Source organism: Physcomitrium patens, chromosome 7 (assembly GCF_059467195.1).
Source record: "Physcomitrium patens ecotype Gransden chromosome 7, ASM5946719v1, whole genome shotgun sequence".
Lineage (NCBI taxonomy): Eukaryota > Viridiplantae > Streptophyta > Bryopsida > Funariales > Funariaceae > Physcomitrium > Physcomitrium patens.
In genome coordinates, this window is record NC_143416.1 from 12,559,789 (window position 1) to 12,631,877 (window position 72,089).

At 31.3% G+C, this 72,089-nt stretch overlaps 5 protein-coding genes across 18 annotated transcripts; 3 read left to right on the plus strand and 2 right to left on the minus strand.

Moving 5' to 3' along the window:
* Positions 1 to 21,170: 21,170 nt before the first annotated feature.
* On the minus strand, positions 21,171 to 22,931 carry LOC112285135 (large ribosomal subunit protein eL33z). Its single transcript, XM_024525699.3, has 5 exons — positions 22,820 to 22,931; positions 22,522 to 22,557; positions 21,848 to 22,076; positions 21,533 to 21,578; positions 21,171 to 21,362 (listed from the first exon to the last, which is right to left on the minus strand). The coding sequence occupies exons 1-4, from the start codon at positions 22,846 to 22,848 to the stop codon at positions 21,537 to 21,539; spliced, it is 336 nt and encodes a 111-aa protein (XP_024381467.1). The 5' UTR covers positions 22,849 to 22,931; the 3' UTR covers positions 21,171 to 21,362; positions 21,533 to 21,536.
* A 208-nt stretch (positions 22,932 to 23,139) lies between these two features.
* Positions 23,140 to 24,854, plus strand: LOC112285134 (uncharacterized). Of its 2 annotated transcripts, none has more exons than XM_024525698.3 (3): positions 23,140 to 23,471; positions 23,967 to 24,158; positions 24,311 to 24,854. In XM_024525698.3, the coding sequence occupies exons 1-3, from the start codon at positions 23,199 to 23,201 to the stop codon at positions 24,350 to 24,352; spliced, it is 507 nt and encodes a 168-aa protein (XP_024381466.1). In that variant the 5' UTR covers positions 23,140 to 23,198; the 3' UTR covers positions 24,353 to 24,854. The 2 variants fall into 2 exon arrangements, with proteins under 2 accessions (XP_024381466.1, XP_024381465.1); XM_024525697.3 differs by having other exon boundaries at positions 24,381 to 24,854.
* Positions 24,855 to 28,577: 3,723 nt separating this feature from the next.
* LOC112284625 (uncharacterized) lies at positions 28,578 to 35,516 on the plus strand. Of its 10 annotated transcripts, none has more exons than XR_016504213.1 (11): positions 28,578 to 28,965; positions 29,212 to 29,551; positions 30,397 to 30,460; positions 30,775 to 30,862; positions 31,217 to 31,291; positions 31,385 to 31,501; positions 31,713 to 33,248; positions 33,528 to 33,922; positions 34,173 to 34,596; positions 34,750 to 35,182; positions 35,316 to 35,516. XR_016504213.1 is itself a non-coding variant. In XM_024524612.3 (8 exons), exons 1-8 carry the CDS (start codon positions 29,404 to 29,406, stop codon positions 34,177 to 34,179), a joined length of 2,430 nt encoding a protein of 809 aa, XP_024380380.1. In that variant the 5' UTR covers positions 28,972 to 29,403; the 3' UTR covers positions 34,180 to 34,617. The 10 variants fall into 10 exon arrangements, 1 of the variants encoding a protein (XP_024380380.1); XR_016504214.1 differs by having other exon boundaries at positions 29,251 to 29,551; XR_016504218.1 differs by lacking the exon at positions 29,212 to 29,551.
* A 696-nt stretch (positions 35,517 to 36,212) lies between these two features.
* On the plus strand, positions 36,213 to 40,374 carry LOC112284626 (uncharacterized). Its single transcript, XM_024524614.3, has 4 exons — positions 36,213 to 37,546; positions 37,897 to 39,083; positions 39,289 to 39,671; positions 39,772 to 40,374. The coding sequence occupies exons 2-4, from the start codon at positions 37,899 to 37,901 to the stop codon at positions 39,776 to 39,778; spliced, it is 1,575 nt and encodes a 524-aa protein (XP_024380382.1). The 5' UTR covers positions 36,213 to 37,546; positions 37,897 to 37,898; the 3' UTR covers positions 39,779 to 40,374.
* Positions 40,375 to 52,741: 12,367 nt separating this feature from the next.
* On the minus strand, positions 52,742 to 56,149 carry LOC112284226 (inositol 3-kinase). 4 transcript variants are annotated; one of them, XM_024523851.3, is made up of 6 exons: positions 55,751 to 55,900; positions 55,488 to 55,581; positions 54,678 to 54,908; positions 54,274 to 54,552; positions 53,533 to 53,934; positions 52,742 to 53,383 (listed from the first exon to the last, which is right to left on the minus strand). In XM_024523851.3, the coding sequence occupies exons 1-6, from the start codon at positions 55,765 to 55,767 to the stop codon at positions 53,306 to 53,308; spliced, it is 1,101 nt and encodes a 366-aa protein (XP_024379619.1). In that variant the 5' UTR covers positions 55,768 to 55,900; the 3' UTR covers positions 52,742 to 53,305. The 4 variants fall into 4 exon arrangements, with proteins under 4 accessions (XP_024379619.1, XP_024379617.1, XP_024379621.1 ...); XM_024523849.3 differs by lacking the exon at positions 55,488 to 55,581 and having other exon boundaries at positions 55,751 to 56,149; XM_024523853.3 differs by lacking the exon at positions 55,488 to 55,581 and having other exon boundaries at positions 55,674 to 56,143.
* Between the last annotated feature and the right edge of the window lie 15,940 nt (positions 56,150 to 72,089).

Here is a 72,089-nt window from a genome sequence, read left to right on the forward strand (position 1 = left end):
TCTCTATGTATTTGCAATAATTTATTTCTACCACTCTACAATCAAAAGTGATTCTTCTTCTTTATTGCTAACGAGATGCCTATAGAACATTGAAGCATATATAATTCTTTTACAATAAAGTTGAATTTTTATAAAAGTAGGAATATAGTCCAAAATATGTACTAGAGAGGGCCATATCCTAGTCCGACCTTCAAATTATGTTAATATTTGATTCAAATAGAATTGATCAAGCCAAAAATATATCATTCTAAGAACTTTCTATTTGTTATTCATAAAAAGTATTTTAAAGAAAGTTTTTTGAATTCATCCAAACAAAAGTAATTTTATAGTTCAAAATATATCAAAAATACATTCTAAAATATTAGTTCCTTTTGACTTATTCTAGTTGTTGGTTGTCTACCTTGCTTATCCTCAAGTTGTTTGACCATATTGAAATTGCCTCTAAAGATCCAATTGGCTTATGAAAGTAGATGCTATCAAATTTTATTTCACATAGGTGTTCTTGAGCCTGTATAGTTAAATGCATATATATTAATAATAATGACGTTTATATGTAGAGTCTATTATAGGATGTCCCATTGATTTTGTCTTTTCAAGATTAATCCATATTTGTTTATAAGATTTGCGACCTTTTCTAACAGTATTATTCATATCTTGCCTTTAAATTTTTCTTTATTGGTACAATAAATAGTCTCATTCTAGAGTGATATTTCATATTTTTATTCTATTTATTTGATATTTTTCTTACCTTCTTTTAATAAAAATTTATGCTCTTATATCATTAGGATATTAGATTGAAGATAACACTTCTGGAAGAAATCTTGGATTTTGTAATGCTTTCTCATACTTATAATGTCCCACCTAAAGCATTAGATAATAAGCATTGCTATCACAACATGAATTTATTATGAGCATTTGTTTCAAGGGTCTCAGTCTTTCCATATATGACATAGGCTGGCTTTATCATATTTGATGGATGTATTTCTTCTTAAGACTAATAAGTATTAGTTCCTAGTAGAAAAATTAATTCAATAATATATAGGTTTCAAGTATGTTTTCAATGTTATAGGAGGCTAAGCAGGTGGATTTATATAGATATGAAGAAAGTGGTCTATTTTAGACTACTTGGATTTTTTATTATACATCTTTCCTTATTATAAGGTATGAAGACAATTATATCAATAGCCAACTCCAACTAGTTATAGAACTACTTTACATCTTGTATATTTGTAATGGGTTGATATGTTTTTGCTTCAAAATCATCTTTCTCTTCAAATAAAGTATGGTTTCATTAGTAAGGTAGATTTGGATTTTATGTACCATCTATGCCTTATCATCATTTCCTTTGATTACTTAGAAGGTTAGAAAGGTCTTCATATTTGGTTTAATAGTATCTATTGGTACTTCAAGGAAGCCTTCTATATTCCTAAAGAAAGAAAAGAAGATGGTTGTTGAGAATTCTAAATTGTGATTGATGATTTGATACTCTTTCTAATACATTTGTTATGGTTAGAAGTACTTGTCTCCTTCCCAAATTCTTTATTGTTTGAGTCTCTCTAAAAGTAGTCTTTGCGGCACTAGACATTCTGTACAATATCCTCAAATGATCTATACTAATTACATTAGAAGATAAAGCCACTATATTCTAAGATATATTCTATATTTTTTTCTTATCTAGTCTTAGAATGAATATAGAGTAAAGAAGGGACTTGATATTATTACTTACGATCCAGATTCATGGGCTTGATAATTTAGTAATGTATATATTTAAATTGTCATAAAGAATATGTCAAAAAATATATCAAATGTTTCTTTCAAAAAATCTTGTATTTAAAAGAAAAATAGAATTTTTTTAATTTATACCCATATTCCTATCTTAAGCTAAGACTTATGTATTGAAAGGTCAAAGTTGAAGTAAGAAGACTAATTATAGAAGGTGATTTCTCTACCATCTAGATTGAAGCCATAACCTACTAGTGTATGCCTTTTGCCATCCTTCTATAAAAATTATATTTCAAAGTAATAATTTGAAAAAATTATCAATTGACTATAAAATTTATAAAGGATAGACTTAGCATAGAAAGTAAGTCTATAGGCTTAAAGTATACATTGTCATGATGTAATATGTTTAATAGGTGAAAGAGTATGGAAATTATTATAATTTAGGAGATCTTAGTTCAAAGTATTAGAGCAAATTTTCTTAGAAATATAGTTAATGGTCAAAAAGGTAGCAAAACTAAAAGGTACGAATGTTGCCTTTTTAAAAAGGTGACTTCTACTTACATTGTAAGACCATAAATAAGGCAAAACAAAGTAGACTGGAAAAATAAATGATATAAGCAACTTTAGAAGGAAGTTAAGAGTAAATTCTAGCAAAATTTACTTAGAAAAATTAAATATTGATACCTGGAGAGGGCCGATTATGAACCAGGGTCGAAATCAGACCCTAAGGCACAAAAACGAGTCTCAATGATGACTCCAGGGATTCTTTTGTAAATTGAAGAATGGGATTTAATAGCAGATTGAATAAGGTTTCTATAAACATTGGTTTTGGATGATTTGGAGTTTTTATGACTTTGTAAGAGCTTTACAAAGTTAAGATTTTTTTCAGATGACTTGAGGGTTTGTGAAATAAAATAGGATTGATGTTTCTAGTGATTTTAAGAGTTTTGTAATAGACATACATGTGAAATTTTGTGGATTAATGGCCATAGTTGTGCTTAATATGTGTTGTGAATCTTAGCTCGATCTAACGGTTGAATTGAGGATTATTGAGGTTTAAGTGAGTCAAGGTCTCAATAAGTAGAATTTTAGGACTAGTAAGGATTTTTAAGATTTCTTGCAATCTACTAGTTGGATTAGAGTGAAATTTACATGAAAGAATATAAGACTTGTTTTTCTATATATATGAGAATTTTGAGATCAATTGAATGGTAAAAAGGAGAGATATTGGCTCTGAGAGATCAGTATCAAGGTTAGAGAAGAAGGCCGATCAATACTCGAGCACATTTTTGAGGTTATCATCTATTTGGTAATTCCGATCCTATTCAAAAAGTTTGTGCTTGATTTCAACTTAATTTTTAAGAAGTTTGCAAAATTTGAGTTAAGATCGACGGTTCATTCAATAGTTATTGAGGTTTAATTCTATTGTAGAAATTACTTAGATTTGGTTAGAACTTGGTTACGATTTGATTTAAGATTAGGATTTGATTTAGGATTTAGGATTTGATTAGGGTTTTATTTAGGATTAGAATTTGATTAGGATTTGGTTTAGGATTTAGGATTAGGATTAGGATTAGGATTTGGTTAGGATTTGGTTTAGGGTTAGGATTTAGGATTTGATTAAGATTTGATTAGAATTTGATTTAAGATTAATATTTAGTTAGGATTTGATTTAGGATTTAGGATTTGATTTAGGATTTAGGGTTTAAGGTTTGGTTAGGGTTTGATCAGGATTTGATTTATGGTTTAGGAATTTATTTCAGTTTATTCAAGATTTAAGATTTAGTTAGTTTTTGGCCTAAAGTTTGAATAAAGTCCAATAAGATTTCAACTAGGATTAAATTAAGATTGAATTGAGATGTATTTGAAATATGTTTGTAATCATTCTAATATTTTTTTAAGATTTTTTATTGTTTCTTTGAATTCTTTTGAGGTTTCTCTGAATTTGATTAAAGCTTTTCTAGTATTGTTAGTGTTCTATTAGAATTAGAATTTTGTTGTTTCAATTTCCATTCTACCTTCCAGAGCCAGGTACTTGGAGCATTCTCAAGCATGACTTCATGTATTACAACATATTTGGTGAACCCAACGTGAAACGCTTGAGGTGGAAGGAATTTGGTTTACTTAGATTATTTGAATTTTAAAGAAGAAAGATAAGACGATGGAAGGAAGAATTTTTGATGGTACTTCAAGTGGAGTTAGAAGTGGTGGTTCAAGTGGAGTTGAAAAAGGAGCTACAATTGGAGGACAAAGTATGGATTTTGATCCTAACCCTACAAGCATGTTTGAGGCTTTTACCTTATTTATGCAATACCAACAGCAACAGATTAAAGATCGTAAAGAGAGTATAGCTAACAAAGCATTATAAGCGGTTGTGGATAAAATCTATCAATTTGAAGGAAAAGATATTACAAAATATTTAAGATGTTATGTAAAAGAAATGAAATTGAAGCATATTTTATAAAAGAAGATGGTTCATATATTTGAATTGGCATGTACACGAGAGATATGAAATCAAGTAAAATCTCTTATAGGACATTTTGGAGGTTCATGGGAGAAATTTTATCAAGCATTGAAGGATGAGTTTTTCTTGGAAGATAGTGATAGGATTACAAATTTTTTTTTTTTGAATGGATTGAAAGGCCAGAGAAGGGTCTTCTAGCAATAGAATTATTAAAAAAGTTTGAAAAGCAATATTCTTCTTCATCAAAGAAAGAAAGATAATTGTTGGATCTAAGTAAGGTGGAGCTTTTTCTTCAAGCAGTTGATGGAGATTTACAAGAGAAGTTGGAAGTCTTATTTGAAGATAAAGAAGAAGATGAAGGATTGACAAAAAATTAGAAAGAAGTAGAGGAGGCAGTAGGGTTGTTGGCAAAAAGAGAAAGAAAAAAAGATAGGGTGGATATTCAAAGACCATTACAAGCATCTAAGATAAAGGTGTCTAGTACCCATCCAACATCTTTGATTCAACCTTCAATGGCTACATCAAAGAAAGAAGAAATGGGCATCAATGAAATCATACATGAAATGAGAGATTTGCAAATAAAATTTACAAAACTTCAAGAGAAGGATCAATCATCAAGAATATCAACAAAACAAAGATTAAGACCAATGGAGGGTGTAGTATATAGGTGCATGTGGTATGATAGCATAGATCATTCAAGGAAGGAATGTGAAGTTTTTACAGAGGTATTACATAAAGATTTTTTTTTTTAAAGATAGTATGATATACTTAAAAGAAAGTAGAGAAAAATTAAAAACAAATTTTGATAAAAGAAAAATGAAGATATTTGTCAGAGATACCTTTAAAGTACATACAATCTCAAGCAATGAAGCATTAATATATTAGGTGGAAGCAAATTCTAATAAATATTTAAGTATAAATCTTGAGTTTTTAGGAGAATCTAGTTCTTTGTGGACAAATGCAATGAGTTATACTGAAAGAAGAAATTTTACTAGAGATGATTTAAAACGTGTTGGTAATAACATTTGATAGATTACTGGGTGGGATGATCCAGTAGATAGATTATCTGTGCATATTCATATTACAAAGAGTCAACATGAAGCGTTAATAGAAGAAAAACAAAAGAGAGATGAAAATAATGAAGGGCCTTCAAAAAGAACTACAATGAGAGAAAAATCATGACAACAAAAGAATCCTATACATGAAGAGACAACAAAGAACATTTCCACAAAGGGAAGGAAAATTGAAAAAAAAAAAAAGCAAAGGCTCCTGCTTATAAATTACAATCAGATATTGAAGGTGCTACACATTTGAAGAAGGTATTGGAGGAGCAAATTTTAAGAGGAAAGGTTGAGTTCTTAATTGGTAAAATTCTAAGAATTGCAAAGCGTGAGTTTTATAAAATTACTATTGATACAATAAAGAGAAAATGATAATCTATAGGAGATTCTATAACATCAAATGTATAAGAAACAAGAGCAATGGAAAGCAATGAAGATGAACAAGATGGAATATAAAATTTTGGAGATGTCTTGCAAGTAAGATTTGCTAAAAAGAAAGATGTCATTCAAGCTTCTAGCCATTATTCTAGAAGTCATTGGGCAAGGGCTACTACAAAAAATTTGATAAAATTAGAAAATTTAGAAGAACCAATTGTAACTTTGATTGATCATGGTTCTGATATCTGATGTCAAAAGAATTGTATAACAAAGAAAAATGGCCTATTGATATTAAACATGGATAGATGATAAGAGCAGTAAATAATTCAAAAGGAGATTTGTATGGAGTATGTCCAAATATCAAGGTGACAATATGAGATGTTATTTATGAACAAAATTTTTTTGTGCAAGACATGTCTACATATCCTATTATATTGGCTTAATTATATATTATTACTACACAAATGGAAACAAAAGCAATGGATGACGATTCAGCCTGTGCAAGAATAAGAAGCCAAGATAAGATGAAAGTAGTTCAATTTTTAATTGTTTGTGCTAATCATGAGAGAAATCATGATAAGTTGAGAGAGAAGCTATTATCAAATGAAAAATTTGAAGACCTTGAGGATTTTTACCGCACACCATTATAAGGTGGGGTTGCAATGGATTAGAGAAAAAAAAAAACTCCTTCTTAGTTTAGAAGAAGAAATATTATCTATTGAACTTATTGGGATGACACAAGATTGTGTATTGACTTTTAAGACTATTGACAAGATGAAAAAGATGGACAGATGTTAAATTAAAAATATTGAGCGAAACTTGAAAGAAAATGGAAAATTGGTTGAAAATGAATTTATTTCAGGAGCATATGAAGAAGTAGGTTTTGTAGATACTATGGAAGAATTAAATTATCTATTACAATATGGATTAGAAGTAGAGAATAGAGTTATTAATATATGTTCTAAAAAATTTTATGATGAAATTTAAGGATTTATAGAAAATTTAAGTCACCAAGAAGTATGTATTGAAATTAAGTATAAATCAGTAGCAAGAAAGGTCAAACCAGTGGCTTTGCCACTGTCATCACATTGTAAAGAAAAGATAAGTGGAGCATTGACACAACCAAATTTAAGGGATCTAAGGAAGATAGGGCATAAATTTTTGGATGTTACATTAGATGGATTAAATGTTGGATGCGATAGATTTTTGACAAAATATGAAAAAAAATATTTTAGGGATATGCTTTCACGTTATAGAAAGACTTTTGAATTTGAAGCATATGAAATTGGATGTGTTGATCTAAATATTTTAGCACTCATGGTTATTTTTACTATTCCTCATGAATCATGGAATCAACGACCAATTCCAGTACCAAGAGTACATTCATCTAAGTTAGTAGATTTACTCAATGAAAAGATTAAAATGGAAATTTCAGAACCATCTATAGCACCTTATTCTAATTGATGGTTTATAGTGCCAAAGAAAAATTGAAAAATGAGATTTATACGAGATATGGAATTCATAAATAAAGTGACTATTAGAAATATGGGTCCAAGTCCAATTGTGGATGAATTTGCAGAAGCATTTGCTGGAAGAGGTATCTACTCAATAGGTGATCCTTATTTAGGTTATGATCAATTTCAATTGACAATACAAAGTAGGGATTTGACAACTATGAAGACACCATTAGGATTGGTTAAAATGTGCATATTACCACAAGGGGCTACAAATTTTGTAGCACATATGATAAATGGAATGCATAAGGTATTAAGAGATTTTATTCCAAGAATAATAATACCTTTTTTAGATGATGTATCAATTAAGGGATGTGAAGAAGAAAAAAAAGATGAGACTTTGGATTCAAAGGAATGTAGGAAGTTTGTGGTAGATCATATTGAAGATTGTGAGAAGATTTTGAAAAGATTAGAAAAATTTCATTTAACCTTATTGGAGGTAAAATCAATGTTTAGAATAAAAGAAGTTTTGGTGGTAGGATACATGTGTGGTTCATATGGATGTAAGCCAAGTATAGAAAAGATTGATATTATTGAAAAGATGAAAAAATGTACAAATACAATGGAAGTGAGAAGATTTTTAGGAGCATGTATTTTCTATCATATATGAATACCTCACTTTGCACATATAGCAGATCCATTGTATGAATTGTTAAGAAAGAATCAAAAATTTCAATGGAAAGAAGAACAATAGAAAGCTTTGGAAAAATTGAAAGAACTTCTTTCTTCATCTCCAACTTTGAAGAAAGTAAATTATGAAGGTGGAAGGCCAGTGGTATTAATAGTTGATGTAAGTCCAATTGGAATAGGTTGGACAGTTGGACAAGATGATGAACAACAAAATAGATATGTAGTAAGATTTGGAGCAAAGGTATTGAATTTCAAGCAAAGGATATATGCGCAAATCAAAAGAGAATTATGGGATGTAGTAATAGCTATGAAAAATAAAAAAGAATACTTGATTAGAGCATCAATGATATAGAAATAGATTGTCTACCTTTGTTAGGTATGATTGCAAGTTGTTCAACTCTTGACATTGCTATGTTAAAGTAGATAGCATATATCAAATCTATGAATCCAAAATTTAAATATATTACAGAGAAAAAAAATTTAGTTACAGATATGTTATCAAGAGCAAGGTATAATGATGAAGAAGAGATGATTGATTTGGAAGATGATGTGGGCACAAAATTTTATACTAATGCATTATCAAAGAAAAAAGGCATATATTTGAATATACCATTTGAAATATTTTAAAGAGATTTATATGAAAATAAATGGAAAGATGTAAAAGAGTATGTGAGCACATTAAAGCGACAAAAAGATTAGACAAATCAAGAATTTAAGAAAATCCGTAAGAAAGCCTATGGATATTTTTTACATAATGGATATTTATGGAAGCATCCAAAAAAGAGAGGAGAAGTACCACAAAAGATGATATGTGATTTAGAAGCTCAACAAAGAATTATTAAAAAATTTCATGAAAATTTATGGGCAGGGCATCGAAGTATTTGGGCAACATTCACTAAGTTAAGAGAAAAATATTGGTGGAAGAGAATGTACAAAGACATAGCAAATTTTGTAAGATCTTGTGAGACTTCCCAAATGTATTCAAATATTTGGCATTAAGATGGCTTACATCCAACATATCTTTTATCTTTATATTGTAAGTAGGTGGTGGATTTAGTGGCAATGCCTATGGGACTTGGACAAATGAAGTATTTGGTACTTGCATGAGAAGATTTATCAAATATGGTTTAAGGACGAGCATTAAGAACAAAGGATACTAAAAGTATATGTCGATTTCTATTAGAAGAGGTCATTTGTCACTATGTTTGTATTGGAAAAATCACGGTGTCATGTTGTGGTTCGGCTACTATATGAAAATAATGTAATTATATACTTAATATATAATTTACTAAGTAACATGGTGAGAGCCATGTTAGTAGATTTTAGCTAGTTATAAAATATAATTTGATTATTACTTTGAAAAGAGGTTGTTTAAAAAGATTACTACAGAATTTGTATAACTTTAATTTCTTTTGATAGTGGCTTTTAAGATTGGTTTTGATTGATAGTAACTTCTAAATATTTAGAGTCACCTTTGTTAGACATTAGTGACCTTTGAAAACTTATTTTGGTTCTTTTATTTGGTGTTTAGAGCATAAATTATGTAAATCTTATACAAAAAATGATTGAAGAAGGTTTTGGTAGCAAAAGGAGTAATTAGGGCACAAATATAGATGAATGGAGATGGATGATGAAAATCTCCATTCCTATTGGTCAAAAATCATGACCAATGGACTTTGAGGAGGCTACTTGAGGCCATATTAGGGATTAGGATTATTTTTTCAGAGCCATTCGATCTTTGAAGGCTAGAGTCAGCAAGTTAAGAATTTTGGCTATAGTTTTGGTGCAAATTTTGTATGGTTTGGAGTTTATATGAAGGAGATATAGGTGCTCAAAGTTAAGGTGTTGATTTGGGAGCTACTGTCACTCTCTTTGATATACAGATAGCATTTGAGGATCAGCGACCGCGACTAAAGAAAGCACTTTTTCGGCTATACTTTTTATATATTGCTTGCTGGATTCCAAGTTGGAATGAAGGAGTTATTGGATTTTGAAGTCAGCACATGTAATCTAAGGGTAGTAAGTGACCCGATTTACTAGTGGTTATGACTTGAGCTATATTTTGAGCAATTTGATAAGGTTTTGGCTCAAAATTTTAGGGAATGTGTATATTCATATTAGTAAACTTTGTACATAAGTTTTATGACATTTTAGTATTGGATTCTTGAGATATTAAGATATTAGTGCTGAGATGCTGGTAAATTAGGATTTAGAGTGTCTGCTAGGATTTCTTAGATATCAAAAGATCGGGAGTGAATTTGTAGTTGATTCTTTTGTGGTAAAAGTTAAAGATGAATTCTACCTATCTTATAAATTTTAGACAAATTGAACGTTTAGATCAAGAATCTTGAATTTCTAAAGTTCAAGAAGAAAAAATCCTTCGCGAAAAAATATGTTTTCAATGGATTTTGTTATATTTTGAGTTTTATGCAAGATAAAGGAGTTTTGGAAGCTAAGACAAGATTCATATAAAAGTTTACAACATTTTCTACAACTAGATATCTAGTGTATTTCCAAATAGCAAATCATACCATATGACAACGGCAGATAGGAGTGAATTGAATGCAAAGGAAGCACAAGAATTCTTTAGTAGAATAGGAATTAAACTTTATTTTACAATAGCATATATTCTTGAAGGTAATGATAAAAGTAGGCATTGTCGTGTTGTAACACGAGTATACCATGAAAATATAAAGAAAGGGGACTTTTATTAATGTTCAGTTATCTCGAATATTGGGAGCAACGACTGATTCCAGTGCCAATATTCAGGGGCCAGTTTAGACACCCCGTTACAGTCGGTCAGGGCATACTTACTAGTAACGAAATGCTCCATTTGAGTCCAATAGTAGAAGTCAATAGAATCGAAAGGACTAAATCGATGACTGAGCGAGTCTAACGCGAAGGACCAATTTGACCCAATTACGGGAACATCCAAGTCTTACTACGGGCCTCTTAGCCAATATGAGACCTGATTTGGTCAGGCGACTCAATGTGGTCCCGATTATAGAGGTTTCGATTCTGTTTCAGGCTGTCCTGTTCTCTGTGTCATTTTAGAGAACGTTGTTTCTAGAAAAAGAACCTTTTAAAAGGCAAAAAATAGAGGAGAAAGCTCTGACGGCAGAGCCAATTGGATCCAATTTCAGAAGACCTCTAATCCAGGTCCTATTATGGGTCTCTTATCTAATATGAGACCTGACTTGGTCGGGCAACTCAATGCGGTCCAATTACGGGGCTCCGATTCCATTTCAGGCTGTTCTGTTCTTTGTGCCATTCCGGGAACGTCTTTTTGGTAAAAGGATCTCTTAAAGGCAAAAATGGGGGAGAAAGCTCCGTCGACTGTTCCAATTCGGGGAGTCCAAGGCGGGAGAATAGGATCTTCTCAGGGTTAAAGGGGAGGATAGGTTAAGAAATAAAAGATGGGAGAATTAAGATTTTAAGGGTCAGAGAGCTAGCTTCATGCTTTGGGGAGAAAAGACAGAGAATTGGGGTTTTTTATTTTCATAGGATTTTGGGGAAGACGGAGGCAATCGTTGCTGAAAGTCAGTGTTGTATTGGTGAACTGGATTTTTTTTCCGAAAGAGAGAAGAAAAAAACATTCGGAAATGGTTAGGGTGGAGGAGAGGATTCAGAGATTCGGGAATTAGGGAGGTTAAGAAAAAGGGAGGATACAAGGTTTTTGGGTAGCGGTCAGAAAAGGGACTTCTGGCGATCAATGCTGAAAGGTCAATGTGTTGTACTGGTGAATCAGGGTTTTGATGAAGTGGGTATAATTACTCTTGACTGTTTTGTGAAATCAAAGTTACATTTGTCATTGAAGAATTAAAAAGGTGTCTATAGGATTGAGTATGCAGAGTGAATGAAAATTTTTGGGTTAATCTAACAAGACAGTCAGTGGATACAAGGTCGTGAGTATAAAGCGGTATCGAAGATTAGCAGATTGGATTGTTCGGGATTCTCTGTAACGTCTAGAGACCTATTAGTTGGGGCAAAAAGGATTTCGACCCGCAGTCGAAGGACATCTATATAGATTTACAATATATTCTTACAATCGTTTATATTCCAACAGTCAAAAATCGATAGACTGCTTGATTATTAGTGAATCTCCATACTACCTTCTACAGCCAGACGTCCAATGCGTTCTCGAGCAGGAAAGCACGTAATACGACAGCATTGACATTCACCTATTGTTAAGGCATTAGTAAAGGCATGCAATGGCAAAATACATGAATGGCCTAGACCACTAGTATTTGTACTATGGATAGATCATACAACTCATAGTTCAGTAACAGGTTATATGCCTTCTGAATTTATATATGGAAAAAAAATTAGTAATATCAATAAAAGATGTAGTACCTACATGGAGTGTATTGCACTGAAAGAATGATCTCAAAAGAGAAGAACTTTTAGCATTATGGATTCAATAACTAGAAAGAAGATCTAATGATATTGAAGTAGCAATAAAAAAATTGAAAGAAGCAAGGAAAAAGAATAAGGAAAGATTTAATAAAAAGCATCGACTACGACCTAAGGCAATTGAAGATGGTGATTGGGTATTAATTTATGATAGTAGCTTAGACAATCAACATAACACTATGGAGAAGTTTGCAAAGAGATGGTTTAGGCCTTACATTGTCAAAAAGGCATACAACAATGGAACATATTCATTACAAGAACTTGATGGTGTAGAATTGAAGGTACTCATAGCAGGCAAATGAATCAAAAGATTTAAACAATGAAATGAAGACATTTGTTTTGATGAAGAAAAAACTCCAATACAAGATATTGAGATTGGAACAGAAGAGTATATTGAAGATCAAGAATTAGACCAAGATGAAGAACATTCTACATCAATATATTGAAGAATCATTGGTGCATGCTAGAGGATGCACAGATTCAAGGGAGGTAGATGTCGTGATGTAACATGACTAATAGGTGAAAAAGTGTGGAAATTATTATAATTTAGGAAATCTTAGTTCAAAGTATTAGAGCAAATTTTCTTAGAAATATAGTTAATGGTCAAAAAGGTAGCAAAATTAAAAAGTATAAATATTGCCTTTTTAAAAAGGTGACTTCTACTTACATTGTAAGACCATAAATAAGACAAAATAAAGTAGATTGGAAAAATAAATGATATAAGCAACTTTAGAAGGAAGTTAAGAATAAATTCTAACAAAATTTACTTTGAAAAACTAGATATTGATACCCGGAGAGGGCCGATTATGAACCAGGGTCGAAATCAGACCCTAAGGCACAAAAACGAGTCTCAATGATGACTCCAGGGATTCTTTTGTAAATTGAAGAATGGAATTTAATAGCAGATTGAATAAGGTTTCTATAAACATTGGTTTTGGATGATTTGGAGTTTTTATGACTTTGTAAGAGCTTTACAAAGTCAAGATTTTTTTCAGATGACTTGAGGGTTTGTGAAATAAAATAGGATTGATGCTTCTAGTGATTTCAAGAGTTTTGTAATAGACATACATGTGAAATTTTGTGGTTTAATGGTCATAGTTGTGCTTAATATGTGTTGTGAATATTAGCTCGATCTAACGGTTGAATTGAGGATTATTGAGGTTTAAGTGAGTCAAAGTCTCAATAAGTAGAATTTTAGGACTGGTAAGGATTTTTAAGATTTCTTGCAATCTATTATTTGGATTGAAGTAAAATTTACGTGAAAGAATATAAGACTTTTTTTTCTATGTATATGAGAATTTTGAGATCAATTGAATGGTGAAAAGGAGAGATATTGGCTCTGAGAGAATAGCATCAAGGTTGGAGAAGGAGGTTGGCCAATACCCAAACACATTTTTGAGGTTTTATTTAGGATTAAGATTTGGTTAGGATTTGGTTTAAGATTAGGATTTAAGATTTGATTAGGATTTGATTTAGGATTTCGGGTTTGATTAAGATTTGATTTAGGATTAACGTTTAGTAAGGATTTGATTTAGGGTTTAGGATTTGGTTTAAGATTTAAGGTTTGGTTTAGGGTTTAAGGTTTGATTATGATTTGATCAGGATTTGATTTAGAATTTAGGATTTTATTTTAGTTTATTCAAGATTTAAGATTTAGTTAGTTTTTGGCCTAAAGTTTGAATAAAGTCTAGTAAGATTTCAACTAGGATTAAATTAAGATTGAATTGAGATGTATTTGAGATATATTTGTAAACATTCTAATATTTTTTTAAGATTTTTTATTGTTTCTTTGAATTCCTTTGAGGTTTCTCTGAATTTGATTAAAACTTTTCTAGTATTGTTAGTATTCTATTAGAATTAGAATTTTGTTGTTGCAATTTCTATTCTATGTTCTACAGCTAGGTACTCGAAGCATTCTCAAGCAAGACTTCACATATTACGATAACGTCCAAAGACATAACCCAATACTTTAAACCTAGTCAAGTTGTCCATTTTTACTTTGAATATATATAAGCAGTCAAGTACTAATGTGATCCTTAGAGGTGGAAGTTTCTCCCTCATTATTTCTTCTGTATGGAGATTCTTATTGGAGATTAAGTCCTTACAATCTTGTATTGGTTGTATGTTTTGAATGATTTACTATTAAGATGTATAGAAGGTGTCCTCTAAAGTGGGCAATAGGATTCTTTTTAGTAAGTGGTTTATCTGCAAGATCTAGTCTTGATAATATATTGATAAGAATCTTAAGAGGTCCAAAGCTACTTTAGTTATTAATGCAATAACTTCTTCATATTCTATGTTTTTATATGTGACTTCAAGATGAAGATATTTTTTTTGGAATAATTGGCCAATTAAACTTTACTCTAAGATTTGGTTTTTAATAGCGTGGAAGATATTTAAGTCCATGTCACTTTGATATATTAATGAAATGCTATCTTTTTGTGAAGATTTTGTCTCTAATAATGTATCTTTTGACTATAAAAAGGTTTGAACATTTAACATTGATATATTGTGGTATGGAATGTGAAAATTGATTTCTTCCAAATCTAACTAAAATAAATAATAGTTGATAGAAAAGGTTAAAAGCTACTAAAAAAAGTAAAATCTAATGGCTTAGTATACTTGATTTCTTCTCAAATTGGACTCTTTTGTTATTATCATACTTAAGAGTACTTCTTGATACATCCTTGTTTCTCTATACTTTGCATCTTATTTTGATGCTTAATTATTGGATATTTTTTTAATTTAATTAGAATCTTGTAATGTTTGTTTCTATATTGAATTTCTATCTATGTATCTTAATGGTTCTACTATTATATTTGGAGCAATGGACTTGTCCTTCAATAGAACTCTAATCCAATTAGCTATCAAGTGTGCATCCATTTTATCTAAATTGATCCACTTTTGGTGCAAAATGTTCTACTAAAGCTATATTTTACTACAATAGTGATATTGTATTGCAAAAAATGTTTAATAATATATTAATATTTAAGAATCAAACATTTCAAAAAATCTGGATCTAGATTGAAAATATGGCTCTAAGTTTCATGGAACCTCTTCAAAGACAAGTAAGCCAAGTATCCTAACCATCTAGACTACAATGCATTTTTGTGACTTTTTTATATATTCCCAATATATAAATGTTGTTCAATGGTTTTACATAATACCCTTCTCAAACAGATTGTAGTTGCCACCATTCTAAAACAAAGGTATAATCCACTCACCTTGTCTTCCAACTTCACCTCCTATATATGTGCACTTGACGTCAGCTTGCTATTACTATAGTTAGACTATGGCTGCCCAACATCCACTCCTCCACATTTCTTTATCAAGCTTTATTTTGTTCCAATCCCAAAAAATCAAATAAAAAAAAAATTGAAAAAAATTAGAAAAAATAATTAAATAAATAAATTTTTAAAAACTTTATAAAAATATTGATAAAATTATAAATAAAAAAATTAAAATAATCAAAAGACTAATTTGGATTTGATATTAAATAGATTAACAAGTCATACTTAGATAGATTAAAATTTCATTGATTTTTTAAATTATTATAATATTGATTCTTCTATTTTTACTTTATAATATATTAAATTTTTATAAAAAAATATTTAATTAATAAATTAAGAGAATCTTAGATTATTTTTTGGATTTTAATCAATTACATATATTATACTATATGTAATATATATTTATATCTAAATATATTAAAAAAAACTATTATATGATAATTACTTTATTTTTTTTATAAATTAAAAACTAAAAAATAATCTCATAGCTTTGATATTATAATATTCAGTATTAAAAAAAAATTAAAGTTGTAATATTGTATTGGTTGACCTAACTTAGTTGAAAAAATTTAGGTAGAAATAGAACCTATTTATATACAAAGATTATACCTATATTAATTAGATATTATCTTTTAAAATATAGATTTAATTGAGATTTTAATATTTAAGATAGATGTGAGGTTTCAACAAAAGAAAATTTTAAGAAAAACAAAAATAAAGTACTAATTGTAAGAAGTTAACAACTTAAGAAATGGTAATGAAAATATTTTAAGTTTGTATCAAGTTGGAGTAATAAAATTTATTATATTTTAAATTATATTATAGTCTAATATGTCTTTTATCCTAGAAATAAAAATCAAAAACATAAACAAAACAACAAAAAACAAAAAATCTATAAAGATCTAAAATATATATATTTAATTAAAAAATACATTATATATTTAATTAAAAAATACATTATATATTTTTTTAATCTAAAATAATCACCTAAAAAATAACGTATAATAAGACTATCTTTATAGTTGGATCAATAATATAGTATACTATTGTGGATTCAAAATAGAAAAGAATCAAGCATTATAGGAAAAGAACTCTCCTTGTATAATAAAAAGATAATTTATATCTATTAGTTGTAGCTTAGATTTAGATATAAATGTATACTACATTATTTTAATTAGAGATTACAACTAAAAGAGTTAAACTAGAGATTGACTTGTACTAATAGATTAATTGGCAACCATAATCTAATACAATAATTATTAGGTAGAAATACTAAGTCAAATTATTCTAAATATAGCAGGTAACTATGTAATTATCTATTATTTATTAATTTTTATATAAATAATTTAGCAAGAAGATATTATATTTAATTTATAAAATTAAAATTTAACATATTTATTACTAGATTCAGTTTTTCTAAGTTGAGGGAAATTTTTAATATATATAGAGTTGTCCTAAGATTAATTTTTGGAGTAAAAATGTCTATTTGTTTTTATATATATAATTATAATTATTTTATTTTGGAACATGTCCATATTTTCCAATAGAAGATATAAAAAGTTTTGACTATATATATATATATATATATATATATATAATTATAATTTTATTTATATTTTATCTTGTAGTATTTTTAAATAAGATGATAAGATATTACACAAATATTTGAATATTTTTGGTTACTAAAAGATGAAAGAAATGATGAGCTTTTAAAAAATTTATGACAAATTATTTATAGAAAACTATAATATATATATTTTTTATCCAATTAGAATATATATATATATATATATATATATATATATATATATATATATATATATAGAGTTATTATGAAATTTATTTTTATATATTATTTTTTATATAATTAAAGATGTTTGATTGTAATACAAAAAATAAAACTAGATTTGTTGTGAATGTGCAAAACAATAATTAATTGACAATATGTTGTAAATATTTGGTTTAAATAAATTTTACAATTTAATAATATATTTTAAATTTTCCAAATCTTGAAAATAATCTAAAAATATTTTTAAAGTATTTTTAAAATAGATTGAATTTTAAGATTTTAATGGCTTAAAGATAATAATAGATGATTTTATAATTTAATAAAAAAATTAATTAAAAAAAAAGTTTATATATATATATATATATATATATATTAGATAGTAGAAATTACAACACCAAACTACTACTTCAATAACTTTCTTATCTTGTAAGATAAGACTGCAATTTAGTATTATTATAGAAATTTTAGATCTATATGTAGAAATAGAAACTTAATACAAGATTTTAAAATAAGGCCAATTTTTTTAAGGATAAATTCAAATTAATTTTTTAATTAAATATATAACAAAGACAAATGAACTTTGATAATATTTTTATAATAAAAAATAAATAAATCAAGCAATTTTTTTTAAGATTAGCAAAGATTTTAGCAATATGGATCAATAAATAAAATGATATGCAATATATTTTATGTTAAACTTAATACACATAAGTTGTGCAATAGTTATGAAAAAATAATTATGTGTTGATTGTAATTGATACATTACAATATATAGCACTAGATTGTATACCTATTGTAAAAAATTATATACTAAATTTGCTAGCAAATAGAAATTAGATATATATAAGTTGTAAGTTGTTCCAAGTTGCTCCAAGTAAAAAACTACTTGATTCCTAATAATTACTTGACATTAAAGTAGTACCAAGAAAATTACAAAAATTAATAACCAAATATGATACATTAACATTTCAATTGCAATATCTTAAAGTATGTAATATTATGTCCTTTGTCTTTATGACTCTTATTAGTTTCAAGTCTTAACATCAATTTAGAATCTACAATGTTTTGCATTGTTTTCTTTAATAATAAAATAAATAATTAAATACCAATTTAATATGTGATATTTCTATTGCTTTTTATTATATTTTTAAAATTCATAATATTCAATGTCATTACAAAAAGAAGTATAGTATTTTAAGATTTTATTGATATCTTAAAAAATTAAAATCTAATTAAAATAAAGTCTTTTATTTTTAAAAAACTCTTAAAAACAAAAGATCTTTTTTACAAAGCAAATGACTTCTTTTCTCAATTACATTTTGTCAATTTTTAAAAAAATCCACTTAATCTTCTATGAGTACAAAGAATATTTGTAATGCACAAAGAACTATTATTTTCTTTAGGTTTTCAAAAGATATATTTGTTTTTTTTAAAGATATAAAAATAATAATCATTAAAAAAATCAATATATATATATAATTTTATATATACTTTTTTATAAAAATTAGAATATTAAATTATTAACTTAAAATTAAATAAGATAAGATAAAAATTTGCATTGTGAAAATAATGCATAGCTAGTATAACCTTAGAAAAGATAATAAATAACAATCATGCATCAATAGTTATATCTATGGAACTAAAATTTTATGTAAATTTTTTAAATAACCTTAAGAAGACAATTTTAGCAAGTTTAATAGAAGTAGGTTTGGAAGCAATTAAAACATACTTTGAAGGGATGGAATCAAGCAAAATCATATTGAATATTCTATATCTTGTTACAATGCCTCTTCGAGCCAACATGGACTTGCAAATATTTTTTTTTCTTTTTTTTTTCTTTGTTTTTCTTTTTGCTCACTTGTAAACTAAAAGAGATCACTTGTAATTATCACCATTATTATTTTAGGTAATCCTTGCAAAAAAAAAAAAAAAAAAAAAAAAAAAAAATCTTAAATATATAAATCTTTAAATACATAAATGCCATTTATACTTCTTATTTAATTTTTTTATAATTTCATACTATTTTCCAACAAAGCCAACAAATTTTTTTAAAAATTCATTTGTAATATTTATCCAAATCAGGCAACATAGTTCACTTTATTTCTACTATAAAATTTTTTAAAATATAAAAATAGCAAGACAGTGTAAAAGCAAAAGGTACAAAAATGTACCTTCAACTATACCTTACCAACATTAGAAGCCTTATTGCATATCTACAAAAAAATCATTTTTGATCCAAAGAACAATATGCTACTAACCAATTTTCATTAAAGTTGAGGCCAAAGCATAACAAATGATAACAATGTTTGTCTGAAATATTCACTTTAGATGTGTTACACATATAAAAGTCAACTTTTGTTGTATTCTACTTTTGCATGCTCCACATTCAAAACCACAAATTTACCTTTCACCTAAATAGTCACAAGCACCTTGACCTTGCACAATTAAAGCTACTCTAGAAATAAAAACATTCTTATCATGCAATTACATTACAAGAGTAATTGGTACAAATCCCTACACAATTGACTAATAGAATTACTACTCTAAGCCTCCCATATTCTACCACAACATTCTTCAAGATGCTCCTAGAAATAACAAATTGGCTCACAACAAGCACCACAGTTACAAGTTAATTATTTCTTACAATTATTATATAAAACCTCTACCAAAACTTTAGAAATAATAATAATGTTAGTATTAAAAGTGTTAAAAATAGGGTATAGCTAATGGCACCATAGTTTTTGCTATTATAACAACTTATTCTTGATTAATTTTTAATTAATTTTTATTAATTTTAATGTTACTTTCTATAATAAGAGATATATATATATGTATATATATATATATGTACATTTATGTTGACAAAATCTTTTGACTGGAATAAAAAAAAGCTGAAGAAATGTATCGCATGGGAGGCAGGTTGTGGTGGCAACAATATTATTCTAAAAGTTTTGATAGATTAATTGTTTAAAAAAGTTTTAAAACAAAAAAAGTTAAAGTAATCGTAAGTTAAAGAATAACCTCATAGAAAGTTGTGAACATTCCTAAACAGATTTGTAGAACTACATTCTAAATATATTCAATGGAATAATTCAACAGAGTATAATATTTTAAATAGTTTAAATTGTTGATTAAGGTGTTAGTAGTGAAACATGAAATTTTAACTTATGTAGCACCTTAGCAGAATTACATCCAATATTACTGGCGTAGATAAATTAAGTCTTGAGAACAATCTTTCATTATAGTGGGATTTAGAACACGAAGTTCTCTACTTTACTTAATACGCAATTTCCAATAGATAAAACCTATTGTTTAATATATGAGTTTTTTAACATTCGATAATGCATACATCAATTAGAAACTACATGATTGTGATTGTAAGGTATCAAGGCATCTTGACATGACCTAGATATTTAGAAAAAAACCTTGCACAATCATGATGTTGGACTCTTTTCTTTATAATCTCATTGTTAATTTACCACATTTGTGAAGTAATGGCTTCTATGTAAACTTACCCTTGGACTACCTTCATCGTTCTTACACTACTTACATTGAAAAAATCTGATCAATTTTGAACTACAAAATTTCTAATATTCGCGCAAAAGGACGGTAGACATCGTGTGAAATTTATGTTGAAAAAAAATATATAACTGAAAATTTCAAGTACCACAGCGGAAGTTACAATGAAAAACTACGTAGGAAGTTCAGGAAGAATACACTATCACGTGTATGCATCTGCGCACTCTGAGAAAACGTCAACAATTGCATGCAAAATTCAACATCGTTCTAATACGAAGAATTTCAAGTTCCAAATACACAGCGGATGATCAAAGCAGAAAAAATGAGTGGCAAACTGTAAAGTTGCAGCGAAATGAGTCTTAGAGTAGCAATAAAATTAGAGAGACGAAAGGCAAGAATTCGGATATCAATTATGAAAATAGTAACTCCAAAACAGAAAGGGGCTCGGCTACGCACAGACTCGGGTACCTGATTGGGTCCCCAAACGTAAAAAACTAAACAGGAAATGAATTTCTGCTGGATCACAATATCCACAGATTCATCCACCATTCGCGCCTCAAAAGACTGGAATGCTTTTGAATCCTGCACACGAGATTAACTACAGATCATTAGTCTCCAAAAACGACTACAAGGATGTAATCGCAAATATCCACAACATTCGAACACCTAGCAGTTCATATATGAAGGATGCTTGACACCATTAACTAGAAAACTGAAGATTCTAAACACAGTTAAATAGAAAACAATCTTACATATTTAAATGCGGCTGGGGTACATGAAAACCCTCACTCTGGCACCCTGTGGTAAAGAAAATAACAATTGTCAACTTTCCATCCAAACTGAGAATCACTCTAGATAAAGACATCGAAAGTAACCATACCCAAGTGAATTCAGGGATACAATCTCGTGATGTCATTCAGTCTCACACAACTAAGCATAAACCCTAACAAAAACCCTAAGATACATAAACTGCAGAAGTTCTCAACATAGAAGTGAACAATAGTAACCTTGCACTTCAAAGTTTAGAAAAACTCTACGAAAGAGACTGGTGCTAAGAAACAACTTACCAGAGAAGAAGGGGGGAGATTGTTCCTGAACCTAGCGCGGACAACACCACTGCTACCATGGGGACGAGCAACCTTTCCCCAAACGCAGCGAAACTGCGATCCATTTTTCTTGGTCTTGGCCTTGTACACGTAAGCCAGCCTCTTTCCGAGGTACCAATTCACTTCATCAGATGTGTTCACGCCCTCAATCTGGAGGAGTGAGGTGCTTGGGTACTGGTTGGACTTCGACCTGCGCGGAATCAGGTCTTAGAATTCAATACCAAATCAAACTACAGGAAGTGACTTATCACCGCAAGTTCAGAATATATTTGATAAATCCACATCGACATTGTTTTACCCCGAGGACAGGCATTTGATGCGTGCGTGACAGTCTATAAAATTCTCATAAACGTACCACGACCACGAAGAAACTAGATTGTAATTCCCCATCTACTTAAGATCCTTAACAGTACACCAAAACCGTTGACGTCTATTCCGAATCATTAACTTAACATATCCACATCTCACCAGCACACTACAATTTAGGTCAAACACTGGAATAAACTAGCTCAACCCGCACTAAGACGAGGCAATCGAAGAAATCCGCACCACCAGGCGGAGGAACGTACCATCCCAATCAACCTATCAACAAATACAAACTTCGGTCATCGAGAGCAAGATTCAAGCGAACATACCTTTTGTACCCGAGGATGGTCCCTCGCACATACAACCTGACGAAATGCCACCAAAACCAAGTAATCAGATCACCAGACATTCCAAATCCACAACCGCGCCAATTCTGAAGTCTGCGCACTCACATCAGACTACTGTATAATCTGGAACCATTGATTGCACTCAAAATTTCTCCCCGACGCATTCTACAACCCCAATCCCCATTCCCAGTTCCAGCTACAACGCCTACAATACTGCACAATAAGCACCAGTCCATATAAGAAAAAGGCTCATTCGAGAGTGCTTGGGGCGAGGAATGACCTGACGCGTTCACCCTTCCGTTCCACCATGGCTGAGAGGTCCTAAGCTCGCCGAAAGAGATGGATCAGGAGATCTTCGAGGTGCGAACGAACAACAGAGCGAGCAAGCGAGGACCCGCAAAGAGAGTTAGGGTTGAGGGTTTGCGCCTCCCATATTGGGTCCGTGACGACGACGGGAACATGAGAACTCTAAGACCGTGTTTCTCAGTCCCTTGTGTGATACCGCTGGATGACGTAAGACCAACCAACCGAGATGACCTAAGACCAACTGACCTGATCTTGAAGGCGATTGTGTCCATGGTTTGAATTTGTGACATTCGAGCCAGTGGTGGACTTTGTAAACTCGTGAAGAGAGTGCGATTCCGAAATTGGGTTCTACAATGCAGCTCCTCGTTCGATTTTCTATCCCCCGTTCTGAGTTTATTGGGGCTCGCGTACAAAGCTCGACTGCTTTTAGCTTTTGCCAACCAGGTCCAAGAGTTTTGCGAGTTTTTGCTGGAGAGAACAAGAGACAGCCCAATTTTATTGATATAGGAGCTGGGTCTCGGAGAGGGTGGGATGAGGTCAAGGTTAATCGCTCTACCCAAGGCTCGGAGGTCAAGAAAGGGAAGTCTAGCTTGGGGAAGAAAGCTGAGCCGGCTCGCACTCCTGTGGTAATTTCGCTTTCTAGCTTTCAATTGTAAGATTGATGTTGAATTCAATCCTTTGGATGGAATTCAATTTGTTTGGAGAGATTCCGATGTTTAGACGACGGACCTCTTCAAACAATGTCGTGCTCTGTTTGAGTGTCAGTGTATCCACTGCATTGAGTCCGCATGAGGTCTTGCCTTTTTCTCATCATATGGAATTCCTTTGCGTAGGGTTATATTTCCCAGTCACTACCTTGCATGCGAATTTTCGCTAAGAATTGACATACAAAGTGATGGGCAGGGAAATTACAGAAAAAATGAGATTTCCGTTTGTATACTTTTTTCAATAGCCAACTTCAAAACATAGAGAACCGTCAATAGTGTAATCGTACTAGTACCTTCTCATGAGATGGAATCACAATATAGCAGCGACGTAAAAGTTCATTATATCTCTGTTAGGGTGCAGAATGTATTCCTCTTAAATTGCTCCTGATACAAGTGCATGTGTTTGAAACACAGACTCAAGTAGATGTAAGACCTGAGCAGCAGAATTTAATAGTTGAAGCCACCAAGCGTGGACGAGGCGGAAAAACCGTAACGCTAATCAAAGGGTTGCAATTACAAGAGGAATCCTTAGAAGCACTTTGCAAGACCTTAAAAACGAAGATGGGATCCGGTGGCGCAGTCAAGGAGGGTGAAATTGAAATCCAGGTGTGTTACATCACGGATCAAGTTTCGAACATATCTTTTATTTGAGGATGTTCCTTACTTTTCACGCTCTGAATGCCTCATATCAACATTGAGGCTGTAAGATGTAGAGGCAAAATTCTAGGTTATTTGAGATATTCTTGCAATTTATGCAGTCAGCAGTGGTTCAGTCTCTTTCGGCGTCAGATTTTCGTTAGCAATCGTGCTCGACATCCTGTTGTTCAGGGTAATCACTCGGCCAAGCTAGTGGAGGAACTTCTCAAGATGGGCTACAAGGCAAAAAAGTCAGGACGATGATGCAGGTCTTGTCATCCAGAGATGGGTTATCTTTCGCTCATCTACTCCTTTAGTTGCCTTATCCGATTTTTTTTTTTCACTGTAAGATGTCATTCAAAAACATCCACCTCTTTGGAACCATAGTTGTGGTGTATATTTTCATCTACTATTGAGCTTTTCTAGCCTCCCCGCTCTTTCTCTCAATCTGGTAGCATTCCATTATCTGCTTCCTCAGCTACTGGGAACGTTTCGCCAACTGAAATATGTAGTATCTGACGTTCTGGTTGAAATGAGAAGTGTCTGGATGGATCTTGGTCTCCTCGTCATGTATTGACGTCTTCACGGCGCGAAAGTGTGGGAACCAGGAGGTTACGTTTAGAAAGGGTTTACTTGTCTAATTCCACATCAGCTAGTTTATGGTAATATCTTTGTTTGCGTTCCAATTTCCTGTGATTTTGCTTGCTCATTTTGTGGCTTGGAGCTGTTGAATTGCATAGAGTAGTTTCGTTCTTTCCCTCGTTTATTGATACTAGATTATTCTTGTATTGCCGTATTTCTGGTTAGGTTTAAAGCAATTAGAAGAACCTAACGAGCTTGTGGACAGGACAGCTCGAATTCATAGGTTTTGTCATGCCTTGACAAAAGTGGAGAGCAGAACCCCGGATGTAGAGATAAGCGTTACCTTTTTCGGCCTTATGGCGAAGATCTTGTGCTGCATCTGTTTCGATCAGTACAATATCTTGTACGAGAATCATACAGCCACCTGAAATCTATTTGATCTTTCTCGGATAGGGGTCCACCCAGCAGCTTGCTGTTGAGTCTCTTGCGCACCTCCTTGGCAGGTACACAGCCCTCACCAAGTTCGAACCTAAAAACTATGTGTATGTTGGAGAATTTGTAGTGTAGGAGACAGTAATTGAAAATTTCAAATTTGAGTTCTATACGAGTTGAATTGTGTCAGTGGCAGCAACAATGAAAATCTACTCTTACACCCCCTCGATTATCTGTGTTTTCTCTCAGTTACAATATCTTGTCACTCAGCAGATTGCAAACCCAGCTGACAAATAATATCGCATATATCTTGATGTTTCATTGATGATCAAAATATGGTAAAAAACCATTGTTCGTACTGGAATTGTTAATTACAGTTTTTGTGGATGTAAACGGTTTAGTAATGATTTGCGTGTGCATTTTCTAATTCTGCATCTATGCTGCCTTGCAATGTGTTCCAACTGTTTTTGGTATCACCTTGAATCTGCACCTTCATAAAGCTAATTTGGTTTCAGTTATATAGGGGAAAGTTCGTGGTAATAATCTCAATGGAATGAATAATTTTAAATTTTGTCTAGAAGGTTTTTTTTTAAGAGAAAAATGAATTATTAAAGAAATTACAATAATATTTTTTTTACATCGCACTGGATTACTCAAAGTATTCTTAGAATCAACTATAATAATCACTTATGAAATATTGCCTGTCATCAAATTGAGATAAAAAAAACTTTGATTCCGAATAACACTTTTATTTGGCTCTAGTAAGTCTTAAATTCCTCGTGATAAAAATAAATGACTTTAAAGTTTTTTGTTTTAAGGGTGCAAAGCCCATAATGTACACCTAAAAAACGCTTCAAATATTGTAATTCACGTAAAGGATTATTAATCTCCAAAGTGTTAAGAATTGAAAGCTCGTAAATTTTTTATTTTAAGTTAAAGACTACTTTTTCTGAACAATAATTTGCAAAGTTCTGAATAATAATTATATAATAATATTATGAAGTTCAAGACTACCTTACAAATAATTATACAATTTCAGTACTTCAAAGTTCTGAATAATGATTTACAAAATTGCTACAACTGTATGGCAATAGCATCAAACAGTGGTAGTTACGTAATGCTACTGAGTAATAATCTGACATCTAACTATCTATGACTCCAAGTATAATAATAGTTTATAATATTACTACCTTGAAAATCAAAGCAATACAACTGTAGTGTTTGCAATTAAATTGAGCTCCATTCAACAAAAAAATTGAATAAAAGTTAGCAATTGTATGCTCACAACACAAGAATCGCTAAAAATATATAATCCTTTAACGTGTTCTCACTGCACTCACTTAGAGATTATGCTGGAATCCGAGTTGGCATATGGACCCATCTCAGTAGCGCCAGCAGGCAATCTTATGCCACGTCATTCCAGGGGAACCGAGCTCTCTTTAGTTTTCCACCTAGGACCTGGTCGTAGGTGCCAGTTGTGCCACGGTGTCCACACCGTTGCCGCCAAAGATTTTCCCTCCTTTTCTTTTCCTGACCTGGAAGATGAGTTTCATTCGTTTTTTTGGAATATGCTGACATGGAGGGATGATTCACCAACTCATTCTTTGAGAAATATCCGCACTAACTAACAATAACTCCAAACTCGTTGTACCTGTTGTGTTAATTTGGCACTTGTTGACGTGGCTCGGATCGACCAATCACCGCCATCTGACGTGGCATGCGTGGCTGCGGGCGTTGAAATCGGTGATGGGTTTTATGGTCCAGTTCAGGTGCCTATGACTACTGCATGGGTCCATGCACGAAATCCTATTTCTACCATCATGTGTGTCGAATTGTAAAAACATCCTTCACAACATTAAAAGATGTATAATGTATAATAATTATATTTATGTATAATATTTTTTGCACATAGTGAGCGTCAAGAGTTGCTTATTAACTTTCTGATTCTTAGTTTTACAAAAGCTTAATTTAAGAAAAAAAAAAAAAAAAAAAAAAAAAAAACTTTACACTGTAGAACATCATATTACTAAAGTTTTATTTTTTATTTTTAAGTTTTGTGTTTGAATGTATTCTATTTTCTCCACTAGAGTTTTATCAATTTGGTGTTTGAAATAGTCTCAAAATTTTGGATTCTATTAATCTAACCTGATTCAAAAACTGATAATAGCTGAATAAACTTTCACACAAATAAAGCATGCTTCAATTTTTTGTTTCACATAGTTTTTATTGCCCTCAAAAAAAAAAAAAAAACAAAACAAAAAAAACAAAAAACAACAACAACAACAACACACTTTACAAGAAACAATATTATAAATAATTTTGAAAAATAATTTGTTATCCATATTTTATAAATATATACGTACATATATATATATATATATATATATATATTGCTTTGGTTGTGTTTTGTAAAGAAATAGACCTTACAATCAATTAAACATTTAAGTTTTCTGAATCTATATTACCTATTTAAAATGAATAACTAAAATGAAAATGTAAAGAAAGTAACTAAATATTTCAATCAAATTCAATACTTGTATGAGAATAAAGTGGTTGGTCGATTGTAACCATGCTATAAAACCTTGCATGCATTGGTTTGATACAATAGAAAGAGTTTTACATTTATTTTTGTATAGTTTTATTATGTGTACACTCACACAAAGCACCAAACCTAGTTACAAAAAAATCATTCTTTCTTCTCTATTTAAAAGACTTTTTTCTTTTCTTTTCAAAACGTGTATTCTATGTTTCTAGCAGTAACTTGCAATCGAATTAAACCAAAAAAGTAACAAAATGTACATAAATTTCAAAAGCAAACATCTTATCCATACACAATCCCCCAAATTAATTGTTTGCAAAACCAAACGGTTGAAAAATCACAAATATCCCAATCCCCCATTTCCCATAAAATCAACACACAGATAGCAATTAATGTTGTTCGATTTTCCCTCACATAATTTGATGCAACCCAAAAAATAATAGGAAAATAGCATATAAAATATTTTACACACATTATTCGATTTCAAGCATGGGTCCTTCGTTGACCTCAGCGCAAAACTGTAGCAATTTCCTAGAAGATGCGAAGGGATGTGCATGGGCTCACCTCCCCATGGGCGGTCCATTTTCGAGCGCATGCATTACCCACAATGCCGCGCGTGATTCATCCAGCAATAACGTAGTTTACCATCCGTCCACATGCATATAATTCATCCAATCCCTCCTTTGACTTTTCCTGGGGGGGAGGGGTTAAATAATAGCTTCTCGAAGTTACCTTGTTCTGTGAGAGCCCGCCCATGGACCCCGAGGAAAGTGACAGCGCGGGCCCGGTGCTCTTTAATTTGACATCGTCTCTCTTGGTAGAAATGAGGATCCACTGTTGCTGATGAAGTTGTGTTGTTGTGCGAGGGAGGGAGGGAAGATGGGCCGCACCTTGCTGCTGCTCGTTCGCTGATCGCTAAAATTAAACCGTTGTTCCACCTCAGCCGATCTTCTCCCTGCTCCAGCTGCATCCTTGCCGAGTCGTGGAGACTTATGATGCTGCCAATGCTGCCGCAGTCGTCACTGGTTGTTTCGTCACGATGTTTTTGTCCCAGTGGGCGGGGATTTGAGCAGGCGGAGCTGGTGTTGGGAAGTTTTGATGAGTTGCCGTAGTTGGAATGCATTGAGAGGAAGATCGCAGCGAAGTTGCGCTCTGGTTTGTGGTATGAGAGCAGAGCGGGGTTGTGTGAGATATAAGAATTGGAGCTGACGAAGGGGGATTGAGGTGAGTGTTGTGCCGTTAGTGGAGTTTCTTGTATTTTTTTGTTTTTTTGTTCCAGTGGAATGGTAGATGGAGCGCAGGTGTAGATCATTCGTTTCGGTGCGAGGCAATGTTGTGTGAGGTTGTCAAAGTTTGTGTTGAATTGTTAATTTACCGGATCGGATCAGTTTAGTGTTGAAGCGTCTTGACTCGCGAGCGCAGTTTGAGTGGAAAAGTGTCGCTGAAATTGAGGTCTTCGAGGATTAATAGGTGCCCTCCAATAATTGCCTCGGGATTCTCAACCCTCAGGATGCGTTGAAGGATGGTTCTTTCTTCAACTGTGTCGCTTGACGGGATCCTGATTTCCCCAAATGGAGTTTCTGCTCGGTCCTCTCTCTTTGCGTACAGCTTGATGATGCAGCAGAAGAGGAAGCGGAACCTACTTCTCTGTGAGGAATCAAAATGAAGGACTACCTCTCTTTTTTGTGCCAGCATTCTTTCTCCGTTCTTTGCCGACGTTCAGAGGATGACGTTGCTTCGAATGCTCACGAATTACGGACAACCATGCCAGAGAGCTCTGCCTGCCTCTTAGCGGCGCGATATTGTGTTAGTAAGACCACGTGTGTCTAATTGGTCTGTCAATTTGCCTTTACATTGAAGATTTTAAAATCCGCTCAGCTTAGGAATTGTGGATGCTCTGAGAGCAGGACATTTTCTGGCCCTTTGATAATTAACATATTGAATCGAGGAAGTATAGTCTGTATCGTTGGGCTTCCTTCAGCTCTCTCTTTCTGTAACGTGGGGATTGCAGTATCTTTAGTGTCAATAGATTGCAAGTTCATGTTCAAAGATCCCCCTCCACTCTTTCTTTATTAAATGGAATCATTCATGGCTTCGCAAAAGCAAGATCTCATCCTTACTCAGCTAAATGATTTCATGCACAGTTTCTTACGTGCACCTACTTCTGCTTTATGAACTGAGCGTAGCCGAATGCGTTTCGATAGAAGAGAATCGAAAGGTTGCTTGAATCAATTAGCAAGAGATTCAATAGGAATCTACTTGGTACTGTCCACCCCATTTGTAATGACACTTTCCACAACGTAGCTATAGGAGGAAGAAAGCACCGTTCTCCTTTTTGGCATAAGCAGTGAGTTCGTTGTTCTACATCCATCTATAGCAACAAGCAAACGTTGTGGCTTGTGTTTCGTGGATCTCTCTGCTCTTTTCTCGAGAAGTGACACGGAGCTCATTGTCTCTGCGTTCCGAAGCCTCAATTGACAATCATGTTCTTCATTGTTGAAGACAGAAACTCCATTTAGGCAAATTTCAGTACGTATGGGGAAAACCAATTTGCCCCATTCTTTGTTCGAGCGTGTTGGAGGAGTTTTGATCAGATCTTTATTTCCAGGTAAATCAAGGAATGAAGTACTGATGGATTTCTCTTGACCAAATCAGGCCATTCATGGCGCCCCGGAGCTGATGAGGACCTTTCAAAGGATTTAAATAGGCATTGTGCCAGGTAAGGCCTGGTAAACAATCTTGTAGTTGGCATTGGTTTCAACAGATCAAAAATTAATCAAGTATATATTCAATGGTTTCCGATGTCAGTGATTTATTCCATACATTGTTCCGTCACTGAAAGCTCAGCATATCTTCCATGGACTTAAATGAAGGGATGATATCATTAGATCAGGAGATTTACACAAGGTTACGGTCAAGACTTCGGAATACGACCATCGAGAGAGGCTTTGATAGCTACGCGTTGCAGTTCTTTTCTTTATTGTTACTAGTCATTCATGTTCAGTAACTGAACGATACAATTGGATGTTACAGAACGTATGCAAACGAACCGATGCAGGAAATCAATGTTGAGTTGCCTTTAGTTCCTCTGGCTCCTTCATTTGCTTCAGTCAGTGCCCAGGTAATTCATTGTACATCTTGGGTAAGGAAAATTTGACGAGACAAACTGCGCGAGTATCTGTCTCAAATATTTTTCTTTTTTAGTGTTACCGTCGACGTGATTTATGTTGATGTAGTGGATTCAAACAATGCATCAAAAAAATTCTTGAAATCCTTGATCATGGAATTTTTAATGAAGACCGTGAGTGGTAATGCTTATGAGGAATTATTCTCTGTAATGTCTTATTATGTACATGATTGGATGACGTTCCAGAAAATGCTTCCTTCACTTACAGATCTTCACTCTAAACTTCTTTATCACATCTTTATCGGAGAAGCTCTCGATTGACCAAAAGTTTTTACTCTTTGGGTCCAGTATCATGATAATGAGGGCAATCAGAGTGAAATTTCACCAGGGCTGCATGCTGAACGATTTGCATTGGAGCAAGAGGTAAGGTTGGACAGCTTTCTGTCATCCTATTTCTATTGACGAGTATCACAAATTTAGACCCTATCAATGATTTTTGCTACATTGCTCATTCAGGTGGCCAACTTGAAGGAGGAGCTCACTCACGGGATTAGGTTGCGGGAAGCTCTGAAGCATGGCCTTCAAAGGTCTCCAGGGACTCGGCCCAAATTTCTTGGATACGTTCCTACTAAGGTCGGAATTTGGAAGTTTAAATACTTCATGTCCCGCTCCCGAGCCTGTTGTGATGCATGGGCTCTTCTTTGGTCCAGCATAGTCCAAGAAGCGGCTGGTATTCCGGAACATGTGTTTCTAATTTTTTTTATATCATGATGTCTGAAGAACCTCGCATCCTCGGATCATGGTTTTGAGTTTACATATCTAAGTCAACCAATATGATGTGCAGACGAGAGAGCTTCTATTTGAAGTTGCTGTTTTAGAAGAAGAAATCATCTTGCTTGAGAAGCATGCATTATCTCTGCGGAAAGAGCTGCAGGATGAATTTTTACCAGGATTGTTCACATCCTTTCGGCCGAACAGTGGAGAAGAGACTATCTTCGCTTCCAAGAAACCTACTGCTTTGGAGACCGAGTCCTTAGAATTTGGAGCCTTCGAACCTCCTTCGAATTCTGAGCCAACTACTCCGGCTCTTACAATGACTCCGTCGGTGACACCATTTGAGTCTCCTGAATGGGGACCCTCTACTTCTTCTTCTCCTTCACTTATGGTGGATGGAAGCATGCAGCTGTCCTCATCTGCACCTACAGCTCTTTCGTTACCCCTTTCCATGAATTCTTCCCCCTTCCATGGTGATGAACCTTATGGTGTACCTTCTCAGTTGAACGGTAATAAATTGGTTGAAAGAAACCCCTCCTCCTCTATGTCACTTCCTGCAGACTTTGGTGATCGATGTGATGTGGTCGGAAAGCCTTCCAAAAAGAAGCCCACACACAAAAAGTCTGCATCACTCTCATCAAATGCCAGAAATACAGATACGGACCCTGACGCGAACTCGGTCCAACCTGCTCCGCTACTGGAAGAGGTGGATAAAGGCGATGTTTTTCAGAGACTATCTACACCAAAAAATGGAGGACGAGCAAGACCTAAAGCAAGAGCATCATTTCTTCCCTCTCCCCCTACTAATCCCGCCAACCCAGGGAATAGTGCGCTGAGAAGGTCCGCAAGTATGAAGCATGTTAAGAGTAAGTCACCAACGCCAGGTACTCAGGTAACCGAGAAAGTGAATAATGGTCCTAAAAAGCCTCGGAGAAAGGACCTTCATGGCCGTTCACCATCGCTTGTTAGCCCCAAATTGGAGGCTAAAGGAAGTTCTTATTTCAAACACTCTGTAAGCAACAGAAGAACGCAAGTTGAATGTTTATCCGCATCAACTCCGCCTGCAGTAATTGAAGACAAGGCTATGGCCATTATCAAGTGCACAGTATCAAGCATGAATATACCTGGATCATCGCAATCGAAGTTTCACAATCGTAGTAACTCACCACTGACCCCTACTGCGCAAAAGGGGTGCCAGGATCGGTCAGTGGTGCCCTTCAAATTGCCTCTAACTGCAGAGAAGGAAACAGTCAGGTTATTGACTCTTAGTGATGAACAACGAAGGGCGCATGATCTCGTTATTACCAGGTCCCTGCCTCCCATTAAGTTAGTCAAGGCTTCTGAGAAAACACCGGTAACTCCTTTCAAGGACGGTGATCAGCATGGCCTGATTTGGGGGAACAACTTCTCTGAAAATGCTATATCGTATGCCAAGGAAAAGCTCTCGTCGAAATCCTTTGAGGAAGGATCTAAAGTGAAGCCGGTTCAAGCTCAGAAGCCTTCATGTTACAGAGGTGAAAGCAATCAATCAAGCACTCCAAAATTTGAGATGTCCCAATCGTCAAATTGTTGGCCAGAACGCGATACTGTCGATTATGATGATAAGGTGTGTTCTATTTGTATTTTCTTTGAACCGTTCTCGTTTCTACTTTCTAGAAGAGTAGAAAATTGTTTAGTGACTGTTAATCACAAGGCATAACGATCTACATCCTACTTAACGACTCCCTAATTCAAGCATCACTTTAATTTGTCGATTTGTTTGCTTTTGTAATTTTCCTTCTTGGCTTCTTAGTTATGACATTGTACACAAATTTAATATACAGAACAAACCCAGCATAGTTGATGACTCTTCTACATACTCGTCGGGGCTGTTATGATTTTCCAGGATGATAAAGTGGACATGGTTTGTGGTCTGATATCGGACGCAGCCTGGGTATCAGAGGATCTTGCAAGACTGTTCGGCTCAGTTTGCTATAAAATTCGCAAGCATTCATCATCCTCAGATTCAGCGACTACGAAGATTGTCGTTAAGTCTCCTTCTCCGTTGCTTGGAAGTTCCCGGAAAGTTTTCCCATGCGGAAAAAGTTATGTTGGTGACATAAAGAGTCAAGGGGCTCTACAACTTCTCCAAGAATACTGTTCGGATGAAAGGGATTGCTCGGAGGATGCGGACAAGAATAAATCAGATTCTCATGGCAGATGCAAACACGGGTCGTTGGGCATAGGGCCTCATCGTCATTATTACAAATCACTCAAGCTACCTTTTGAGCAAAAGTTGAAGTACGTTTCTTCTAACTTTTCTGTTTTAACTGTGTCAAATCATTGATAATCTGGGAAGAAACGGAGAGTCTGAAACACTTGGGTCGAATGAAACTTGCACATTATTAAGTGCTTAGTCACAAGCTTCCTCCCTTTGAAGTCCTGCAAGCTACAGTCTAGGAACTGTCCGCATTTCCCACACATGAGGATTGCGTGTTTGTCAAAAAGAATAATAAGAATTATTGTATATTGAGAAGTGGTGTGTTTGCAGAGCTTAGACGATCTATTATGAAACGTGGAAGGAGGACTTCTCAAACCTCACATGAGATGCGGTTTTATGCTGTACATATCAGTCTTTTCATCTACTGTTGTTATCGACCACAGCATGGAAAGAAGACGAGCACTTTGCTCGCTTTGGCCATCTGATCCCCTGAGTGAGAAGTGCACTTGCAAGGGCAAAGTGCGTGTTCTATCATGGTATGGAATGTAGACGGTTTATTGTGTACATAACTCGATATCTTATGGGGAAATGGGGTAGGTAGGTGGAGCATGCTGTAGCATGTAAAATTTTGGGAAGAATTGACGCATAACTTGCGAATGATTTAATCACGGCCACCACAAGGATGAGATTTACCTCAAGCAATCAAGTTACGCACCCAAATGTCAAAACTCGCTGTTTTCGTCAATTATGCACTGTAAGCCCCATTACACACAAAGTTTGCATATTCAGATCTTTTAGTGAAAAATAGATGATCTGGTGATTGCTCAAGTTATTCTCATCACCTAAGTTTTTTATAGCCGTAAAGATGTTTCAGTCTATTGCTTGTCTGCTCGTGGATTGGTAACAGGTCCATAGGAACGATATTTCTGTCATCGCATTGACTATGGCGAGTCAAGTTTGGGAGCGTTTGTACAATCCTTTGGTGTCCACAGCATTTTCTGCTGCGACTCCTGGGTCGTGTCAAATTCTGATTCCCGACTTGCCCACCAACTCTCACACATCAAAATTTTAGACGTGTGTTGTATTGATTTGATTATAGTTTGATAGATTTTTCAATGAAGATATTCAGAGTGTTGAGTTAATATTTGTGATACCGAGAGCTTTGTTCAATCGCCATGCCTGGGTGGATTGTCACAACAAACGAAACATGGTGACAGCCGATCTTTGACATTGCTTCTAAATCAGACACTTGACAAGCATGAAAAAGCTTTCGACTTCACCAGTGGGCTTTGGGTAGGAATTGACTAGCTCAGAATTATACTTGGTCATCTAATGAGGGAGTTATGTTCTCTATATATCACCCTTTTACCCAATTATTCCAGCTTCATTTTTCTATTCCACGGTTGTTTTTTGCCATTATAAATTGATAATTTCTGACAATTGTTTAACCTTCATATTTGGATGGTTACTCAGGTCAAAATCATATCAGCCACCAAACCAGCTAATTAATGACGATCACAACTGGAAATCGGAATTCTCTGACGTCCTATTTCACAATGGCCAACCTACAGCTCAATATTTTGTACGGCAATTTAGGAAGGAAATTGTTTCCTACTTGTGGATGAAAAGTCGAGAGAAAATTATGAACCGCAAACACCTTTATTTGTTCTTACACTGATCAAATAGCATGTTCACCTTGTGTTACTTCCTACTTTTTTTTCTAATCATCCAAAGGTAAATATAATTCATTCTTGGATACTGAAACCATGGTTAAATTTTTATTTACTGAATTTTGCAAATGCTCTAAACTTGAAACTTCAAATGTTATTGTTGTAAACTTGCAAAAGAATTTAATTTCTAAGGATTAAAGATTACAAATATGCTTTAAATAATTCATTTTCCACCTTAAAAGAAGAACCACTATTCATAATGTTTGTGGTGATTCTTACTTTTAAATTAAGGTTATTATTATTATTATTATTATTATTTCCCCATCGTTGATGTTTTGACAGATTCAAAACATTTCATTCATTTATTTACTTATTATTCTTTTAATTAAGTTCAAGGAATTGGCAAATGGCAAAGTGAGCAACAATACAAGCAAGCAATACTACAACAAAAAGAAACAAAAAAAAAGACAAACAAACGATCTATATAAAAATCAACCAAAAAAGCTAAATTTATGAAAAAAAAAACAAAGAAAAACATGGCCAAAAGTAGAAATAAAATCAACTCAAAAGAGTTAAAAGCCTTGAGCTGCAGAATTTTCACCCAAGAGACAGTCCAACGAACGAGTTCATCCATTAGGATTTCATTCAAGGGACTGGAGCTTCGTCCCCGGCTCCCGAGAGGCGGAACGCTCATCCCGGGAATAGCAGTAGCAGCAGCACTGAATCAGTCTCGGCATCTCGGCATTGGGACTTTTTTTACAAGCTGGAAAGGTCCTCTCACGGTGCCTCAGTCGTAATAGCCGATCACGAGGAGGGGAGCCCTGTCGCAGAAGCAATTTGAGCGGGATTAGACTCGTTCAGCCCACGAAACTGGAAAGCAATCAGTGAGGTCTCCTCACCCTGCGCACAGTTCCTTCCTGGCGCTGCCACAGAAAACGCATTGCATGGGTTTTGATAATCATGCTCTCGGGGAAGCTATTTGAAGCATGAACTCTAATCCCGACAACCCACCTCGAAATGGGATCCAACCCTTGGATGTGCACAAATTGTCAAACTCTGACAATGGCAGGGTGGTTAGGGGTGAGGGTTGTTATGTAATGACGAAACCCATCTTCCGTGTGCGACAGGTGTGGCCAAATCGAGGATAGTCGCTGTGGACGCACACTTGGCAGCCGCCACTAACAGAGGCCCAGTGTGTTCATTTTTTCCCGTTAATCCTTGGCTATGGTGAGAAGTCACATGCGTTAGAATGCTAAAATTAGGGTATTGTGGGACGAAGTAGATGGGTATTTCAAGCAGATGAGGATTTGAATTATAGACGTTCACGTTTAGAGAACCCAGCTTCGCAATTCGGGGAGCGTCATCCATATCGATAAATTGATGGTGGCAACCCTGAGTCTGATGACCTTCACCTTTGGTATCATCCGAGTCTTGAGATGAATATGTTATGGTTCCCTAATGAATGGCACAGTCAACCATGATGGTGCATCCTGCATGGAGGATCCGAGCATTGCGAGCACCCGCTCCGAGGACATGATCATCAGGCTGATTCTGGTTCTGTCTTTAGCTCATAACATTAATGTGTCGCTTGCGGATCTGCTCCCGCATGGTGTTTCACAGAGCAGAAATCTCCCCGTATCCTGGTCGCAATGGTTGTGGTTTGTTGCAGGTTGTGAGATGCAGCTCCACACCGGCGGGTTGTAGAGTTAATGGAAGGGATTAGGTCATCGAATTTGTAGTTTCTGTCGCGCCTCCCTGGTTGTATGTTCTTGTTGTACGAGGTTTTGGTTGTGATGGTGAACTTGGGTACGTCATTTAGTTTCAGTGATTAGATATGCACTTGGACTGAGTCGAGGACTCTCGCTTTTTAGCCCTCTGAGCTGTTTTGTAGGAATTTTGTTTTCACTTCTTGATCGTTCGGAGGTTGCGGTGGAGGGAGGTCTTTGTGTCACACTAGACTGTTGCTTGTGAAAGATCTAGTGTTGCTGTCGTGGGCTTGAGTTTGAGTACAGGAGCAAGAGCAATTTAAATCAGGTCAGTGCTTTTCTCCAGCTTTTAGATTCTGTTCAATTCTCGGGTAGTGTGGCTAACTCTTTCTTTGATCGAGGTACAGGGTGAAGGATCTTGTGTTGCCTTAGCCTGGCGAAGATGCTTGAATGATAGGGGAGTCGATCCTTGAGAAGGGTGCATCTCCCTGGAACGGGGAAACGGGCAAAGCTCCTTGAAAAAGTTCCTCTTCTACTCGGTTTCTCACTGGGTTTTAGTCAATTTTCCAGCCGGGGGCGACGCATTCTTCTCAAGCATAAGCTGGTCATTTTTCTAAACTTATGGAAATTTGAATCAAAGATTAGTTGCTCATGGTGGTGTAATCTCCTTGAATCCAGCGATGGCCTCCTTGAATTCAGTAATAGAGCGCGACACAGAGTTGTGGAATTCAGCGATGGGTGAATTGCACAAGGGCGTCATAACACTCCAAGTAGGAGGAGAAATGAGGACATTTAGTTTGCCAAAGCCAATTGACGACGATGGCACCGATATCTCCCTCAAAGATTGGGAGCTTGGTTCTCAGACATCTAGGGAGAGGATGCTTAAAGCAGCGTATCCCCTGAAATCCTTTAAGGGAATCAGTGTGCGTACAAAATTCACTCCAATCGAGCCCTTGCTTGATGAGGATCATTCATCCCGCCACTCATCATCACCTGACAGGTTTGATACTGCCCCTACAACTCCGAGGACGCCTAGGGCATCGAGCTCGAGTGGAGCACACAGCAGGTCAGTTTCTCCAACGGGGTTAGGGCTAAAATCAATTAGGCAGCTTGACAGCCCATGCAGAGGAGACTTGTCCCTGCCAGCAGGTGTTTTCTACGGGGATGGCAGTTACCATCTTCACAAAGTTGATGTCTCCAGTGACAATGCCTCGCCTTGTACGCCCGGAATTGCAACCGATAGGACGAACTCAAACGAAGAGAGCTCAGATCATAGTAGCAATCTGCGTGCAAGATCGGAAAGATGTAATGCGCTGCACGTTTCATTCGACCACAAAAATGAGGTTGAAAAGGGCCCGAGCACTCCTAGACCTCGCAAAAAGTCCCCGCTCAAAAGCAGATCGACTCGAGCCACTTGGAATGACCAAATGGAAGAGCAACCTAAGTGGGAAAGTTCCACAAAGATCCGTCCTCGGTCGACTTCGATGCCGAGGACTCATCACGTCCAGCCTACTCTGCATGGTATTAGATCTCGAAGCACAACAATTAGTAGCGCTGTCAAATTACGGAACCCTCCTTTGCCCCTGCCAGAGATTGAAACAATGGGCCGGAGAAATGTCATGCTTTCACTCAAAAACAGAGGATCGGAATTGAGAAGCTCTTTAGATTCACAATCCATCGGTGAGAGAACGAAGTTCTTCGACGCATCGTCCAGTTTCACGCCAAGCTCTCCAGTATCAAGTTCTTTTCAATCCAGAAGGGAAGTCACAGCTTCAACGTCGAAGCTCGAGTCGCCATCTTTTCTTCTTCGAAGCAATGCCAGGCGGCATCACGATGAAACAGAGGAGGACGAGGATGAGGGCGAGGTACGCCGCACTTTGGAGTGTTTCTTTCTTGCTGAATCTATTTGTCAAGATTTTAATAGTTGTGACCAAACCTTTGTATTCTATGTTTCAATCATTTTATGGAAAGCCTAATCCCAGAAGCCTCAAATCAGTTGACGGAAAGACGTTCACTTTGACTTTCATATTGTAGCATCATCAACGAGTGAAATTGTTTGCTTCTGTCTAGGACGCGAAGGTGGGGATGCTATGCGGCGGAGGATTTGTCGACAGCAACATATCCGGCGACTTTGTTCGACTTCTCGGCAAGCTATGCCGAGTGTCTGTGCCAGTGCAGAAACAACCAGCACCTAAATCATTGCCGCAACAAGCAGACCGCAATTTCGAAAGATCCAACACACTGCCATCGTCATGGGAGACACGGAACGCAACTATACGCGAGAATTTCGTCATCCTTGGGCGGCACGCGAGCCTGAAACTGCTCTCGGAGCGTTGCTCGAATGGGCCATCCCCGCCCTACAATGTACACAAGGTACCCCGCAAGATTCGAGACCATGCGCCTCACCAACACTTCTACAAGCCCATCTCCAAATCACTCGATCAGAAGCTCAGGTGTGGTCTTGTCCCTGTCTTCCAAACAGCTAGTTGATTAGAATATGCAGCTTGATTCCAATTGTCTCAACTGACCCATATGCACCTGACGCCTCATCAGGAGCTGAGAGCAACACACCGCCTTGTGCCCCAAGCCATGGTTTGGACCGTGACCAACCTCGGAACGACTATGCTCAACATTTTGTGCTTGCAATTCTTAGCTGCAGCACACTCGACCGCAGATTGCTTTTAAGATTTACTAAAGATTCCAAGCTGGCATTGTCGAAGATAATCCGAAGGCTGTGAGAATCGGAAGCCTGGAGCCTATTCGAAGCCATTCTCGGCGTTGTTGTAATTTGTTGCTTTGCCTGCAGCTGGGCAAGCTCCCATGAGATTTCTAGCACTGGGTTTGTATTGCGCATTCACCGAATTTCTCGATTCAAGAGGCGACCCATTTTGCGAAATCCGTCGATGCCTCACCGACAGTGGAGTAAACAAAACAACTAGGCTCCCAGTTTTGAAGACAGCAGATCCTTGCTTAAGTAGGGCCTCTCATGATTGGTAAGATATATTTTTGGTGATATGTTGTGTATTGCAGTGGTTAATATACATTACATAATTTTGGTTTAAAATCATATGTATGTACATGCACACACATTATAGTTATAAAATGTTGAGAGTTGTGTGTTTTTGTGATAATAGATGAAAATAGTATAATGTTTTATATTGCTTGATGTTTTCTACTGCATTCAAATCATTCTTGATACTAAGATCTATATATATATATATATATATATATATATCCTATCACAATTTTTATAAATATAATGTATGTTTCATGATGCAATAACTTAGTATTTCTTTTTCTAAAGTATTTGTGTAAACAAAAAAAATATTATCATTTGCATTTCTATTTTGTAAATCACGTTTTAAAACTTCAACAATCCAGTTTAGATTTATAATATGTATTTTAGCTTTTATTGGGTTTTGGAGGTCTCTATATTCGATAAAAGGCTTTGATTTACTACATTATTCTCTGTTTGCAAATTGTTCAAGTGCAACTTCTGTTCAAATTTTATTAGAAATCTCAAATCCAAGTCTAAATTACTTAGTTTTAATTGCTTTTACATCTCTCAATAAAATTTCAGCTAGAAATGTTTCAATTTTAGTGGTTTTTATATTGGTCCAAAAAAACAATTGCAGTTTAGTATCAACAAGCTTAGTTATATTTCACTTTGCACCTTTTTCCAACATTTCCAGAAATATCTCACTGAACAATGCTACAAATCATGTAAAATAACAATGCTAAAATGTTACAGCCAAAGACTATTTTGATTTGATAAAATATTTTGAATGTCTACAAATATTTTATCAAAACAGAAGATACATGTAAAATTAATATGTGCATATATATCCAAAAGTGTAAGCATACCCTTTAATGATTAATTGATGTATGAATTAATTAATGATTACTATCAGAAGTAAATATGGCGAATTGAATAACTCCAATGTATAACTTAGCTTGTGGTTTAGAATTTTCTTAAAACACTTAATTTCTTCAAAATTACATATAGAATTTAAAATAACAGTATAGTCATGTTTGATGTTTTATTAATTGGTGTTTGTAAAGGCAAGATTGAAGCTATTTATTTTTATTTTTATCTACTTGTTTTAAATGCAATTAAGTCTTAGTTCAAAGTCCTTTAGTTCTTGTACTTAGCAATAGCTATTTTAATATTTTTCAAGTACATATTAATATTTATTTTAATAAATAAATAAATAAATAAATAAATAAAAATATATATATATATAGACTTGATTATCATTAATAATATACAAACATGATAAAAAATTATAAAATAAATAAAAAGAACACATGTTTCAAAATTTGGTATTTAATTTAATATTTAAATTTTATTTTTTATATTAAATTTTGACTATTTATTCTGAATTTAATTATATAAAATAAAATAAAATAATTCAAGAATTGGTGTTTTATTTTCTTATTACATTTAACATATTATTTAATTTAGATGTAGTAAAATTTCTACAAATAAAAATATTCTCCTTATTAATTAATAAAATAATTATCAAAAATACTAATTATTTTATTTATTATTTATTTTATTTTGTCTATTTTGGTGTTTGCTGTTTTCTTATTTATTATACTAAGCGTGTAGTCAGCATTGAATTGATTTAGCATTTGTTTGATTCTTTATTAAACATAATGTAAAAAGAAAAAAAAATAGAAATAGAATTGGTAGAAAAAAGCTTCAGTGACATTTTGTGAAAGAAAATAAAGAAATATTATATAATTTTATTATTGATGTCATCTATCAAATTTCTCTAGAAATGTGTTACTTTTATGACATAAAAATTTTACATCAAGATCTAAAGCTCAACAATGTTTTAGTCAATATGACAACAAAAAGATTAATCATGGTACTTATCAATGTATGACTTTAGAAGTATTAAGAAATGGATTTAGAACTATAAAGATTTCTTTTATAGAAGCAATTGTTTTCTTATTTGCAATGATGTGCTCTAAGATTTTTACCAGAAGTTTTCTATTTAAAGATAGTAATACTAAGATAAAGATATTATTGAGAATAAAAGTTGATGATAGATTAGTCCTACCTTCACAATCTGGTGAAATAATAAAGCTTATTCAAGAATGTTGGAACTTGAATCCTACATTATGCCTAAATTTTGCAAATATTTGGAGAAGACTAATTATAATAAAATAAAAGATTTTGATAGATAAAGATATAGATTAAGAAGCCAACATTGATACATTAGAGAGTAAGAATGGTCAACATACATTTAAAAAAAATTATCAACAAAGAACTATTAGTAATGCTTATGCACTTCTTTTTTAATATGTATTAAATTAATTTTATTAATAATGTACATTATAATAATAATTAAATAAAAATAAATAAACTATATATATATATATATATATATATATATATTTATATTTATATTTACAAAAATAAATTGAAATGGAACTATGTACTTTGTAATATAACTTAGTTTTGTGATTTAATTTGAATTTGCAAGTTGATGATTGTAAAGAAAAATTATTAAATAGAAATCAATGCTTATTTAAAGTAAGACAACTATGAATGAAAAAAGTGAAGGCAATATGTCTTATTGGCATCAATGGAATATATAAGACTATAGTAAGAAGGGCCACATTTGATGGTATACAGTACAAATATGATGTATGTTTTGTTAGAAATATTAGAAATATTAAAAAATATATTAAAAAATATATAATTTCATAAAATATATTAAAAATATTTCAAATTAAAGAAATATCAACAAATTTAGAAAATGCATAAAAATATTAAAAGTATATATTTTTTTATTAAAAAAAAATTCATATTAGTCTTTGAAGATATAAAGAATCAAAATCAAATTGAAGGTGTTGTTTTTGTAGATATATGGTGTTGTTAAGGACATAAATATTAGGAAACTAAAAAATCAATATCCTCTTGTGCTACTCAAAAAGACTAGAGAATCACTCAAAGATGGTATAATATTAATCTAGAATGGCTATTGCCAAAGACATAAAGACTAGAAAGGCTTGAAATAAGATTAAATATTAAAAAGACATTGACAAGAGTGAAAAAGGCTTCACTCTTGCCTCTATATAGACTATCAACTAGGAGCTATGTGACAACTTTTTATAGGACCTCCAACACATATCTTAACTTGTAAGACAAGTTTTTTTTTTTATTTATGTACTACATTGTTAGATTGTACTACAAATTATCTACACATACAACACGTAGCTAACTTATTGGCTAAGTTTCCATCCTATCAATCAACTTTAAGTATGTATAAAGTCAAATATGCATCTATTAAGTTTCTTAGAAGTTTTGCCATAAGATAATATTAAATCTGTTTATATTTATCTCCTACCTAATATTTCTTATTTAGATAAATATATATATCCTTGACATTACACCTCTTTTTATGTCTATTGTCTTATATGGCTTAAGAAGATATAAGATAGATCTTCATAGACTTCAATAAATATAATAAGTAAGAAACTAGATTAATTTGTTAACATATAGGAAATAGTCTAATTCTATAATAATCCAACTTATCACAAATTTAAATAGTCTTAATATTACGATAAGTAATTATATGTTGTTGCCAACATAGAATTGAAGTTGTTCCTTTCAATAAGCATCCACATTGATCTTGTGTCATTCTTGAGCTGCTTTAAGTTATGCCTTCATTCTTGTATGTAGTTCTAACAAATGATTTTTCTAATTTTTTGCTATAGGATTATTAACTTTTGAAAAGTTAAAAATATCAAGTTATAGATAATAACTATAATTGGCAAAAAAAGGTATTTATTGAGTAAAAAAATATACCATGTCATTATAAGTAAACTTTGTCAATGGTAAAAGAGTTGTTGAATTATCTTATTGGTAGTTCATGGTATATTTTAAATATTGCTCTAAAACTTGATTCACTCACTCTATTTGTCCATTAATTTGAAGATGGAATGCCAAAGATAATTTTATATCTACCTTCAAAAGTTTTAAAAGAATTCTTCAAAATATTAATACAAATTGTGTTTCCTTATTTGATATAAATTTTTTTTACAATCCATAATAATAATAAATATTATTAAAAAAAACTTAGTTATTTCTTTACTTTTAATAGATATTGTATATAGTACAAAAGATGCCATCTTGGTGAATCAATCTACTATCATGAATATAGAGTCAAAAGAACCTAAGACTAAAAGATCCATAATAAAGTCTATAGAAACAAAAGACTATGGTTGTTTTGGAATAAATAATAGTTGAAGTAGTCTATAAGGTTGATGACAAGGAATTTTTGATTTTAAAAAAACATCACATGATTGTATAAAGTCTTTAATTGCTTTTGATATTTGAGGCCATAAAAAATCTTTAGATATTAGCTTTAAAGTTTTTTTGTATCTAAAATGTCCAATTGCTAAAAAGTCATGACAAGCTTGAAGAGTACATAATTATACTTTGTCTTTTGGAATATATAATAATCTTTAAAAATAGAATAGATTATTCTTGAATTTAAACTTAAAAGTATCATGAGACTTACAAGAATTATTCTTAATATTATAAATAAGAGGATTAAAAGACATAGTCAATTGAACTTATTTGAAAAATATTGAATCAATAGTTAATATTGATGTCATTACTCAAAGATGAAAATGCTCTAGCTTTACAAGAATTATTCTTTGTTCATCAAAAGATGCATCTTTTTTATTTGGTGCAAGATAAGAATATCTAGAAATTGCATTTAACTACCATTGTTATTTTTTGGGTTGATAAGTAATCTTGAAATCAAATCTTCATAAAGATATACTCCAACGAATTTCACAATGATTCAAAATACGTGCTCACATAAAGTACTAAAGATTCTTATGATCTGTATATATAATAACTAGACTAGAAGCACCTTCTAGATAATAATGCCATTCTTAAAACAAATCCATGATTACAAAAGATCTTTGTCATGGATCTTGTAATTAATCTTTATTGCTAAAATTTTTCTAAAATAAAAGCTATCTAGTAGAGCTTATCATCCACTTCTATTTGTAACAAAAGTGCATCCATAATAAAGTTGATGCATCTATTTTTATAAAAATATCTTAAAAAAGTTGACAGGATATAAGATTAGTACAAAAAAAAATAATATATTTTAGGCTTCAAAAGATGCTTTAACTTCTTTATTCCATTCAAATTTGTCTTTACATGTCAAACATATAAAAAGAGCTCTAATTTAAAAAAAATTCTTGATGAAGATTTAGTAATGATTAATAAATTTTAAAAAATATTACACATCTTTGATTATTTTTAGATTCTTTCAATCTATGATAGTCTAAATCTTTTTAGAATCCATCATAAAGCCATCATTCAAAATAATGTATCCTAAGAAGCCAACTTGAGCAATGTGAAATACACATTTTTCTATCTTAGCATATAATCCTACATCTCTTAGTTTTTGTAATACATGATAAATATAAAATTTATTTTCTTCAATATTTTTAGAAGAAATTAAGATATTTTTTTAGATAATAGATGACAAAGCCATCAAAAAGCTTATAAAAGACATCATTCATTAGATGTTAAAAAATAGTTGGTGCATTTGTGAGTCCAAAAGGCATGATATTATATTCAAAACGACCATACTTAGTTTAAAATACATTTTTTTTATTCATCTCCTACTTTAATACATAATAAGTTATATTTTTGTTGTAGATCTATTTTGGTATAGATCTTTATTTGATTGAGTTGATCAAAAAGCCTTGAAATTAAAAATTGAGGGTATCTACTCTTGATGGTGATCTTATTAAATTTTTAATAATTTACACATATTTGCAAAGATCAATTTTTTTTCTTCACAAATAAGATAGAAGCTTCTAAAAAAAATTTACAGTGGTATATGAAGTTTTTAATTAAATTTTTATCAATATATTCTTTGAGTACAATCAATTAATTTTATAGTAGACTATAGATTGATTTAAATAGTATTTGAGCTCTTTCATAAAGATTTATAGAAAAATCAAAAGAACAATGCTTTGGAAGAATATTTATATTTTTTTTTTTAAAAATGTCTTGATAATCCTAGTATTAATTTAGAATGCTACTTAAAAAAAAATCTATTAAAAATAGATATGATATATAATAAAAGTTGAGTCTTCTTTTGTAACATGCATGAAAGCTCTTGCACCTATCAATAATGATTTGAATATATTAAACTTATGGTTCCTATATGACTAGTAAAATCTTGGATTAAACTATGGAAAAAATATAGGTTATAAGAAATTCAATCTATTTTAGGACTATATTTTTTTAGCTATAATAATCTTAAAATAATTAGATTAGAAGGAGATTTAATCACATTAAATATTAGTAAGATATTATGACGACTAATTGTTACATCTAAAAGAATAATTTCATAGGTGACATCTCCGAAAGACAAAAAATGGCCATCTATTACTTCTATGTGCATAATTTTTTTTTTTTAATTAAAGATATTTCTTATTTTTTGACAAAGTCTTCATCTATAAAACAAGCTAAGGCTCCTAAATCAAACAAAGCCAAGATTTTGTGATTTTTTTATCCTAAACAAATTTCTATTGTAAAATAAGGTGAAGAATCTAAAGAGAGAATAGAACCTTCACTAGATGTCACACAAAATTCCAACAACACAATTCTTATTGTAGTTAGAAAAACTAATTTTTTAGCACATCATCTTCTTTGGCAACCATGCTCTTTACTTTATAATTGCATCATTTCTTTAGACAATGTTGAGTAGCATACTTAAGTTCTCTATAATATAAGTACAATCCTTTTTGATGGCGTTGAATATTTTTTTACTCAGTAAGAAATTTGAAATGTACCGTGTCAATTTGCATAGATTTTGATCTTGATGAATAAGCTTTTATAAACTTGGAAGCTATTGCCATGACTTGACTTGTTCTTTTCTAATCAAATCTTTGTTCTCAGCATCTTTCAAAGAATAAATTATTACATGCAATAGCTTGAGTAATAAATTGCTCTAATGAATTTGCTCTTAATATTGTCAATAATAAATCTTTGACGTTATCTTTTAATTCATATAAAAAATTATTGATAAGGGCATTGTCATTTTAATCCATGTTACAAGCAAGGTTTTTGAATTTAGCAGCATATATCATGGCTAAATATGATTTTTATCATAAAGATACGAATTTAGTCTCTATTATCATTTTTCCAATGGCTTTCTTTAAATATGGCTTTAAAAACTTTCAAGAATAAATTTAAAATATAGAATGGTTGTGAATCCTTTTCTATCAAAGATAAAAATTAAAAGAGAGCATTCTAAGAAAAAAATGTTCCTATAAATCCAACTTGAGTAAATCCATCAAAATATTGACAAAGATGCAACTTTAGATAGAACTTTATTTATTGTAAAAACCCTCAAATCTTTAATCTTCTTCCATCAAATTTTTTAGGCATACTTATCCTTGCTTCTTTCATACTTATAATTGCAAGACTTCTAAAATTTAGTTGAGTACTTGATCTACTTACTTCTTTCAATTGCACAATGTTTTGGCATAGACTTTGAATTTTATTGTTGACTTCTTCCATAGATATTGAAATACTACCTCTATAATTAATATTAGAAATATATGAGATTTCTACCTTAAGAATGTTGATCAATTTGTGAAGATATGCAATAGTTACAAATCTATTTTCACTTCTATCAAGAATAACATCTATAATTTTTTCTTTTATAGACAATTCAAAGAAATTCAAAAAATTAAATTAAATGAGGATAATCTACAATCTCTAATATCAAATGATTTTTTTTTACAAAGAGCGGTAGTCTACTCTTTTTAAAGAAAGAATTATTATTAAAAAACTATAATATTAGATTAAAGGTGGATAATTTGCAACCTTCAAAATACAACAATAGAAGTAGAGATAATCCAGTGACTTCTGAAAACAAGACAAGAACAATAAATTAGCATTCTTATCAAATTATCAAGGATATAAATCTTATAAAAATAATAGATCAATACAATATTGTATTATTCAAAAATATTAAAAAACCACTCAAAGATGATATAATATTAAATTAAAAGAACTATTGTCAAAGATAAGAAGATTAAAAAGTCTTGAATTAAGACTAAAGATTAAAAAGGCATTGGAAAGAATAAAGAAGGCTTCACTCTTGTCTCCATATATACTATCAGTTAGGAGCTATGTATCAACTTCCTATAGAACCTCCAACACATGTTTAAACTTGTAAGATTTTTTTTTTTTATATGTCCGCCATATTGTGAACTTTTACGACAAGCTATCCACACTAGCAATATGTGGCTAGCTTATTGACTAAGTTTTTAACCTATCAATTAGCTATGAACATGTATAAAGTCAAATATGCCTTTATAAAGCTTCATCAAAAGATAATATCAAATCTACCTATATTTACTTTCTACTTAGAATTTCTTATCTAGGTAAATATATATGTCAATGAGAAGTATATAAGCAATAGTAGCACATTGATTATAATAACACAAAAATTAACTAATAGATCTTTTTTTTTATGATGACTCACAAAATAATTATTAGAGAGCTTCACAAAGATTAAAGTTTAGAGTTATTCATTATTCACTCTTATAGAGACCAAGGTAACTTCTCTAATGAATCTTTTGAAATTAGCAAGAAAATTCTAAAAGCTTATAAAGGCTTATTGTTTAGTTGAAAGTTATGGATGCATTTAGAAGAAGACATAGGAAATTGAGATGTTAGAAGAGAGCTTTACAAAGGTTGAAAAGAAGGATAAATTTGGATGGAGATGAAAAGAATAGTAATTATGAGAGTTAAAACTTTTTAAAATAAGCTTTGATGACTTCAAAATTGAAAAAAAGAACATCTTTTTAAATAAATTTTAATTTTTTTGTAATGACATGTATCTAGAGCACTTGTTATAAGAAAGTGCATTGCAAATATAAACCAATAATAATAAAAATATATATATTAGATACATTGATCAATAAATTATTAAAAAAAATATAAAAATAATTTGAGTGATTAAAATTCATGATCAACTTTGAAATATATGTCAACAAAATTTTGAATTTGGAATATAATAATAAGACATATAAACTTAGATTATGAATATAAAAAATAAATAATTAATTATCTTGTAATTAAGTAATTTTTATTTTATAAAAATCTTTTAAAGTAGTTTTAAGATTAATATATTATTTAAATTTGATCCAAGTAAGTATTCAAGCTTGGCATTATAATTAAATGAATTGAAATACCTTACAAACTTGATTTAATTTCTATTTAAATAAATCTTAAAATTTGAAATTATTACTAAATAAATTGAATATTTTTAAAGCATTGTATTAATTGATTTTATGCAATTATTCATATTTGAAATCTTTGCTAAATGGATTATAACTTTATTAACTACTCTTAAAATTATTATTAATAATTTTCTTATATTAAGAATTTTTTAAATAAGCTTTCCTTGTTTGTTCTTTAATAGCCGTTGTGGAGGATTTTAAGAGGAGAAGACAAAAAAGAAAGAAGAGAGATATATTTTTACCCCCTCTTTTCTCTCTTCCCATCTTCCCTCCTCTCTTTTAAGAGGGATATGGAAGTAATGCCCTAATAGATTGATATAAGTTCAATTTGAAGCTCTTTTTAGGCAAGCACTAGGATTAACAATAGGATTTTGTCTACATGCAATATAAACATCATTATATCATATAATAGGAGTTCTTTGTAATAGAGTTAGATTCCTTTGGATGCTCTCTAATAGATGTAGCTTTAATTCTAAAGTAATTCAATTACATCTTTATATCTTTTAAACAAGATTGATATAAATTTGATTTGTACATATTTGTAACAATTTCCAATCATCATAGCATTCAAAGGATATATTTTCAAACATAAACAAGAATATTACATATTTGAATACATTTTTAGTTTTTATAGACTTAAGTTTATAATCTCTACTAAATGCATAAGATAAATTTATATTATTAGCTTCAATTATTATAGATGAGGATTCAAGCTTAATATCATTACAAAATAAATTTAACATCTCTATATCTTTGGCTAATTTTTTTATAATGAATGCTTAAGTATGACACCATTTCTCTTTGTATTTGGCAATCTTGCATCTATGATTAAACTTTATCTAAATAGGTATTTAAGTTTGAAATTATTACTAAAATAATTTAAAAAATCTTATATATTTGAATATATATATATATATATATATATATATATATATATATATATTCAAGTTTCATATTATAGTCAAATGCATTAAAAAACCTTATATGTTTGACTAAAATTGATTTATATTAATACTCAAATTTGACATTATTTTTAAATGAATTAGACAATCTTATATCTTTGACTAAATTTAATCTAAATAAATACTAAAGATTAATATTGTTGCTAAATAAATTAGGCAATCTTATATCTTTGATTCAATTGATTTACATGAATACTCAAGCTTCATATCATCATATAATGAATTAGGCATTTTTATATCTTTAAATATACTTGGTATGAATAGGTGTTAAAATCTGAAATTAAATTCAAAAGAGTTAGAATTCTTACATCTTAGAGTAACTTCAATATAGGTGAATGCTTAGGTTTAAATAGTATTATTGAATAAAAATTTTAATCTACATATTGGATTCTATTTTATATAACAAAATACAAAAACTTAAAATCATGGTCAATTAGATTCATCAATCTTATATCTTTAAAAAAAATTAATTAATATGAATACTTTAGCATGATATAAGCACCATATAGATAGGATTTTTTTTTCTTTAAATATACTAAAATTATTAAAGATAAATAATTTATTTATTTGTAAAATATAAAATTTTTAGTATCTTTGGATATACTTGCATTACTTCAAAATCTAATAATTACCAAATCTTAATAATATATAGTCAATTAAGGTAGGTAATATTATACTTTTAGATATATTAATATTATATATATGTATATTTAGATTTAATATTATCATAAAATATATTAGATAATCTTATATCATAAAATACAATTATAATTTAAAGATAATTAATCACGTCTATATTACCAAATGAAAATTATATGTCAAATTTTGGTATTAAAGTAATAAATATAAAAATAAAAAGGCTTCAATTTACTTTTTAGCCTTTATTACTTTTTACTTACAAAATTTTTTAAATTTATTTTTTGAATAATGAAAATATGAAATGATTTATTTCATTATTTTTTCTATTCATCAATGTCTAATAGAATTAATTTTAAAAAATCCTTTTAAAATCAAAATAAATTATTTTTTACAAGAATATGTATATTTGATTGTATTTTTATGTTGTAACACAACTATTAGGTGAAAGAGAAAGACATATATTATATTATATAAGAACTTATTTCAAAATATAGTAGAAAATTACCTTTATAAATATAGATAAAAATTAAGGAGGTAGTAAAATAATTTAGTGCTAATGGTGCATTTTATTTTATTTTTTAAAAAATGTACTTATTTTGTAGGACTATAAACAAGACAAAATAAGGTAGATTAGCAAAATATTATTTTAAGCATCTTTAGGTGGAAGTAAAGAGTAGATTTAAGAAAAAATTATTTAGAAAAATCTTGGATTGATGCTCAATGAGGGTACTTATGAACAAAATTAAAACTAAATCCTAAGGCACAAAACCAAGCACTTACTATAGATGAGAGATTTTTTTGTTGATTAAAAAGAAGGATACGAGAGCAAACTTAATAAGGCTTCTTTAAGCATTGGTTTTAAGAGATTTGAGTGCAAATTGATTTTGTGAGAGTTTTTAAAAGTTAGGATTGTTTTGGATGACTCTATTTTTTATTGAATAAAAAAGGATTTTATTTTGGTGAATTGTGTGAGTTTTGAAGCAGATCTATTTGTAATTTTTTTTTGATATTAAGAATGTAGTTAAGCAAAATGTGTATCATAAATTGTAGCTCAATTTGTAAGTCACATCTTATGTGATTGAAGTTCAAATGAATTAGGGTATCAAATATTGGATTTTAAAGATTAGTGATGGTTTCATAGATTTTGAAATTCTTTGTTTGTTTGATTAGAATGATTCTCTTACGTATTGCAATTCCACCAGTGATCTTTCTCAATCCACGAACAACTGTAACAATCTGCAGGTTTTCAAGTTCAAGGACCTTTAAGGCCATGTGTTATAATGTCTACAATTCTGCATCAACAAATTAGACTGGGTTGACTTAAATTGCACTGCATAGTTTCATGACGAATGCAGCAATATTGCTGACATAAGTTCCCATCTGCATGCCTGTTCATCTTTATTCGGCAACTTTCTCGACGTGGAAGACAAAAAGAGTTGACCACGATCAGGAAAATGCTGAGGAGACACTTCAAACATTGCATACGTATACAGCCGTCTTATACATAGCCACCAAGTATTCAATATTTCAAATTATTCCATTCTTTCATGCTGTTCCGAGTGTGATATTGACACTACAATAAATATTTCACTCAATCATTGCATCACTCCATGTATACCCGAAAGCTATGTAGATGCTGCTTTCGTCACCGCTTACAAATTGATTAAAGCTTGCACTGATTCAGTTTGCTCTTGATCATGACCAGTGATTAAAACTTGGTCCAAGGGAGTCCTGACAGAAGATGGGCTTAAAGACAATCCTTCCCTGATAATTGTTGTAATTCGGCATATAAATTTATGTAGGTGCTGAGCTGCTAACGAGAGATAAGCATGACACCGCTAAATTACAATACACAAAACATGTGCGGTTCCTAAATTTACAAAAGAACCTGCTTTTAAGGGATCGTCATCATCTCTAATCCTGTCCTTCCTCGCCAGAGTAGGCTCTGCAAACTGCCTGATGGCCCATCTTCATCTTTTTAAGGATAGTCCACGTGACGTGTTAGAGACATTGCTGTCTCGATCACAGCAAGCGAAGTATGTCTTTGAGTCAATAATTCTACCCAGTAGAGCTTGTTTGGTTGCAAGGGTGAAACAGTTATCATGCTAAAACAATGTTGGTACGAAAGACCAGCCAAACTCAAGGTTTCGCTTGAAGTACCATCGCCCAAGCTGTTACTAATTGCTGCAAAGCGCAGTACGGCTATAATACGGAAATTGTTCAATGCGAACTCCGTTGCGAGTCTCGTCCATTGACTAAAAGAAAACAACAAAATCAACACATCAGATAACACCAAGGAAAGTCAACCAAAAATTTACACGTCAACCAACAAAACTGCTCAAGCCGAGGCCTGGGCGAAAACTGGTTCGAATAAGGCACAACAAGATGAAGCCATGAACAGTACCTCGAGTTGACTGGCGGTAAAATGAGGAATTCCAACTTGGGCGACTGCAAGACCACCAAAGTAATTGCCCATTAAGACCGCTTGCTCTATAGGGAGGCCCTGGTACAAGCCTGCGGAGAAGCCAGCCAAGAAGCTATCTCCAGCTCCTGTAGGGTCTACTTCTATTGCAGGAAACGCAGGGATACGGAACTCCCGGTCGTTGGAGTAAATCCTGCTGCCATTCTTTCCCTCAGTAACGATGAGACATGTCTTTTGCCTCACTTTTTCAATGTCGATATACAATGCTTCATTGCGAGCTGCCTTCAAAAAATGAATGTCTTCGAGCATGTCAATGAAAGGAGTCTCGTCCAGATTTCGAAGGCCGACCAAGCCAGTTTCTGGATCGATGGTCCTTATAAGTGCCTGAAAAGGCCGGAATGAAATTGTAAGTAAAGCAGAGAAACAAGGTATATAGCTTGGCTAAGACCAGTCAATCAGTACACAGGACACCTAATAACTCTTTCAGCTAACAGTACACAAAATACACAGCACCCTCTCTCAACAAACGAACGTGTGCCTGGGCAGCAAACTAAGACAATTCAAAATTCTTGAGATAGATCGCTTGTAGCACAAGTTAAACAAACCCGTCTCTATGCTGGGTCAAGTTGAATACTCATAGCTAGATTAATCCTACCCCAAGACATGACCCATGACTTAATGGTGGAATTGTACAGCACATGGCCAAATACCAAGAATATATACCTGCACATCGACCACCACATAACGGGCCACGTCAACCATGTGCTGCAAGGTTTCAGGCAATATTTCGCAAGCAATCCCCACCGCAAGACCTAGTTCATAATCCATTTCGGGTATGTCCATCGAGTCAATTGGTGCACAAATACTTCCGGCCTTCAAAATCCTCTCTTCCCCTTGTGTAAAGTCTGCGAAAAACTCAGTGGTTTTCTGGTCTTCGATGACCTCAGGTGGGTGTGTAATCTGTGAACAATACAAGAAATCGGGCCCAACCTTTGAAGCTACCTGCAAGCAAAGTATTGCCACATTTTAGTGAAGTGAACATAGAAAATTAGTTCTAAGAGCAGCTGCCATGGTTGAAAGTTTGCTTGTAAAAAACCCATAGACAAATGAACTCTTCGTTCACTTACCCGGGATCCTATACCAAGGGCTTCGAACACATTAGTGATGTACGAAACAGACCCTCCCAAACTATACACAGTCTCGCCTCCATGAAGGGTGATCTGGTCATGGCAATAGTGTCCTACAACAAGAGCTGCACATTGATCTTTCTTTCTCACAGAATGTCGGCGCATGTACTTCAGATCTGGGAGTTTCTGCTTCTTCGTCTGAGTCATTCCATCCATCCAAAGCAGTGTTTCCTGACAGCAACAAAGTCGGAGTAAGTCCAGAAGGAAGCCAAAAGCTATTGCACCTCCCTAAACGACGCACTGCCAAGCCGCGCTCAAACCCAATCCAGGAACAAGTTTCGCGTCCAGTTTACAACTTGGTCTGAAAGAATTTCCACTTAGCATATAACACACTTCCGGCTGTTGTGCGCACTTTGTCGGTTCCTTGGGTTATATTATAAACCCGTTGTTTTCCAAATGCCACAATTACATCGCTGAGACATTCGAGCTCGTTGACATTATTCTAAAATGTCCATGTGAGCTTCCTTGGAGAAATTCTCATTATTAGCTCGGGTTAAACTATCCTGACAGTTTCATACTGTAGACTTGCTACAATCTTCAGCAAAACAATGAAGGTGTCCACTGCTTTGTTCTTCACACAGAAAGCGAAGATTCTAAGAAAAAAACTTTTATCACACGACGTCAAAAAATAAAACGGAAAGCAAGTAACTGCATCAAAGCTGTGAAACCAGCTATTGCACAAACAATATGCAACTTGAACCTATTTGTATTTTGATTCCCACAAAGAATCAGTCCAGTAAAGGGTCTTACTGGATATAAGCTCCCCGAGAAACCATGACATTCTTCCTTGCCGCAAACCTTCATAAAATTGCTCAAGACTTCATGATTTACCCCTCTTTCTAAACTGCATGCGACGATCGACCAACCGATTGGTCTCCAACTACCCACATCTCGCATTCAACAAAGACACTCACGAATCGTCCCAAAAGAACTCACCAAGAAATGAGAAGCCATTAACAAGACCCGAGAAAAGGAGAAGGCAGGGGTGGGAGGAGCAGGAGCAGGCAATCCACCTCCTTGATGTCCACATCCGGCGCGAAGGCCGACAGCAGGGGGCTGTACCCCACCGAATGACTGGAATCCAACGCCGCTCCCGACTCGCTCAACCGCGTCGCGTCCACCTTCAATGCCCTCCCGCCCTTCCCCCGCTTCGGCGTCCTGGCACTCTCCACCTTCAACTGCTGCTCACCCCCGCGACACCCATTCTCCCTGTCGCCTCCCATCCTCACCGACGCCTCGCCTCGATCTCTCCGCCCGCACGACCTCCTTCGAAACCTCCTCCCCCACACCACCCCTCCTCCCAGACCCACACCGACACTCCTGATCTCAACAAAAACCCTCCACCAGTGCACACCCTTTCTAAATTCCTCCACCTTCTGATCCTTCCTGAGCTAAACCCACGACGACGTACCCCCCCCCCCCCCCCCCCCAAAAAAAAAAGAAGCCCAAACGCGACCGCAGCAGTCCGCCCTTCTTTGCAACCACGCATCAACCCCCGCTTCAGAGCTGCTGCAGCATGAAAAAGGCTTCCGACGGAATTTATATTCGAAAGGCAAAAACAAGGAAAGCGTGATGGAAAGGGGGAGGGAGTGTAATCAGGCCCGGAGTTTCTATCTGCAAGCCACTCACTCGGTGCCCCACAATTCGGCGACGTGTATGTAGAATCCCGCGGCGAGCGTTGGACTTGGCTGGGGAGAGGGGGGGATTCAACAAATGCGAACCCCGCGGTCTTCGGGGATGTTATGGGTATACCCTACCAACGCGGAGGGGGTTAATAACAAGCATATCCTGAATTACTTGCAGCTCTCCGTGGCAACCACGCTCCATGTGTCGGTAATCGAGGAGGGACGCATTTCTGATGTGGTGAAAGCAAATAACACGGGTTCTTAATAATAGACTTTAATGTTTCGAGTTCTTAGTAAAATCCTATCAAATACTTATATTCTTAGCGACCATACCCCCCTAAATGACGATATCCTCCTTCGATATTAACAAATTCTAACACACAATGAAGCAACTTTTTCAAAAAACCAAAAATCTTGCTTCTTTATTTATATTTGAGTACAGATTAATACACACTTCCTTTTACAGAATAGGGTTGTTAGGTAGACAACCAGACCAACCAACACATCGAATTATTCCAGTTAAAGGTTCCCTTCGGTGTGAGAAAAAATCTCACGTGGCTAAAGTTTTGTAAGCGATTTGGACTCACACATGCCACGCTGGCATGTGTGGAATCGCGAATGAACCACGAAGTTTTGAATGAAGTAGGCTGTAAATGGTTGGGCGACTAAATTTGGAAGGATTAGAGCCTTTTGCAAAAGGACAAGAGTATCCGGAAGAGGCGATTCTGTATATATTTATGTGGTAGAAGAGATAGAGAGAGAAAAGATTCTACTGTTTCTTCAAGGGAACCGGGAGTCTTACACTGTGGATGTGTACGTAGTTGCCTTGTAATAGATGGGGGTGGTGGATATAGATGCCACTAGGGAACGTGTTCTCCTTGTTCACCTTTTGGATCCATTTTTAGCATGGTGACCCCTTCGGAATTATATTTAAAGAACTTGGTGTTCATTGGGGTCAAATATGGAATAATGTATGTTTATTCTTATACATTGCTTTATACTTGAATGCACATGTTTGGCTATATATATATATATATATATATATTATTGGGTAAAGAGATGATTATTTGTGAAATTTGAGAATAATTAGGTTATGAGATGGTAATTTCAATAATTTGTTTGAAATGGCCACATTTTTTTAAGGTTTTCAAAATTGAGAATTCTTTTCCATTATGGTGAATTTTATGATAAGAAAATCTTCTGTATTGATGTTAAAATTATATTTTTCAAGAGCACAATTATTATGGATTTAGATAGGGTCTACTGAAGAGTTTTATATTTAAAAATAAATGACCTGTTACTTGATATTAAAATTTACGTTTTATTAATATATAGATATATATATATCTAATATCTAATATCTATTTTTAAATTAATTTAAAAGAAACTATAATCAGTTGAATTGTATTATTTGAGAGCATTTAAAATGTAAAATGATAGAAAAAATAATTTTAATTATTAGAGATAATATAATAGTCTTTAAGAATACAATGTTGTCATACGAAAACAAAATCAAGCATACATGCATGGATGTTCTTTTATTATTATCATTAATTTATTATTTTTTTATTTTAATAATAGGAAAATCAAAAATAAAATGTTGTCCACGACATTTTTTAAAAATGAATAGAGCTAAAATTGATCTTTATAAACAAAAAAGATAAAAGATAAATAAAAAATAAAAAATATTTTGATCATTGTAGATATGACTAATTTTTTGGCTTTGTCTCCTTTAAATCAACTCTAAGTAAGTATGTATATATATATATATATATATATATATACTTTTGAAACAATTGGCATGTAGACTATATATTAAGTTTTTCTTGTCTATTTGGTAGCTGTCAAAAAGTCAATTGCAAATCTATTCCGTCAATATATATATATTATATCATCTATTTTATCATCCATATTTTTATTATTCATTTATAAATATGTATGGTATTGATTAATAAAAAGATGGATGTAATAAAAGAGATACTTGTGTTTAAAAAAAAACTTTAAAAATGTAAATATTAATAAATTATATTATTTTTAAGATTTTTTTTTTTTTTTTTTTTTTTTTTTTCTTAAACCTTTAGATATGGAAGAAATATAACATCTTTGGATATTGAAGAAAACACTCAATTTATTTATGTATGCTATTTTCTAAAATTATAGAATTAAGTATGATAAAAATAAAAATATATAATATTACTATGTAATAAAATATTAATATTAATATGTTCTAAAAATATTTGGTAATAATTAAAATTTATTAAAATAAATTATAGATTAGGTGGTGTTTTATAGAAACAGATGTCCGATGATTTGTTAAGCACTAAGACACAAAATATATAGCTTTATTAAGAAATTTTAGTTATAGCTAAAATTGAAAAATATTTATAAATAAAGTACTGTAAAATTTTATCAAAATTTATTTATAAGGAAATTTTAGTTATAGCTAAAATTGAAAAAATATTTATAAATAAAATACTGTAAAATTTTATCAAAATTTATTTATAAGGAAATTTTAGTTATAGCTAAAATTGAAAAAATATTTATAAATAAAGTACTGTAAAATTTTATCAAAATTTATTTATAAGGTAATTTTTATAGTAAATAATATAAAATTTTAATAGTCTTATTAAAAACATATAAGTTGAAAAAAATCAATTTTCAAAAATTATTTCGAAAATGATTTTATTTTATAGTCTAAACCAACAAAGGTTACTACGCTTGTAAATAAAATTTTTAATATACTTTAAATTTAATAATATTAATCTAAATAAAATTTAATTTAAATTAATTTAATTTTTTTCTTCTTTATACTAATATATAAGATATCAAAGATGTATGCCTATTAAAGTGGTAATCTATTACAATCCATGGAAATATGATGTCTTAATCACATTGATTGCTATTAAGTAACCTATATTTTTATAAACCATGTTTAATAGATTGAATAACCTATCCAATCAAGCCATCTACTTTAGGATAATTTCTAGGAGTCATACAATAATCTATCAAAGCTATTATATGTAAAGTGTCAAAAGTCACAATAAATATTTTTCCTTGATTCATTAAGACTCTAACAAGTATGCCAAAATGTGCCAATATATAATCAAGAAAAATCACACCTTTCAACTTTGAAGAGTTTGTGTCAAAGCCACAAGTTCAATCTACTTAAAAAAATGCTTTATTATCACTAATATATATTTAGCTCCATGTAAGGTAATAACAAATAACCTAGTAAAATCCAAAGACTAATGGTAGCTAAAATCTATAATAAATAAAGGTGTCAAGTAAAATGATAAAGTATTAAAACTTAACATTGCTTGATTACATACTTCATATTAAGAAACATATGTGGAAACTTATTGATATATGTTAGTCTACTAATAATAGTTGAGCAATATAGAATGTGTCTTATGCATCCTAAAATGTTCGAGCTCTTAATATACTTTATGCATTAAGGGAGCTCTTTGATTTGGTCTTGGAACTATGTACTTAACTCTATTAAATTACCTACAAAATAATAAATTATTCTTCCAATAAAACCTTATTATTCAATGGCTAATTCTATCTCTTCTATAGTAAAGATAGTCAAAGAAATTATTCTTTATTGAAGCTTGTGCAAGGCACATGATCATCTAAAGCATTGCTAATTACTTAGATTCTATTAGTTTTTTCATTTGAACTTTAATCAAACACCATAGTTGTAGAATATAACATAAAAGTTAAGTATTTAATTACATACCATCATAGAATTGTCTCTTTATTCCAATTTCTATGCCATTAAGTTTTTCTCAAGTTTTCTTTTGAAGGACTTGGAATATAAGAGAATATGTTTGTATCCAAATTAATAATACTTATTTAATGTACATCTTCACGATTGTATTTTTGAAGCAATAAAATCCATCTAACAATCTTGCTATTAAGTTTGCATAACTCCATAAGCCACTTCTAAGATTGATGGTAAGTCATCCAATATAAATTGTTTTTTATTCAAATAAATTAAAATATGAGCAATTGTACAAATTATTGCTTGTACTTCTTCTTCATAAAATAAATAGTTTTATTTTAATTTTTATTACTTTTAAAAAAAATGCAATGATATATTTTCATTTTGCATCAAAATTTTCTATTAAGATTGCTTTTAATCCTATTGTACTTCAATTTGTATGTAATTGAAAAGATCTAATAGTAACTAGATATCAAAGCACTACAATTAAATCCAACTTTTGGTATAATATATCAAATATTTGTTGGTACTCATGACGTCAAGTCCATAGATGATCCTTGTTTATAAGAATTACTAAAGGCTTGGAAATAAAATTGAAGTTTTTGATAAAATTTTAGTAATTATTTATTAAAAAAATAAAAAATAAAAACATCTAAAGATGTGAAATATTGAATAGTGTCAATTTTTTTTACAAGGCTTATATCTTTGCTTGTTGCATGCTAAGTCCTCCTAAAATAATGATGTAGCTTAAATATGATAATTATTTGTAAAAGAATTTATACTAGCTATGATGTAAGCATGATCTTCAATATTATAATTGTTTAAATATTATTTATAAATATCTCACATATTCTTGTAGCCATCTATTAAAAATAATAATCTCATCAATGTAATATCAAAAAAATGATAAGCTAGTCAACATTTAACTCAATACCTTCTAAAATTTAGTAGATTTATTCTTAAAACTAAATATAATAAATGTCTAATAATAGATTTAATCTTTGCTATTTAAGTTGACTCTTCCAAATAATATCTTTTTTTAGTCTTCAAAAAATAATGGTAACATGTGTTAAAGACAACAATTCAAAGAAGATACGTAAACAAGTGAAATATGTATCAAAGAAAGATGACAAATTGAAATAAGAAAGTATGTATATTTAAGAAGAAATTGGAATGACTATTGCCAAAAGACAAGGGAAGTAGAGACTCTTGAATCTAGACTAGAAGTAAGAAAGAAGTTAAAAAGAGTGGAGAAGCATTCATTCTTGCCTCTATATATACTATCTATTTAGGATCTATGTGGCAATGTTCTATAGGACCTCCAAAAATATGTTGACTTTGCATAACATGTATCTTGACTTGCAAGGCAAATTTTCTACATGGGCACCATATAGTTAGCTTGTTTTGTAAGCTATCAATATATGTCACACATGGATAGCTTGTTGACCAAGTTTCTAACCTATCTATTAATTATAAACATATGTAAAATCAAAACATCATCTAAAAAGCTTCTAAGAAGGTCTTCTAAAAAGATATTATGAAATTAATATATTTTTATCTAATTCTACCTATTCATATTATTTAGATAAAAATTACAATAGGTATATATATATATATATATATATATATATATATGACTTTATCTCCCTTTCTAAAGACAAGTTCCATAAAAAGTAGTGATTATATGTTGAAGAAGTCTAAGATGCGGCAAAGTATATTTGCCATGTATTTTGAACTTTATTCTCTTTGAAGGTAGTTGATAGGTCCTCTCAACCATTAATAATGTCCTTTTCTAAGGCAAGAAGATCATTCTATGATTTGATCATTGATAAAACCTTCTTAACTTTCTTTAAACAAAACATTTGTAATACTATTAGGCATTGTGCCTACCTCTAATAAAATCACTAAACATCAAGTAACTTTTTCTAGATCTTGATATCAAACGCATTGTATTTTACCATCTATTTGAGGAAGAACATGTTATTCTTGAAGATCTTCATTCCTATTACATTATCTTGAAGGCTGTAATAATTGTAATGTCTCATTTGATAAGTTAACAAATAATGGCTTTTGAGTTGAATTCAGTGACTTTTAGTTTTTCATCTCCTTAATGCCATAATTATACAAACTACAAACATGGATAGAAGGTAGAATGTAATTTTTTTAAAATTTTGTTTCTTTTATAGCAATAATTTGCTATCCTTCAACTTGGTTTTGATGGATGTTGTTGATAAAAAGCCTCCACTGTCTTTGCTGCATTTACAAGATTCTTTGCTTGCTCTTATGTACATTTACTAATATCATATTTGCACCAATGGATCAGATATTCCAACTTATTTTGGTGCCACCTTAAGTCTAAAACTTCTTCTATTTCAAACTCTTCATTATTGTCCACTTCTATAAGAAGACATAGAACTTGTCTTCTTCTTAGTATGTTCATAGTCTTGTATAATTCAAGAAAAGAAATGTGGAATACATGATGGATTTTTATTGACTCTGGTAGATTTAATTGATAAGCAACTAGATTAATTTTTCTACAAATAGAAAAAGGTCAAAGCATGTAATAGTCCAACTTGTCATAAAGATGAGTAGTTTTGACATTATGATAAAGTAATCATATCTTGTTACCTACATTATGGTTATTCCTTTTGATAAACATCTTTGTTGATTTTTCGTCATTCTTGAGCTTTCTTTAATTGCACCTTCATTGTTGTATGTAGTTCAAACAAAAAAATTTTCAAATCTTCCGCCATAAGATTATCAACTTTTAAAAAGTTAAAAATATCGAGTTGTGGATGGTAACCATAATTGATAAAGAAAGGGATTGGTTGAGTATAAAAATACATCATATTATTATAAGCAAATTTTACCAATGGCAAGAGGGGTTTTCAATCATCTTCTTAATAATTGATGGTATACCTTAAGTATTGTTCTAAAACTTTATTTATGTGCTCTATTTATCCATCAATTTAAAAATAAAAGGCCAAAAAAAGCTTTATATCTATCTTTAGAGATTTAAAAAAGATTTTTTAAAATTTTAATACAAATTGAGTTTTCCTATCTCATATAATATCTTTTGGTAATCTATGATATTGATAGATATTGTCAAAAAAAAGCTTGGTTATTTTTTTACTTGTGATAGATTTTTTTACATCATACAAAATGTGCTATTTTGGTAAAACAATCTACTATCACAAATATAGAATCACATAAACTTGAGATTGAAAGATTCATAATAATATCCATAGAAACAAAAGACCATCATTGTTATAGAATAGGTAATGATTGAAGTAGTCCATAAGATCAATGTCAAGGAATTTTTGACATTGAATAAATGTCACATGATTGAACAAAGTCTTTTATAGCCTTTCATATTTGCGGCCATAACAAATCTCTAGATATTAGCTCTAAAGTCTTGTTGTATCCAAAATATCATGGTACTAAAAAGTCATGACATTTTCAAAGAACACGTAAATGCACTTCTCTTTTTGGAATATATAAGCATCTTTCAAAATAAAGTAGGTTGTCCTTGAACTTGAACTTAGAAGTATGACAAGACTTAAAAGAAGTATTCTTGATATCATAAATAAGAGAATTAGGAGACATACTTGATTGAATTTGCTTGAGAAAAATTGAATCAACAATCAATGTTGATTTCACTACTCAAAGATGAAATTATTCTCGCTTCAATAAAATTATCCTTTGTTGATCAAAAGCTACAATTTCTTCTTTTGGTGCAAGATAAGAACGTGTATAAAGAGCATTAAACAAACCTTGTTGTTTTCTTGGTCAATAAAAGATATTAAACTCGAATATTGATAAAAATATGCTCTAATGAGCTTGCTAATGATTCAAAATACATGTTGATATTAATACTTGAGATTCTTGTGATCCATATTTACAAATATTAAAGTAGAAGTGCCTATTAGATAATGATGCCATTTTTAAAAAAAATCTATAATTACAAGAACTTTTTTGTCATGGATCTCATAATTAATCTTAGCTATTGATAATTTCTTAGAATGGAAAGCTATTAGGTGGACCTTATTTTTTTTTCTTATTTGTGAAAAAATAACACTCATAGCAAAATCTGGTGTATCTGTTTTCATAAAAAATGCCTTTGAAAAATTGACATGATATAAGATAAGTGGAAAAATAAATGCCAAATTTAAGGCTTTAAAAGATTCTTTAGCTTCTTTGTTTTAATAAACTTTGTTTTTGCATGTAAGACATATAAAAAGAGCTACAACTTGAAAAAAAATTCTAGATAAAGATTCGATAGTAATTATAAAAGTTTAAAAATTATTGTACATTTCTTATTATTTTTAAAATTTTCTAATGAAAAATAGTTTGAACCTTCTTTGGATCCATAATAAATCTTTTTTTGGAAATGATATATCATAGGAAGTCAACTCGAGTAATATAAAATATATACTTTTTTAACTTGGCATACAATTCCAAATCTCTAAGTTTTTGTATCATATGACAAACATGAACTTCATGCTCTTCTGTGTTCTTAGAATAGATTAAAATGTCATCTAAGTAATAGACAACAAAATCATCTAGAAACTCACTAAAAACATCATTCATAAGATGTTGAAAAATAATTTGTGTATTTGTGAGTCCAAAAGGCATGATATTATATTCAAAGTGTCCATACTTTGTTCAAAATACACTCTTCTATTCATCTTTTTCTTTAATGCGGACCAAATTATATGCTCTTTATAGATCTATTTTTGTATAGATCTTAGTTTGATTGAGTTGATCAAAAAATTTAAATTTCAAAGACAAAGGATACCTATTTTTGATGGTAATTTTATTGAGTCCTCAATAATCTATATACATTTGCAATGATCTATTTTTTTTCTTTACAAATAAGATAGGAGCTCTAGTAGAAGATTTTAAATGGCATATGAAATTTTTGGCCAAGTTCTTGTCAATATACTTTTTGACTTCAGCTAGCTCATTTTGTGATAAATTATAGATTGGACCAAATAGTGGTTGACTTCTCTCATTAAGGTTGATTAAGTAATCATATGAATGATGATATAGAAGAATATCTATATTTTTCTTTTAAAAAATATCTTCTAAATCTTGATATTGATTTAAAATACTACTTGAAGTCTTTCCATCATTAAAAATAAGTGTGGCATAAATAACAAAATATAATCCTTTTTTTGCAGTACATAAAAAAGTTTTTGTACCTACGAATATGGATTTGACTATACTAAACTCATGACTTTTCATAAAACTCTTAATAATGCTCTGAAAAAAATCAAGTTTATAAAAAATTTAATCTATGAGGGGATTATATTTTTTTAGCTATAATAAACCTAAAATGACCAGAATAGAGGAAGACCTAATTATATTAAAAATTATGCAACTATTATGACCATTTATTACTACATCTATAGAAAAAGTCTCATGAGTAATATTTCCAGAAGATGATGGATGGCCATTTATGACTTCTATATGTATGGATTTAGTTTTTTGTACTAACAATATTCTTTGGCTTTTAATAAATTCTTCATTTAAGAAACAAGCTGAGGCTCTTAAATCTATCAAAGCAAAGGCTTTGTAATTATTAGGTTTTAAATACACATCTATTATAAAATAAGGAGAGGGTTTTGAAGAAAAGATAGGACTTTCATTTATACAAGCTTTTAGTTGCACGGTACTTATTGTAATTGGACAAATTTGTTTTCTGATATTTTCTCATCTTTGATAGTTGTACTCCTCATTTTGTAGTTGCATCATTTCTTTCAACAATGTTGAATAGTGTGCTTAGCTTCTCTACAATATAAACATAGTCTTTCTTAACAATGATGATTCTTTTCTTTTTTAGTAAGAGGTTTAAAACATATCACATCAATTTTTATGTCTTATATTTCCAAATGTTTAAATTAAAAGGTCGTTGATGTTATCATTGAATTTCAAGGACAAGAACTTGATAAAAATAAATAAACAAGTGAGACTTTTCTCAAAGAAAGATGACAAAATAGAAATAACTAAATATGAATATTAAGAAAGAAATTGGAATGGCTATTGCCAAAAGATAAGAAAACTAGAGACCCTTGAAACTCAACTAGAAGCAAGAAAGGAGTTGACAAGAGTGAAGAAGGCTTTACTCTTGCCTCTTTATATACTATCTACCTAGTAGCTATGTAGTGACGTTCTATAGGACCTCCAAAAATGTGTTGTCTTTGCATAACACATATCTTAACTTACGAGATAAGTTTTCTATGTAGGCGCCACATAATTAGCTTATTTCGTAAGCTACCAACATATAAGGTACATGGTTAACTTGTTGACAAAGTTTCTAACCTATTAATAAAGTATAAATACATATAAAGTCAAAGAAACATCTATGAAGCTTCTGAAAAGCTTCTCTAATAGATATTATGAAATTAATCTATTTTTATCTACTTCTACTTAGTCATATCATCTAGGTAATAATTACAGTAAATATATGTCCGTGACATTGAATTGTAATAATGTAGGGATTTTCTTGTGCAATTTCCAGATTGAAATTCAAAAAGTCAGTTGTCATACTTTATAATAAAGTCAATTGCTTGATTCAATGTATGAGGTTTACATAAGTTGAGCATCAATTTCTTTATATCATATTATAATCTGTAGAAAAATTGGTTGATATACGCAACATCATCCAACTTCAGTCACTAGTTATCAAAATTAAAAAACATATAATATCATTGATCAATTGTCTTATTACAAGATACAAATTTTATTAGTTGCAATACAAATTGCTTCATGTTCTCCATATATGGATCAAAATTCTATCAAAAAAGTATCCAAATTATCCAATATTAGATCTCATCATTCAAAAAAAGATGAAAATAATGATAATGCTAAATCTAAAAGAAATGTATCAATATATCTAACTTGTGATAAAAGTATCGAATAGCTTTAGAATTGAAGTTCAATCACAAGTTGTATTTGATTGATAAATCCTTGAAACTTGGATCTTGTGCCAACAAACTTCTACAGTAAATTAACTCTAGATTGTCTAACATTGGAAGGATGTTCTACTATAAAAGAAGAGATGTGATTTGATGTAGATATTGAAGCGGCTCCAATCATATTTGTATCTTCACTTACTGGTATTTTTATTACTTTTGGTAGCAATAAACTTAATTGATGCATTGTAAGCATCAATTCAGTCAATTCTTCTTGTATTTATATTATTGCACTCTTCATTACAAGAAACTTTGCCATGATAATACATAAAAAAAAAAATCTAATATTCCTCAAGATAAGTACAAGATAGGACTTGAGAATAAAGAAAATACTAAGAACAATATTAGTTTAGAAGAAGGTAATCTGCAACTTCAAATATGCTTATGTCTTATTAACAGAAAGAAGTATTCTACTCTTAATGAAGAAAAGATAAAGCTTTAATATTGAATGTGTACTTTTTTCAACATGTCTAGGATAAGAATTCAATATAAGTAAATAAATAAATGAGATTCTTTCAAAGAAATAGAAATAGAAAAATATGTATATTAAAAAAAAAATTGGAATGGCTATTACCAAAAGACAAAGAAACTAGAGACTCTTGAATCTAGATTAGAAGCAAGAAAGAAATTGACAAGAATGAAGAAGCATTCATTCTTGCCTCTATATATATTATCTACCTAGGATCTATGTGGCGACATTCTATAGGACCTCCAAAAACGAGTTGACTTTGTATAATGCATATCTTGACTTGCAAGGTACCACATAGTTAGCTTGTTCCACAAGCTATCAACACATGTGACACATAAGTAGCTTGTTGACCAAGTTTCTAACCTACCAATCAATTACAAATATATGTAAAGTCAAATCAATGACTAGAAAGCTTCTAAGAAGCTCTTCTAAAAAAATATTATGAAATTAATATATTTTTATCTAATTCTATATATTCATATTACATAGGTAATAATTACAATAGGTATATATCCATGACAAACCTTTGAAACTAGACTAGAACCAAGAAAAGACTTGATAAGAGTGAAGGAGGCTTTATTGTTGCCTCCATATATACTATCTAATTAGAAGCTATATGACAATGTTCTATATGACCTTTGATACTTATCTAATTTGAAAGACATGTATCTTAATGTGTAAAATAAGTTTTTAATATATGCACTACATGGTTAACTTGTACCAAAAATTATCAATACATGCAACATGTGGCTAATTTATTGGCCAAGTATTCAACCTATTAATCACCTTTAGACACATAAAAAAGTGAAATCATATCTATGCAGCTTCTAAGAAGCTTTTTCAAAAGATATTATCAAATAAATTTATTTTTATCTATTTCTATTTATTTATACTATTTAATTAATTATTATAAATATATATTTTTATGATAACATATCATAATTAGATTTTAAATCCAAAGTATTTAATATTCAAAAAACTTCTATTGCATCTAATACATTTTTTATATTTATATTAGATATCAATCAAACTTGGTCTTATAATTAATTAGATGGTAGTCTCTATATATTTGCTTTTCTATTTAATTACTAAAAAAATCTTTCTTTGAAGGCATAATTATAGTATAATCATATTTAATATTAGAAAATATATTCAAGTTTTCAATCAATAATTCTTGACAATAAATATAGACACCGACTTCATTTGAGATATTAAGTTTGTAAGATCATCAATATATTAGGTAATCAACTTCTAACTAGATGTAAATATATATATTTTTTCTATATTCTTTAAGGTCTTTAAGGAAAAAGATAATAAAATTATAATAACAGTAAATAAAAGTTCATATTTTTTGCATTGTGGCACCAATAAGATGTGGTCCTAATTCCAATAGCCAACCATCAAATTCTAAAGTTTATTTTTCTATTAATAGAGTATGTCTATATATTGATATAGCACTTAATTATTAATCTATAGAAGAGATAATTCTTATATCTCTAACATCCTTAATTATAGCCTAATGAGATATTTCACACATGTTTGAGTTGGAAATGTTAGTAAGATATGAAGTATTTTGCAAAAAAAATTCCTTGAATGGATTATTGAATATTTGTTTTTTCCAAGTATTTTTCAAAAGTAACAAAGCTACATTGAAGTTATAGCTCTTTAGCTATATACCACCTTAAGCAAAAAATTGACTTAGATTTCTCAACTTTAGTAATTTAGGTTCTAATACCTCTTGATTATTGTTCTTTGATCTTAAAGTAAACTAATATTCAATATAATATTTATAAATAGTAAAGTATAAGTCAAAAATCTACACCAAATTATTGAAGTGTAGAATATGGTCTAAAAGATAACAACACTAATTCTCAATAATATCATAAGCAATTATAATACTAACAAAAAAAACCTATGATATATTCTTTCTTATCTACATTTAATTCATTATAATTTTGAAAATTACCATTATAAAATATATCAAGCCTATATACCTAAATACAAATAATCTTAGATACATTATAAATTTAGGAAGTATATTAGAAGATACATCCACATTATTGATCAATTTAAGAAGATGTTCATTATTCTTTGTTATAATTAAAATAATCCAATTATTATCCAAGATATTATCAATATTATGTCCAAGAGGTTATTTGACTCTAAAAAGTGCTATTGTAAGCACGTGAAATAAGACCAACTTAATTCAAATCTAACAAGATCGATAAGCATAAGAGTCCAATTTTGTAACATTCATAAATGTTGAAAGAACAAAGTTTGCTATATATTGACTAGACCTCAAAATCTTTGTTTAAGAGTAACCTAATAGAAGCATATTCGCAAAGATATTCTTAGATAATATTGTTTGATATATAAACCACTATTATATATGGTGTATTAAATTTATAAATAAACTAAATTAAAACTTATTTAAATCATAATTTGCTTAAGTTTATGAATGATCTTAGTAAGGCCATTTAATAATAAATAGATTAATGGAGCATAATCTACTCAAAGCTTCATTATTATTAAAGATGATATTTTGCGGAAGTTAACTAAAACAACCAAGAATGATTGAAGGTTGTGATTGCTTAGGCTGCAAAGCTAACAATCTTGGATATGATATCAAGTTGCTTAATTAGATATAATTCTGATATTCTCATGAATTTATCACCTAACATTAAGTCTACTCTCCAAAATTACTATAAAATTAATACTAATGCTTGTAAGGAGCTTCACAAAGATGATACCCTCATTTGGTGGATGCCATTAAATAGGTTGAATAAATGCAAGTAACAATAAATGATTTATATCTCCAAAAAATCCAATGAAGACAAAATTTATTGGCATTGGTGACATAGTTTTGCACATATTTTTTTCTAGAAGACATGGATCTTTATAATGTCTTATATAAATTTTCAATGATATTAAATTGTGGAGTTCTACAAAATTGGATATAAATGGTAATGTCTCTTCAAATATAACTACTGCATACTACAACCGATAGCTTATTTTGTGTCTTCTAAAGAAGTGACAATAATTCAAATATAAGGCTTGAAGTTTGTAGTAATTAGACCTAATTCTTAAGTTAATTTCTTTATAATAATAATATAATATTAAAATCTATTATAATTTGTAAAAGTATAGCACAAGAAGTTTATTACTAGTATGACTTACAAAAAGCTTATTATTATCATTAACCAACTATATAACTTCTAGGTATTAGTTTTGATATTTCTAAGCAAATTTAGCAACAACATTTGACATGTATACTACCTTTATAGTCAATAGCATCTCAAATGAAACAATCATATTTATTTCTTTCAAATAACCTTTATCAAATATAAAAATGATTTGAGTTACAAGCTTTTCTTGAAACTTAGTGAAATCCTCCTTTGTTAAAGGCTTTGTGATTGCTTGAGCTATCTCTAAAAATGCCATAGGCACCTTTAGTTTTTGACATCTTATCAGCTAATTAAAAAATCCCTATAAGTTTAAACTTTAGAATCAACACATCATATATATATATATATATATATATATATATATATATATATATATATATATATATATATATATATAATTTGTAGGCTAAAATATATGTTGTATCTTTAACATTAGTATCTCCATCTTGTATTGCAATTGGAATAGAAGGCCTTATTCCAAAATTAATATTTACAAGAAGAAATTATGATAACAATTGAACATGAATTTTAAAATCTCTAGATTGTTTTGATGGCTATAATGGTTTCTAGTACCTTATTTATAATATATATATATATATATATATATATATATATATATATATATATTTATAATATTTGAAGTTATTTTTTGAATATTAAAAATCTTGAATATATTATATTTTATTATAATTAAAATTTCAATATTTATTTATAAAATATTAAATAAATATTTATAATAATTTAATTGATAGTAGCTCTCTTATTACAAATGAAGTTTCCTTCATAACTTAAGTTGTTTGGAATAAGGTGGATGAAATACTATCAAAGGCAACTTCTATTAGCTTTTTTTATAGTATCTTTTAAAAATGCATCAAATTTTTTTTCATAGAATTTTAATAGCTTTGTATTCTTCAAATATAAGAATTAAATTAGAAATCATATCTTCTTTAAAAACTAAAATAATCTCTATTCTTGCCTTTTAATAATTCTTTACTTCTAACAATTCAAGTAAGTGCTTTTCATTGTATCTTCCATAGGTTTGGAGTGCCTCGTATTTCAAATGTTGATGTAATAGCTTAAAGACATATCATTTATTAAAAGTAAGAGATTTTTTTTTTTTTTTTTTAATTTTTTTAATTTTTTTTATTTATGTTTAAAATCTAAGCATCTAATTTTATAAGAAAGTATCTATAATTAAATATAAAAATAGATCTTTCACCATACTATAAGGATTATCTTTTGTCTCTTAAAATATATCTATATCTAAGATTCAAAGCCTTCTTGTAGTATCTAATAATAAAATAGGTTAAAAAAATTATCAAAGATATGAATCTTAAAGAACTAAAATATCAATACACTCTTGGGTCACTTA

Bases quoted from the DNA above. Each gene is read 5' to 3' on its own strand.
- LOC112285135 (XM_024525699.3), bottom strand. From the start codon at position 22,848: ATGGTGGAACGGAAGGGTGAACGCGTCAG. The intron at 22,558-22,819 runs GTCATTCCTCGC...GCATTTCGTCAG, and splicing joins CGGAAGGGTGAACGCGTCAG to GTTGTATGTGCGAGGGACCA. The intron at 21,579-21,847 runs GTAAGTTGTTTC...TCTTTACCACAG, and splicing joins ATCTCCCCCCTTCTTCTCTG to GGTGCCAGAGTGAGGGTTTT.
- LOC112285134 (XM_024525697.3), top strand. From the start codon at position 23,199: ATGCAGCTCCTCGTTCGATTTTCTATCCCCCGTTCTGAGTTTATTGGG. The intron at 23,472-23,966 runs GTAATTTCGCTT...TTTGAAACACAG, and splicing joins AGCCGGCTCGCACTCCTGTG to ACTCAAGTAGATGTAAGACC. The intron at 24,159-24,380 runs GTGTGTTACATC...CCTGTTGTTCAG, and splicing joins AGGGTGAAATTGAAATCCAG to GGTAATCACTCGGCCAAGCT.
- LOC112284625 (XM_024524612.3), top strand. From the start codon at position 29,404: ATGAAGGACTACCTCTCTTTTTTGTGCCAGCATTCTTTCTCCGTTCTT. The intron at 30,461-30,774 runs GTAAGGCCTGGT...TGGATGTTACAG, and splicing joins TTAAATAGGCATTGTGCCAG to AACGTATGCAAACGAACCGA. The intron at 30,863-31,216 runs GTAATTCATTGT...CTTTGGGTCCAG, and splicing joins TTGCTTCAGTCAGTGCCCAG to TATCATGATAATGAGGGCAA.
- LOC112284626 (XM_024524614.3), top strand. From the start codon at position 37,899: ATGGCCTCCTTGAATTCAGTAATAGAGCGCGACACAGAGTTGTGGAAT. The intron at 39,084-39,288 runs GTACGCCGCACT...GCTTCTGTCTAG, and splicing joins AGGACGAGGATGAGGGCGAG to GACGCGAAGGTGGGGATGCT.
- LOC112284226 (XM_024523849.3), bottom strand. From the start codon at position 55,960: ATGGGAGGCGACAGGGAGAATGGGTGTCGCGGGGGTGAGCAGCAGTTG. The intron at 54,553-54,677 runs GTAAGTGAACGA...CTTTGCTTGCAG, and splicing joins CCCTTGGTATAGGATCCCGG to GTAGCTTCAAAGGTTGGGCC. The intron at 53,935-54,273 runs GTATATATTCTT...CGGCCTTTTCAG, and splicing joins ATGTGGTGGTCGATGTGCAG to GCACTTATAAGGACCATCGA.